Raw genomic sequence first — 71524 nt, forward strand, 5'->3', positions numbered from 1 at the left:
CCATTTCCCCTTGTTCTGTCACTCCTTGCCCCTGTAAAAAGTTCCTCCCCAGCTTTCCTGGAGCCCCTTCGGGTGCTGGAGGGTTGCTAGAAGGTCTCCCTGAAGCCTTCTCTTCTCCAGGCTGAACAGTCCCAACTCTCTCAGCCTGTCCTCACAGCAGACGTGCTGCAGCCCTCTAATTATCCTCGTGGCCTTCTCTGGACTCACTCCAGTAGGTCCATGTCTTTCTTAGTTGGGGGTGCCATAACTGGATGCAGTACTGCAGCTGGGGTCTCACAAGAGTGGAGTAGAGAGGCAGCATCACCTCCCATGACTCTTGTTGCAGCCTAGGAAATGGTTGGCCTTCTGGGCTGTGAGTGTGTGTTTCAATGCTCCCCTTTTCCCCCAAAGAATGCAGCACATTCACAGGCTGTGGCTTCCTTCTTATCTTCTTCCGACATCTTAACTTTCTGCCTGTCTCCTGCTTTCCTGCTGCTTCCAGCATTTCCAGTATGCTCTAGCTTACTCCAGCCCTTCCTTGTTCCGTCGTTTACAGTGATGGGGGGCTGAACAGTATTGCTTTGTTATTGGCAACACTCCTTATGCTTTGTAGGTTCTTCTCAAAGCACAACAACAGGAAACAAGAACTGTTAGCTGGGAATGAGAACTTCAAGGTTATCTGCACGCTCACACAGACACTGTTGTATTAAAGACTTTGCTGCTAGTAATAAGGACTAGAAGAACTTCATTTAGCAAATTTAACTTTTTTTAATGCAAGCCTGAAAATTATGTGTTCATCTTATGTTCAATACAGTGTTAGAAGTCATGGCAGAAGTTTGCATTTCCCTTGCTTCACTAATCTCTTGGACGAGTAGTAGTCAAGGACCAGACTGATACAGGTTCAGTATCTCAAGACAGGTGTCCAGAGTTTGTCTTCCAGTGGCATGGCACAAAGATTAGTAATAGTCACATTTCTACTTGTGGAGTATTTCTCAGGAAGAGAGTGTAGTGGGAAGAGGATCCTAATGTAGTCATAGCTGGACAACGGGGTATTCCGCTTTGTGGGTGGAAGATTTTGGCCAGTACTACTTGGCACCTACAAGTCCGTCTCTCATCTTGCTGTAGTTGGTGTGTGTGTGTGTATAAGAGAGGGGGGAAGGCAAATAAGAGCTAGTTGAACATTAATGCTTAACAGTATTGTATCTTAGTAGTAAGGCTAGATTGGCTCATGGTCTAAAATGGAGAGACAAGGTTAAAAAACTTATTTTCTTTAAATTATAAAGGCCTCATACTGGGGTTTTTTACGCTCAGAACTTCACTATGAAACCCTGCTTGTATAGTCACTCTTTCTGATGGAAGAACTGTTTATTTCTTTTAGCAACCAGCACTTTCAACAGTATGAGATGATTGTGTTGATGACCAAGAGATTATTTAATTTTGTTTCTTTCCTCGCCACCTACCATTAAATAGGGTTGGGTTATGAAACACACTCTGTCAGAAGAAAGTGAAGGTGCTGAGGTTAGAAAATTGACAAGATATGTATTGCCAGTAGAATTATGTATATGTCTAACACACCGTCTAACACGCCTGTTCTTCTGTTTAAAGGAAAAATCTCAGGATTGCATGTATCTCCAATACTGTAAAGTGTGTCAGTCTTATAAGGCACCACGTTCACACCACTGTCGAAAGTGTAACAGGTACTGTCTTTCTTTAAAATTGTCTTAAGTCCATATTAAAGCAGCTTCTCATCTAATGATGAGCTATTAATATAATTTATCTTTCCAAGTCTTGTATCGTGCATTTTTAAGGGTCCCATATGAACACTATATTAATTTCAAGTATTTCAACTTTCTAGTTGTATGATTTCTATATGGTTTTACTGTGTTTTAGTTTAATTATTAAATCTGTCTTTAAGATTTTCTTTTTAGCTTGAAATCGGTTCCTCATAAAAACTTCTTGACAGCATTAAAATGTTGCAGTACTGTTTCAGGGAAGAGAGCCCATGTAAATACCTGAAAGTCTTTCAGTCCTTTGTAAGTTCTGTGTCCAAACATTTGCTTGCTCAGGGCATAGAAAAGCCTCTTGTGTCATCTTTCTAAATGAGAGTTAAATGTTGATTCCAGTGGAAATTTTGGACTGATCTTTACTCTTCACCAAAGTCTTTTTTCAAGGGGAGTCTGTGTGTTAAATGAGCTAAAATTTTGTGCCTTGTTATAGGTTAGTCTTCCAACATACTTGTTTTGAGCTAAAGGACATTTTATTATAGCTGCACTGGAATTTAGTACAACTTGAAAAAAGCAAGCCACTTCAGCTGTCAGCAGCCCAGGCTTAGTTGCATTTGTCTTAGGTTTACTGGGCAGTTCGTCCTCTGAAGGACTTTTAGAGAATGTGGTAAAAGGATATTGCAACATACACATTCATTTGTTATTTCTATAAACACAAGATGCAGTCAGTGTGCTTTTAGGAAGTAGAGTCTGAAACTGAAGAGCAGTGCTGTAATTTGGCTGCATTACCCTGAGATTTAAAATTAGACTCTTTTCCTGGAGTGAAAATCTTTACACTGAGGACTTAGAAAATGGCAGGAGACCCTGATGTTTGCTTTTGCAAAAGCAAGTTCTTTAAATAATTTATCCTTTGTCAAATAAAACAGAAGAAACTGCAGCACATTCTCCAAATAATTTTGCTGATATGCTTTAAGAATTTTCCACCCCCTCAACTCTGGCCAAAGTAACTCATTCCACATGTATTTGTAGCCTGTTGCAATGAAGTCAGTAACTTAAACTGTTGCTGGAAGTCTTCTATGCTATGACAAGTTTCAGTGCATGAATGGAGTCACTTCTTGTGGCCCACCTGAATGGGGTGAGGTTTCTAGCTAAGAACTAGGAACTTCTTCAGAAACACTTGTGCTTATAATTATGTTTACATGTTCAAGAACTTCTACAGTGGCAGCTGAGCATATGCTAATGAAGAATAATTAATTCTTTAAAAGGGAGAAACTGAACTTCCTATTGCTAATGGACTAGCTTAAAAGATAATGGGGTCAGTAGTTCCAAAACAATTAACTGTTATTTGCAAAGGAGCTGGATATTTGTGCAGTTCAATCCTTAGGTTTGGTGCAGATGAATTGCAATATTATAAACAGTGACTTTTATACCTGTTAAATTGATGTGATTTGGGATGTGGACAAATATTTCATCAGGTGTTTTTTTTCACCTGTAAGCTGCACCAAAATAACAAGCTTTATATTGAATTCAAGAATGTCTCTAGGGTGTTGACACTTGTTAAATAGCTTTTGAAAAGGACTTACAGTTGTGTGAGGTGAATACATAGCAATTGATGAAGCTTTCAGAGGGTCTACTACTGAAAAGAAAGAGGCATTAACACGATTCTGTCTATATATGTTCTTTCTGCAAGTAGTTCCTTTATTTTCCTTGTGTGCTTATTTAAAAAAAAAAAAAACACAACAATAATATTAGTACTTAATTATTGTGTTGATAGTTCTTACACATCCCATTCTAGGCCTCTGTCTCCTGTCTCTGGAATATGGTGTCTATTAGCAACCAGCAAGTTTGAGTAAAGAGGAGGAGGGATAACTGGGGGGGGAGGACCAGGAGGGACTTCTTGTTTCGCTTTCTTTCACTTTACAACATGAAATATCATTCTGAATAGCAACAAAACAAGAATTACATTACTGTCCTAAACTGTTGGAAATTGGTGAGTTTAAATGAATGAATGGAGGCCAAATAGTAGAAAGTTAGCTGTCCTTTTCTTTGACCTTTTTGAAAAACATCATATATGTCCTTTATATTAATCACTATTTATTATTTACAGATGTGTCATGAAGATGGATCACCATTGTCCTTGGATCAACAACTGTTGTGGATACCAGAATCATGCATCTTTCACTCTGTTTCTCCTCTTAGCTCCACTGGGATGCATTCACGCTTCTTTCATATTTGTTATGACTATGTACACTCAGCTTTACAACAGAGTAAGAAAACATAATTAAATGCTTAAAATACTGTTTAAGTCAGATGAATAGCTTATCTCTGGAAGTATGAGACAATTTGTTTCCTGAGAAGCAGCATGTGGAATTCCTTGTTATTCTTTGCATATGTGCTCTCAGTTGTGCTCTCTGCCTGTGCGAAGTGTGCTCTCACACAACACACAGAAGTGTAGAGGGGGATTCAGAAAAAGTTCTTTTTATTTTCTTTCCCTTTTTTTTCCCTGTTGCTTCTCATAATCACTAGGAGTTTCCTAGAGCTTTGCATTGACTGAAGACAGTTTCTGAGTAGCACTTCATAGAGAGAGAGACAGGCTGTGTTTTGGCTGGCAGAGGAACTAGCTGCTATTTATTTCCAACACACGGGTTAGATGCTATTTATTTTCTTTTGCTTGACGCTTTTTTAGAATTGTATCTAATTCTTCAAGGAAAAAAAGTACATTATTTTTGTAACTAAAAATAAATTATGTTTAATTTGATTTAAAATGGAAAAACTGCAGCAACAATGAGCTAAGCTTGTTGTGAAATACATCCCTTATCCCTTATCTCAGATCCAAGGTTAAGATTATGAGCTTTGATTTCAGCCTCTGTGGTTGCAATGAAGAGCTTGAAAACATCAACTGAATGTAATAGATGAAGGTTGTGGGTTGTATTTGCAGAGCAGTAATGTTGAGCACTGCTATCTGCTAAAGCTTTCAGAGGAAAACCTGTAGTGTTTCCATTAAAATGGGTACTGTGCTATGCAAACATTTTCTATCTGAAATTGGTGAATGTGTTTTTGTTGACGTCCCAGAGTCTAGATTTTTAGATCTAACTTGTAGAGCTTGCAAGATGACGATTTTGGTTTAGCTTTCCATCTAGAGAAGGCCTACATCTAGCAAATAATGTATTTCTGAAGGGGAAAGGTTTTTTGAATACTTTTTTTTTTTTTAATTACTCCATTTGCATTATAAACCTGTTGGAAGTTGGACACTTGCCTTCAGAGCCAGATTTCTTATTGGCAACTTGTTTTGTTCCAGCAGTCGGAATGGTTTAGAGCTTAATGATGTTTTCCCTTTGCAGATATCATTTGGGTGGAGTTCTGTAAAGATTGACATGAGTGCAGCCAAAAGAGACCCTCGACCCATTATTCCCTTTGGACTGTCTGCATTTGCTGCATCTTTATTTGCCTTAGGACTGGCATTAGGAACAACGATTGCTGTTGGTATGCTGTTTATTATCCAAGTAAGTTTATGGCTTCTGTTACAAAAAAGTTAAAAGCTGTAAGTTTTGCCTGGTTGTGGAGCAGAAATAGAATTCAGGATTGAGATGGGAGCAGTTGTTTAGAGCTTAGGTTGCTGTGTAACTTTTCCAGGATTTTATGCTGCTTTCTCCCAGTTCCTCTGTTGTTACCACAACTTTTTTTCAATTATTTTTCATGGGAGAAATATAATGAACTAAGAAAACATGAGATTCATATTTTATAAGACATGAGGGCTTTATAAACTCTCTGGAGAAGGAAAAATACTTGGTATTTCAGGCGTACATGCCCCTACCCCCGAAAATAGGTATAAACATGCCTGATACGTTCCTTAAAATATTTGAGATTTTTGCAAGGAAACAAAAATACACATTTTAAGCATAAACTGAAATACTGCATGATATTGTCTAAGTGTATAATTTTAGAGGATAACATTAGCATGTATCTATGCTGAATCTTAATTTTGAATGTTTTGTATGTTTCATTTAATCCTATAAAAGTTGCTTTGTCCTTTAAAGCAAATTTAGTTTGTTTTCTTTGCCTAGCTGATATATTTCTGCAGAAAATCAATGCTAATTTCACCTAACACTTTTATTACTAGATGAAAGTAATTTTGACAAATAAAACTTCAATCGAGTCCTGGATTGAAGAAAAGGTAAGCTTTTATTACAGTGTCTTGTACTGTATTGTTACAAAGTTTATTCTTTGTATTTATCAATTTCTTTTTTCACCTCTCTGGATTTAAACCAAAGGCATCATTTCAATTCACCACTGATTTAACACCTACAATCAGCTTTTCTCTTACTGTCTCTGAAATTCACTTAAATGAGAAATCATTTAATTACATAGATCTTTTCTTTTTTGTTTGGGAGAATTGGTGTGAAAATAGAAAAATAGTTCTTTTTAAGACACTTTGCTTATCTACTTGGAATATGTGGGTGTTTTCCTCTGAAACTTGAGTTGTCTTTGGGTCTTGTTATGCTTGCCTGTGTCTTCATTTGCCCACTTTCCTTGCCCATTCTAGGTGGTATGTTTTGGCTCAAGGCTTTCCCCGTTTCCTACTTCTCTGATTAAAATTCAGAGGATTTTCCTTGAATTTGAAGAAGTACTAGAAAATAATGAGATACCTAGTCTGCTCTCCTTTAAACTTCTCTTTGATTTCCATATCTTTATAGAGGTTTTCACAAGATTTTTCAGAAGAAATACAGCAAGGCAGCAGAAGCGAAGTTTAAAGGAAGCAAAACTGACTCAATGTTTACTAACTAGCTCAGTGCTACCAGGTTATTTTGTATAAGTCCACAAACATTTTATTATTACCTTGTCTTTATTTTACTCTGTGTCAAAATTAGCATGAGGATCTTATAGAATCGTAGAATGGTTAGGGTTGACTGTGTATAAGTACCTAAGTATTGTAATGCCTTCTCTTTGCATGGAATCTGGCTCGGCTGGATCCTAGTCCTATTAGAACTTTGAATAATAGGACAATGGCACATAAATGAAAGAAAACCCTGTTACAACTCTATAGTAGAATTTGGAATAATCTGTTAAAATTTTTGTTGTAAAACACAGGCTGCTAATATGTCCTTTCTGAAAACTGAGCACAGATTGTAATACATAATTGTTTAACAAAAAAGACATTATTGCGACAAAGAGAACAAACTCTTCTGTGGCTGCTCCACTAGATGTCATTGTTACTGAAGGAATGAAGAGTTCATGCTTGCAAAACATGGGAGATTCAGAGCATGCCTGTATATGCAATTCTGAGAGGTGGAATAGACACTATCAATCTTGAATTATGCTCATGATTATTAATCAAATAATCCTGAGCTGTGAAAGTTTTGCATGTAACTGAGAAATAGTCAGGAGGCATCAGACCTTTAAAAAAACCCAACCAATCAAAAACACCCATAAAATCAAAGTATGGAGTGGATCAGTCAGTGTAGCCAATTGACTCTGTTGTTAACGAGTAAAGGAGCAGGGGTGACTCAAACCAGAGACACTTCTAAATGCAATGATTTTTGTAAGTAGTTTTAAAAGCCTGGGTTAGTATAGAAGGAATTTACTGCTCTTGCCTCAAAATGTTTGCCTCTAGGTCTCATTGACCCCATACAGGGTTTATGATCTGGCCTTCCTAATATTTACTGCTGAGTTGCAGTTTGTAGGGTATGTTTTTACGTACTGTATTTCTTAATTATTTTCCAGGCCAAAGACAGAATCCAGTACTACCAAACGGGTGAAACCTTTATTTTTCCCTATGACATGGGAAGTAAATGGAAGAACTTCAAGCAAGTGTTTACATGGTCTGGGATTCCTGAGGGAGATGGCCTGGATTGGCCAGTAAGAGAGGGCTGTCATCAATACACATTGACGGTAATTGATCTTCAGTGATATCTCAAGTTAATTCTCCCCACTGCTTTTCTTCACAGTAATGTATCAGCTTTTTAAATAACTAAACTAAACTGACTAGTAATAAATATACTTAAGAAACAGGAATTCTGTCAGATATTCTTCCATTTTTGGTAGACTAAAAAGCTACGCTTTTGTGAGTGCTTTTAAATACTAACAGTATTCCCTGTGTCTGTTAAATGGTTTCAAAACCTGACTTCATTTTGTGTTGAATACACAAGTCCTCTTAAACTAAACACTGCCTAAATTTCTATTTATAATCATTTATAGATAGAGCAACTGAAACAGAAGGCAGACAAGCGAGTAAGAAGTGTAAGTATTTGTGAAGTTTGGTCTCAAATGACTTTGAAATATCAGTATGAATAAATGTAAGTAACTGCTGAAAATATTTCTCGATTTTTAAAACTAGCAATTAAATAAGGACTTTTTGTTTCCACACAAGCAGTGGCTGCAACCTCTGCTTAATTAAACTTAGCTTTTAGCTTTCTTTGGTCCTTAGTTTCCAGATGGTAAGAAATGTGATAATAAAGATGACAGTGCTTCATTGTTAAGCAGTTAATTTAGAATTTAGAGTCCCTTTGACAGCCATTGTCATTATGCTCAAATCTAACAGTATGCTTGAATTAATTTTTTTGGTATGAAACTGTGAGAAAGGTCATAACTCCTTGCAATAATATATTGCTGTGTTCTGTTCAAATTGTAGGTGCGGTATCGAGCAGTAGAAGACTACAGTGGTGTCTGCTGCCCTGTGACTAAAGGTGTTAAAACATTCTTCACAACACCGTGCACGGAAGAACCTAGAATTGCACTGAGTAAAGGGGATCTGATTTTAGCCACAAGAGGCTTAAAGTTAGTGGCTCCACACCTTTAAGTTTGGTTAAAAGAAATGCCGAGATGAGTTCTGGCATCTAATTACCTGTTATGCTTTCTTCCCTAGACACTGGATGTATGGTGAGAAGATTCTCGACTCAGCTGTTGATGGTATGAAGCAGTTATTTTCACTTTTTCTGTCAAAAATTACAATTGATTTTATAGCTGTCTAGAAGTGTGGACAATATTACATGTTCATTTCTCAAAAATGTATAATGACTGATCTTAGTGGCATTAGCTTCTCTCTCCTCTAAAACCACATCCACAGTTTTTGCTCTTTACATGTGGTATATTTGCCAGTTTTGATAAACATTAAATGAACCTGTCAGACTGAAAGAACACTGATCTAGTAGTTTATTAAAGGTTGAGTGGGAAGGGGGACACTTCATACTCTAAGATAAAGTTAGGCTTTGAGACTCTAAAGAGGTTAATAATTATTTCTTTTTCTGATATCAGATTTCCTACCTGAGCACCCCATATACGTATAAGATGTTAGGTTACTCTTTGTATTTCTTAAAAATAAGGAGACGTTATGTCTTTTGGGATTGATTCCAACAACTTTGACATGCATTTACAAAACTAACAACTACAGCTATCAAAGTTGTTAAAGACTTCTGCTCATCTGCAGAGAGACAACATCACAGCCACCTGCATTGAAATTTTTCCTTTTTGTACTTTAGCATTGCTCCTTTGGACTGAGCTAAAATTTTTGCCTGCCAGAGGGTGCATTGAATTCTGTTGTCTCTTCCAAACAACTGTTAATTCATTGTATGTACATCTCGAGTTGGCAAAAGAGAGGTAGCCAGCAGTTACTACTTAGAAAGTGTCTATGCTTTTCATGGGAGGTCTGAGACCTTCATGGGCTAGAAGACCTTCCTTGCTTCAGCAGCTCACTCCAACTCTGAACTATTTCAAACATTAAACCTAAATGAGTCATTGAAATGACCATGGTAATAGGTTGTATTGTGTTACTTATTGTGACGATTAGCAGAAGATATCTGTGCTATATCAAATGGGTTTTTTTTAAAGTCAGGTGAAATGTGGTCTGGGTGGAGAACTTGGTGTGTACTTAAGAGGCTGGATTAGAATTCGAAATAACATTGGCATTTTGGAGAATTAGGCTTCAAAAATAGGATGAGATTTGTTAGGAGTGTATAGCAAAATGCTATAAATAGGCAGACTAACAAGCTGCACTATAAGAAGATGGAAAAATTAATGATTAAGTAGCAATTCTTCTGAGGAAAAAAAGTCAGTCATAATCTTAAGATGAGTCAACACAAAGCATGCATGTCCTACTCAACATTGGCAGAGACTCAGCTGAAATACTGCCACAAGTAAAAGCAGTTACTGCATCTCAAGAAAGAGAAAGATCAGCTTTAAAGACACTGGATGGAAGTTGAGAGGAAAGTGAGAGGAAGACAATGAGAATAATCAGAGGACTAGAAAATGTAACTTGAAAGGGAAGGCTGAAAGAATTGGGGTGGCTTACCTGGAGAGGAAAAGGAGACAGCCAGAGTATATGCAAATAGTCATCAGCTGTGTGAAAGTCTGTTGTAGAGAAGATTCTCAGCTGCTTCCTGTGTCCCTGGTGTGTAGAAAGAGTTGTGACCTTGAATTATAGACAGAAGTTCAGATAGGGTATGAGGTAAGATTTTTCTCATAGTAATGAAGGTAAAGCACGGGAAAACCTTGGAGATCTCTGAAAACACTTTAGGCAGTGGGAGTGAATCCATGTGTCCCCAAGCAATGATATTAGGAATGACTTAGATGTCTTGCCTTGGAGAAGAGAATAACCTAGGTGAGCCCTTGATGTCTCTTCCAGTCCTGTGTTTTTCCTCAATAGTGGGTCATGTTTTGCTCCAAGTTAATGCAACTTTTCATGTCTTAAGGTGGAATAAGAGAACGAGGCTGGTTCCCTAGGAAATGTGTGGAAAAATGCCAATATGACTCTGAAACGGATCAACCAGTGGATGGAGAGAAGAAAAGCAGATAGCCTTCTAATTTTTTAAATAAGAAATGGAATTTTTACTTCAGATCATGTCCTGGTGCCCAAACCACCACAGACCACAATCCTTTACTTGAAATTTTCTGTATATTTAGACTTATGCAATCAATATGTTAGGACAAGGTTTTCTTTTCCTCACAGCTGAAAAGGTTGGATATGTCTGTGCCATGGTTTGCATACTTTTTTAACAATAAATAATTCAAAAAGCCATTCAGTGGATTGCCTTCAAGATGCATCTTTTTCATCCCAAGTCAGCTTTTTTTTTGTTGTTTAAATTGCATTCTGAGATTTCATATTTTAGGTTTTTTTCATCAACCGCATCTGACTGTGATGCGTGCTGCATATCTTTTGTATTTTACTTTCTCTGAAGCTGCCCCTGAAAACTATAAAATAAACCTCTGATTCAAATTCAAGATAAAATTTGTTACCTGTGACTTTTAATACTGTGAATTGTCCACCTCAAATAAATGATACGTTCATATTCACTTGTGAATTTAATTGTTCTTAGACCTACACCAACTTCTTTATAGGCATGGGAATGTGAATTGGACTGGGAAGTAGATTTCACTGCTACAAGTTGTTTTTCAAGGGTAGAAAGACTTCAGCTCTTGCTTTAGGACTATTCTGTGCTTTTAATGGCAAAAAACATAGCCAACAGTATCTGCTTCCTCTGAAGCGACTAGAGTTCTTGATCCATCTTAGAGTGAAAGGAGACAGTAGTGCCAAGAATGAAAACTAAGTGTTTAACACCTTTCCTAAGGGATTTTTATTTGGCATCTGATCTGAATTATTAGAAGCAAGAAAGCCAGTCTTTGGTTACCTCCAGCCTGCTGTGCATTGGTGCCAGGAGCCATAATCCTAGGCTGTTTCTGAGCTGTGGCAAGGGGAAGTTAGTGTGGAGTTTCAGCAATTTGCAGACAGGTGTTTTGCCCATCTTGAAATCAAAGCACTTATTTTCTGGAAGCAGGCTTCATTAGAGGTATAGGAATATATCATACTCTTAGTTTCCCTGCTAGCTCCTGCTAGCAGGGAACTAGCAGGATGTAGCTATTTTGGACTATGAGCAGAAACTGATACAAAAACCTCCAAACTGCATGGAATACTCTTAGTCTCAACCTGGCAGCTAAGGAGGTCTTGTTCTTGAGTTTTAAATTATTCAAGAGCTGCTCTCTATATTAACATGCAGCAATTAGCAGTGTAATAGGAACAGAAAAACAGCACTAATGACCACAGTTGATTGTTAGCTATTAGGAAGGGAATTTATGTAAGCTGTGGTCTGTTTATAGGGGACTTGATATCTCTTAGTGGTTGAAGAGCATCTTCGACTCTATTTCAATTTTCACCTGAGCAGAATTCTGCACTTCAAGGTTGCTTTACACTGAACTGCATCATGCCCAGGAGTTCTACTTTAGAAGTGCACTTACAATCTGAAATGGACTCTATGTGTGGGGTTTTTTTGTTTGTTTGGTTGGGGTTTTTTAATGCTTTCATCTTATTTTCTTGTAACCTTGACTTCAGTCCCATTTCTTCCCTTTTGTAGCATTGGTAACTGATGTTTCTATTTACCATTACAACACCTTCACTGAGCAGTGCTTGCCTACAAACAACCAGCCAAAACAAAATGCATACCTCCTAAAGACATTTAGAGATTCTACAGCCAAAGAAATGCAAGCTGTGTTCTGCTGCTGAAAACACCTTTATGAGAGCGTGAAGTTTAAAGACAAGCCACATCTAAGGAACTCTGATTCTAAATACTAGTACGTTTTCTTTTCCTTCCATTCTACCATCCTATTCTACCTTTTTTTTTTTCTTCTTCATTCTCTACTCCCTGCTTTTTTGCTCAAGGAAGACTCAAGGCTTCAACAGCCTATGCAAAAGACTAGCCTTGATGTTCTTCTGCCTGGTAACTATGAGGTGATTACCAGTAGTAAAAGAAATCAATGATGAAAGAGTTTTCTTCCTCAGTAGTCTTAACCAGGAGGCTTCTGATTTTAATCCAAATCATAGAATGGTTTGAGTTGGAAGGGACCTTAAAGATCACCCAGTTCCAACCCCCCTGCCATCAGCAGGTCCACATTCCTCTAGAGCAGGTTGCTCAAAGCCTCATCCAGCCTGGCCTTAAACACTTCCAGGGAGGGGGCATCCACACCTTCTCTGGGCAACCTGTTCCAGTGTCTGACCACCCTCACAGTGAAGAACTTCTTCCTAATAAGAGCTGAGCAAATACAAGCTCATGGTAGAGTTCAAGCATGCCCTACATAGTTTTTCAAATGCAAAGTAGTGATGAGGAGAAGAAGAGAATATTTCATGCTAGGAAGCCAGGGATTTGCAGGTTATTTAGTTTTTATAGTTGAGTTTCCTAGCTACAGCATTAGAAAATTATTCTAGAACTGTCTTGAGAGCATTGATTGAAATAAGGACCTCATTAAAGCCAAATGATTAATTAAGAGTCAATATTTCCCCCTCAACACTTCCTCTCTGGATAAGAAACAAATGAGCTGAACCAGTAATTAAGTTGCAGGCACAGGGGTTATACTGTAGAGATGGAAAGAAAATGCATTTAACACACTGTATTTTGGTATACAAGTCTGAAATGATTTGGAGAGCCTAAATTAGGCAATCTAATTCCTGATGCAGTACATGTGAGAGCTGTTTCCCATTTTCTAATAAAAGGAAGTTATCAACATTCATATTAAATATCTGCCTTATGTGAATCCTTTTTAGTCATGGTATCGCTTGTTACTCAGCATGTAGACACATCTATACTGCAGCACAAATGGATCCATTCATAATGGACAGCTCTTAGATGATAGCTTTTTAAACCAGGTAGAGAAGACTGGATGTTATTTTTAGCTTCAGTCTCTGTATCATCAAAAAAAATATTGCATGGATCTGAATTTCATTGTACCTATAGCCATCCTTACCTTAAGTCTTTGTTCATTTGATATAACAGTGCTTCAAGCATGCTGTAGCTTTCTCTAGTTCTCAAACAACATCCTGAAATAATTTTTGCACTATTTCAATGCAAGCATACCTAAAGCACTCCTGTTTTTCCTTTAGATCTATATTCTGGAAGAAGTTCCTATGGCAGAAGTGCCACCAAAGAGATTAGTTTCAGACCAATTTACACTTGAATTTCTGTGCTTGGTTTATTATTCAGACAGTGACATCCAATTCAGTCTTTGTAACAGCTACTAGCAGATGACAGAGGCATGAAAAATCTAAAGCACTGTAGTTTGCCACTGTGAGAAGAGCAAACCAAGTTCTGAGGTTGAGGTGTTTCCTCTTCCAAAAGAGAAAGCATCTCTACTGTATTAGAAAGTGACCTGTACAAAGTTACTACTTTCTAAGATGTAGCATAGAAAAGCAGGCATTCTCTACTCACTCCACAAAGATCTCTTTAAGCTGAATGAAGCACTGTGATTGGTATCTGAACACTGCTAGTTGAAGGGCCCACCACAGAGTGCTGGGCTTCAACATCCAAATGGATCTACATAGGGAAGTTTCACTTGTTGGTAGAATGAACAAAGTACTTCCTGGGCACTGCAGCAGGTGGCATCACAGCATTCAGGCTCAGGTTTACACAGATCTCAGTGGCACTAGACTTAGTCTCCCCAACTGAATTGCTCATCAGAACCTGGAACCTGTTTAAGTATACATTTCTTTGGTTCCTCCCCAATCTCACCTGGGGGAAAAGATTAAGCCATCAGTTGACTTTTAAGTCACATTCCTTTAAGGAAGCATGAGAAAGATGAGCAGTGTGGTTCTGTGCATTTTTAGAGTCTTAGAAGCCTTTATAGCCTTAGGTTATGACAAACACATTAAGTGACAGAACAGTTAACTGAAAATGTCAAGGTCTTTGGGCCTAGACTAGAAACAGAATTTGGTTTAGGCTCTGAAACAGAAGGCAGTTGTTTTTACTAGTCAAAGCTAAGAGGGGCCTCATAGCAAGGGGTGGGTCTTTCCTGACCAACAAGCCTACCAGTTGCTTTCCTTTTGGGCTATCAGACCAAAAGCATTAAATACAGAGAGGAACATCCACTGGCTGTGAGAATCTGGCACAGCTGAGGAGAATGTTACAGAAGATACATGTTACAGTAGTCTAGCAGATTACTATAGAGACAAGGAGGAGCTGTCAGCAGAGACAGCATGCACTGATTGAAGACATGTTGCTAAAGATAGAGACTACTCATAGTGCCTGAATAGCTTTCTAAAGAAACAGCATTAGCCTTAGAAAATGGTATTTGATGCCTTATTTCATGTGATAGGCTGAGCTAGAAGAATTAATTTATGCTGAAGACTTTTGGCACATATTACCTTACTACAAGAAAAGGAAAATTATAGTAGAGGAGCCATATCTGGTCTTGCACTATCTGATTGCCTCATGGCTTGAGCTATGGCTGAGCAGTGACAGCATAGGAAACAAGTGAGCTTTCTGCAGCAGTTGTGTTCGAGCTGCAGCTGTCCATAACCAAGCAGGAGTAAAACTTTCAGCGGACAGGCTGGTTGTAGCAGAGAAACAAGTCACTCACACAAACTTTGGTTTGATTGTACAGTTAGAATTTATTGCATCCTATATCCTTGGGAATGACAGCTAAAGTTTTCCACTGATAAGGCTCAAATTCATAAGTTTAGAGGCTTCATAACTGCCACTGCATTTGAGAACGTGCAAAAACTGATCCAGTGCCTCTCACACTAGAGTATAAACTATGCTTTAAACACATGCACTTTGTAAACCAGTTGATGCCAGACTACTCATTTTCATTAAAAACAACCTATATTGTGGTTCAGGGCTAGGAATAGGAAATTCACTTCTGTATTTGCTGAACAGATGTTAATCTCCAATCCATATCGTGACAGCTTGAATTGAGACAGGTTATAGCATCCTGAGTAGAAACCAAAATGTTATTTTCCTGCACTTGGTTTCTGAACTATCTCCCCTCACCTCCCCCAAAACATGTAACTGCATGAAAGAGTTCAGGCCGAGTGCAGATCAATCCACAAAAGGTAGCAATGGAGTTCATAGTTGGAGCAGGAAAACAGGATTTGCTTTTGACAGCAAGAAGTGCGTGTAGCTGCCTTGTAAAGGCTGAGGCTCTTGAATGTTTTTGTGCTTCATTCACATTCCAAGGAAAATGAAAGTTCTAGCTTTGCCTAGACAGCTGATGCTTAGTCCTGCAAGATGTGAACACTGTCAGTTGTCAGTTATATTATAGCCATCTTCATCTGAAAGTAATTTTTCCCAGGATACCAGAAACAATACATTTAAGTTGTCCTTGCTCCCCTTCATTCATGCACGTGTTCTCCATAGGTCCCATAGTGTCACAGATTTGTCTGGATGCTCCATGCAGTTTAGTTTGAATTAGCCACTTATTCTTGCACACTTGAATAGAGGGCCTCAATCTGCTTCTGGAAGAGTTTAACAAGCTCTGCTCGCTTTGCCTTCAGTGTTGGTGTCAAGAGTCCATTTTCTACAGAGAACATCTCTGTGTGGATGTAGAGGTCTTTAACCTATTAAAAGAAAATAATTTAGCACTTACATAATTGCTTAGAGGACAAACAACAGTTCTTCCCAGCTTCCTTGAGCTCAGCACAAGAATTTACTTAGTCTCAGGAGATCAGTAACTAAACTATTTTCCAGTGCAAGTCAAACTCTTTGGCTGACACAGCAAGAGGACAGGCTAGAACTACAGTACAGCTCCTGCAGCTTATGGTGAACCTCCACTCCATCTCATGGCAATTGCTACTGTTGCCCTGTACAGCCACCTGTCTCTTGGTCAGGTGACAGGCAGCCAGTCAATGTTTTACTGGCTACTTCAATCAGTTATCTGGGGCAGTTGTCTTAGGTCCCATCCTGGCACAGTCAGTAACAGGTATGCAGACTTCCCAGCCATTGCATTAGCAATGCAGGTGCTTGTGACAAGCAGGATTTGGAAGTACTCACTTGTTCAAAGGATTTAAGGCCAGCTTCTTTCCCCAATCTGACCATATCTTCTAGAATAGCTTTCTTCACTGCCTGGAAGAAACCAAGCAGCAAAAGAGCAGGTAAAATTGTGATTTTTTTTTTAATTGCAACTCAAGACCATATCCATTGTTCAGTCAGTGAAAATTGAGGTTGGCAAGAATACATGTACATATTTCAGCATTGAAGATTTCTTATCTTAAGGCCACTACAAGATCATGTCTATCTTCTCATTGGAGAAAAAGCAGTGATAGCCCTTGAAACATCAAGAGACACCTATACTTAGTTCCAGATTTTACTGTAAAGCTGCTTGCATGACTCACCCAGCATTAAGCCAGTTTAATTTTTTAAAAAAGTGGGTAAAATGAAGGCCAAGCAATGCAAGATTTTACTTTGGAATTAAATTCTATCTATAATCCACTAAAACTGTAAAGCCACTCACTGGATTTTTGCAGACATTTTCATAGGAACCTTTTATTCCCAGTTTTGCTGCAAATTCTGGAAGCGTCTCAGGATCAGGAACCACTATACCTATTAGAAAAGACTGAAAACAAGTGGAAGTAGTCATGTTGAGAGCAAGATAAGACATCTGAAATTACTTTAATTGTCTGTGTGAACTTGATTGTGGACAGTGTCTCTATAAGAAGCCACATCCACATCCATTTCCATAGTTTGGAAGATGGCTACAAGGGCTTTCCAGTCACTTATCTGGGTTCTGAGAGCTGTAATTGAAGTACTAATGCAGTTGTGTGCTGAATGCTACAGCAATTACTTTTGGCTGGTTTACAGGTTGAAGACTGGCCTCTGTTAGCACAGGTGACTCCTCTGTGACAAAGTAGTGGAGAAACTGTACAGAGCTGACCTGACATACTAATCCCATACAAGTATGTAATTAGCCTTTACCCAGCTTGCAACTTGATGATGCCAAGACCTCCTTTTGTTTTCTGTCATTTGGGAAGGCTGTAGGACTAGAAGGATATTCCTATAAACATGTCACTCAGCAGTAAAACTTGTTCATATACTCTGTATATACATATATTTGTGCCCAATGTTCCAGAACTCATTGTGGGAGGAATCTTGCAGGATGCTGACAGGTAACATTACTTACCCTCAGGCTTTCCCCATGTACGAAGACCTGGGCTACAGGAGCACTTCTGATATAGACATTTTCTATCTTCTCTGGAGCAATGTATTCTCCTTGTGCAAGTTTAAATATATTCTTCTTCCTATCAATGATCTTCAATGTTCCATTCTAGAGTTTAAAGACAGAGGCCATTGGTTTCAACTATCTGTCTTGCTTCTATAAGAAGCAGAAGACAACAGGTTTGGTTTTGTTGTATAAAAGGCACATACTAGATGGGAACTGGTCTTTGCTCTCTACAGAGAGAGGAGGCACTTTGTCTAATTTCTCCAGTTAGCTCAGAACATGATTAGACAGCTTCTTCATTCTCCTCTGACAGAAACCAAGACATTCTTCATTGTGAAAGTGACAGTCTTAACTACTGGCCCAGAAGGTGTTATTTGAGGTCTTGCAACCCAACTGGTCTTTGGAGTTCTGCCAGAGTTACTCAGTGAATAACAACAAAATATCAGGTAAGGCTTTTATTCTAGAATTCACTTCTCCAGCTTTTCAGATTACTGTAAACTAGCCAGGAATTCACATCCAAAGGATGGTTTGTATTAGGCAGTTACTCACTGGCAACCATTTCCCTATGTCTCCAGTGTGGAGCCAGCCATCTTTATCAATTGCTTCTGCAGTCTTCTCAGGGTCTTTCAGATAACCCTTGAACACATTTGGTCCTTTAATGCAGACCTACAGCAAACACAGAACATTGTGAGTCACCAGTTCTTATGTTTCAGAATTTCTTGATACACTTAGGAGATTGTACCTACCTCGCCTTCATTGTTAGAAGAGAAGTAGTTCATTTCTTCCACATCTTCCAGTTTTATGATATTACAAGCCAAAGGAGCTCCAACATGGCCTAAGAGGAAAAAACAAAGACAGTTATGTTTTGGGAATTCTGCTAGCAGGTGGCCCTATTTGACCTAAAGCTAGAAAGTCTAGGTCTTGAAGTGAGATGGGAGAACTCGGATGCCTCCTACATATGAGACTTCAGTGACGATAGATACTTAGTGGCTCTTTGTTACTCCTTTAGAAAGAACCAGTAGTGTTTAAAGGAGTCTGATGCTGTATGTTCAAGAAAGTTATTGTAATGCCATTTTTAGACAGTTAATGCAGGATAATTAGCAGTTAAGTCTCAGTGCTTAGAGCCATTTATTGGTGTAATCAACCACACCAGCCATGTACCACACGTGCCTCAACAGAATTCCCTCAGACTCTAGTGTTTATTTGCATTTCATCCTCATTATGCTCTGCAGTTATTGTGTTTTCAAAGATGGTGACTTGAGCTTGAATTTAGAATAACCAATATTAAAAAACATCCTTGCTAAGATGAAAGCTAGATCTTCAAAGTCAGATAGTACTTCAGGAAAATAGTCAAGTATCATGTCTGATATTTTAGTCATAATTCTTTGAGTTAAACAAGTTATTTGGGAGCTAAAGCTAGTGTCTTAAAGACATTTGGAAAGTCCTTGTCCAGTTTGCTCAGCTCTGTACAGACACTCCTTTCCTGTACACTGGGACGGGGTCTAGGCTGACCTACAGTCACTTTACACAAGAGATCCTCACCTATGTGAGTCAAGAATTTTGGTACCTATTAAGCACACAGGTGACTTGCTACCAAAAAAAATCACTTTGAGGTTAAGTACTTAGGATTTAACTTCCATTGAACTAAAAGCAATAGAGCACCTAAGCTTGAGTGCCACTTTCAACTGTGAGAGAGTTTCCAAGTCTCAGCTACCATACCTGTTGTCCAATCTCCAGGCATTGAGAAAGTGCACCCAGCTGAGCATTCAGTCTGGCCATAAGCTTCAAAGATCTACATGAAAAAGGATGAATATTCTTTGAACATCAAGTCTTTGGTGCAAAAAAGCTAAGTTTCAACCATGCCTATGCTCAAGTCTCCTTCTTAGAAAGGCAGCCAAGACAATCTTAGCCTTTAAGACTTCTTGGTCTTATTGGTGTGACCAGATGTTCAAGTTCACCTACTCAAACCTTGCTTTGGTAACCTCACTCTCTGAACTCTCTTTTCAGATGTACTACATTGGGAGTTCATTGACTGTCAGGATAAGCCACAAAGCTCAGTGACTTTGAATCACAGAATGTTATGGATTGGAAGGGACTTCAAGAGATCATCTAGTCCAACCCTCCTGCCAGAGCAGGGTCACCTACAGCAGGTCACACAGGAATGTGTCCAGGCAGGTTCTGAATGTCTCCAGAGGAGGAGACTCCACAGCCTCTCTGGGCAGCCTGTTCCAGTGCTCTGTCACTCTCACAGTGAAAATGTTTTTCCTTATGTTTACATTGAGCCTCCTATGCTCCAGCTTGCACCCATTGCCCCTTGTCTTACCATTGGACATCAACGGTAGGACATCAACATCATCGAGTACTGTATGTTCCTATTTCTGCTGCTCTATTGCTTTTCCCAGAGCCTATAGGATGGCTTTTCATAGTGCAGTTTGAAGTCAGCCCTGCAGAATTTTGTTCCTGTTATAGTTAACTCAGATCAAGCAGTCTGTAAATACTGAAGACTCTGACAGCAATCTCCCCAGAAACAAGCTGGGCTGGACCACAGCTCTATCACTGGTCACTTATTTGGGCATAATCAAACAGGTCTTAATTTAAAGAAAAAACTCAGCTTACCTGACAGCCCAATGCTGCTCTAAGAAATGTCAGGACAGAGGGAGATATAGGGGCTGCACCTGTTACCATTATACGCACTCTTCCACCCATGGTTTCCTACAAGTGAAATAGAAGCCATCAGATCCTTCAATATTACACTGCTCAGTTTACTTACACTTGGAATAACTTACCTGAACTTTTTTGAAGATTAGCTGATCCCAAATGCTGTCATTTCTAATTATGCCCTGTTTTATTTCAGCCATCTTCATAATCACAGCAAAGTTTAACAGGCAACGTTTCACTGGGCTCTTTGCAGCACTTTGTATCTGCAAGGAAAAAGTATCAGTGATCAGTGACTCTTGGTTGTAACTCATGTATGTATCTCCAGTTCTTACTTTGTTAGTAGCCACTTTCTTATTTGATGTTCTAGAGTGTTTCTTCACTATTGCCATGGTCTAGGAGATGAACCAAGGAGCAATACTAATTTGTGTTACTGCTGAGATACTTCAGCCATAGCTTTGAGGGATAGGGACCCCTCTAGCTTTGCACTTGCTCTATTTGCATTCCAGTGATAAACAAACTTTTTTGTCAGCAGTAATCTTAGCCCAGTCATTACTAGATATACTGTTCTTCTACTCTAGGTCTCAGGGCTCTTTCCAACTCCTCTGAAAGTATTTTGAAGAATTCTTCCTACTAAGGAGTAATTAACTAGTGATGATGTTATTGTGCATTCAATATTAAATTAAACTTGTATGCTTGCTTAGGTATATGAACATGAAGATAATTTCACTGAAATTGGTCACATACCTTGTCATATATTCTATTGAGCAGTCTTGGTACAACTGGAAATAGCGTTGGCTTCAAGTTTTTCATGTCATCTGTTAGAAGCTTAATGTCTCCTTGGAAGAATCCTACTTTTGCTCCACAGCTGTAGACCACAGTCTAAAAATTGACCAAAATAAGCTTACTCAAGGATAAGTCCTAGCTTCATTAGCTATAATTATTTGTCTGTGGAAAGCAGCATGATTTCCAGTGCCCAGTGGTAGGAAAGTTCTTGTGTGAATAGGTTTTGAGGAAATACAGAAAGCTATCACACTATAATTTGATTTACAGAAGCTCAGATGCATAAAATAAGTTCTACCGTGCGACTTTGATTTGTAGTCACCACAGAAACAAAGTTTCACATTATGGTTGAATACATTGAATTTACAACAGCTTGACAAGGAATAGGACAAGACACATTCTGTTTTAAATACTGGGTTGGGAACTGAGGTTAAGAGACTGCCCCAAGACCGTTACATGTAGAAGAATTAGATCCTGACACAAAGGTGATAATATTCCCTGTAGGAAGTGTGGCTTAATGCAACATGCTGGGGGAAGTACATTAATTGGAAGACTAGAACCTCAGTTTAGGAAACAGATAGGCAGGATGACAAAGCCCAGCAGAGTAAACAGTGGAGAACTTACTGCTGTTTACCTTGAGTACTAAATCCACTGGTCTTAAACTGCTTCCTCTTTATGTGTTAGCTTTGACTGTGTTTGACTAAGGGCTTAATACTGTTAGTTTCCCTCACTGATTTCTTAATAAATCACAGACTCAGTAAGGCTGGACTGAAGAACAAAGCTTTATTTAATGAGGATAGCAGCCACATCTTGAAGTAGTAACTAGGCATAATTTAGTCAGTTCAGACATTTTAATTCAGGCAGGTGGTCCTAACTATTTAGGTATGATTTCTAGCAAGTGTTACTGTCTGAACTAGTTCATACATTCAGGATCTTCTACAGAAGCTTAGTAGCATGCACAGTCTACTTACCTGTACAACTCTCTCAAACATGTGAGCCAAGGGAAGATAGGACATGGTGATATCTGAACTTGTCAACTCAACTGTGTTCTAGAGGGGAAAGAAATAGAAGTAGGTTGGCAGTCCCTATACCTGCTTGAGTTACCCTGAAGTAGAAAGTGAATAGAATTTGCATCAGTTGGAGTACTTTGAAATAGACACTTCAGATAACTGAAGCAACTCAGGCTCATCCATCTCCTCTTCAAAATTTGAAACTCTAACTCAGACATACTAGATCAAGATTATTTTCATGTTTGGTAAGACTTGAAATAAGGTAGTTTAGTACTCTTGGCATTTAGGACTGACTCATTCTAGAATAACTTCTGAATAGTTCATAATTAGCAGTAACTTACCTCTGTGCTTCTAAGGAAGGCAGCAGCATTTGCAACAACATTTTCATGTGTCAGCATGGCTCCCTTAGGGTTACCTTTGGAGAGATCAAGCAAAGTCAGCTGTGGCTTTGACTGCTCCTGCATATTAGGCTTAGTCATAACATGTATTGTCTTAAGAGATCACCAATATGCCTCCTTTTGAGCACTTTCAGCTATGGATATTATATAAAGGAAATGTTTACTGAAACAGCAGAGTAATTAAAAGTAGCATAGAGAATGCTGAAACAAGATGTTTCTCTAGCCCCTGTGGATCAGAATATAAACACAGTTAAAAAACCAATCTCTTTAACATTAAGACCTTGTATTTTTATAGGGTAAGACACATTAATTTGGCTATTCTTCCCCCCATCTCTAAGAAGCTTTGTCTTAGTACCTTTGACTTGCAATGACAATGTCCCAAGTAAAACTGCAATAGTGGCATGACACTGTTCTAACTTACTGGTTTAATTCTATGTTGTTAGAGTTTCCTTTTTTTGTGCTGGAAAGCTACTTTTTTCAGCACAGGGAGACTGTTTTAGTGGGGAAGCATCACTATAGTCTCTTACCTGTGGTTCCACTGGTAAAACATATGATGCAAAGATCTTCAGGCTTAGGAGGCTAGAGGGGAAAAGCCACATAAGGTCAACAGAGTAAGGATTATGTTGCTTCTCAGTATTTATATGCAGTTCCTGAAGGGGGATGACCCAGGAACTGTTTGTAAACAGCAAGACAAGACACAAAAATAATCCTGCCAGCATCCTCTACTAGCAGCATGGCAAGAGGTCTTTCCAGAGATTAGTTTTGCAAGTTTATAACTGTTCCAGAGATACTTACAACTGGTTCTCTGATGTTGTTTCTTCCCAGCTCCTGCGTTAGAGAGAAAACACAGCTTAACAATTGCAACTGAAAGACGTGCAACAACAGTAGATAAATAGGTAATTGTATTTCAAATGCAAAACTTGTTTTTACTTTGCCTCTTGATACTCTCTCTCATGCAGAGAGAGCTACTGGTCTTCCTGAATTTAGTACACACAGCTTGGAAAAGGTGACTTCTAGGGTTGTGGAAAGCATGAATTTGACTGTATAGAAAGTGTTCAGAACTATTTAAAGAATTTGGAAGTCCTGAGTGGAGATACTTCATTTTATTTGATGCAGGCCCCATCTCTTGTACTTTACATTTATGCATCATATCTGGAAGATTAAGCCTAGTATTTGGATGTCAAAGCAGCCAGTAATTTGCACTTATAGTTTCAATTAGACTCAACTGCCAGTTTAGAAGCCTGATAAAACCTGTTACAACTGCACCATGAATCAAGCTAAGGAAGTCTTCAGTTTAATGCATACTGACTGCCACAACACATGGACACAATTTTAGTCAATGGTTTGAACCCTGCAAGTCCATTTTGCATACTATATCAAGTTTCAAAATGTCTGCTTATGAAGATCTTGGGTACAGGTGTGACAACTGGATAATGTTTACATTAAATTGTCATTGTTGCTAGAGAGGGTCCAGATGTCTAGTTGGCAAGGTATTCCTCTGCAAGATCAAGCAGAAGCCTTTAGTAACCTACCTCAACCTCCTGCAGCGCTAGAATTTCAACTCCCACTTTAGCTCCTCTGTCCTTGAGCTCTTTGTCAAAGAGATCCATGACAATGATAGTCTTCAGACATGGGGTCTTTTCTTGCTCACAGTTCTCGAGCAAGGTCTGTGCCTTCTCAGGCTTGTCACAGATCACTATGCTTATGTCAGCTACAGAAAAGAAATTACATTTCAGAAGTCTGTTTAGAAGGCATGAGGCTAGCAACAGCTCAGTAGCATATACATTTAAAACATAGCATTGGTTTGTTCTAAAGCTATTTGCATTTGTTCATATGGATTCAGTGGCTGACTTACAGTACTAAGAAGGCTCCTCCTAACACAGCCAACTGATTGAGCAAACTTGAGATTCTAGCTACACAAAGTGAGGGCAAACACTGAGGAACTGAAAACAGATCTCTTCAGTCACAGTCAAGGTAGGCATTTAAAGTTTTGGTATTGCCATAAAAGCTCAGAGTTGTCCTTACTGATTGTCTAGGTTTAGCCATCTTCCTTAAATCTAAAGAAATTTAGGTCTGTTGAAAGAGTTAGCTAAAATTCTTGAGTTAATGCCTCAGCTTCCTTGCGTGTGCAAGAGTTTATGTGATTACAAAAGCATTTCCCATTAAGTTGCAGAGGAATTGGATTTGCCTGAACATGCTGGTTCCCCATTAGCCTAGTAAGTCATATCTGTATAGTTCTAAGGCAAGACCTGTTTGTAAGGTTCACCAGCACAGCTGTTGAAGTTGCTTGGCAAATCCTCTTTATGGGTTGGATCCCAGATTGTTGTCACAGCAGTGGATATTTTTCCCCCCATATCTATTACCCCCTGAGACTGGGGGAACAAAATTTGAAGATTTATCCAAGCTTCCTCACCAGTTTCTTCAATGACGGCATGCTAGTTGTTGCTTCTGTAGAACAACAGGCTCTGACCAGATAGATTGAACAGATTTAGGCATATCTTTACCCCTCCCTTCCTCCTCCACTCTTTACATCCTACAGCTTTAAATCAGACACACACATCTGGTCTTAATTTGCATACAAGTCTGTCTGCATTTTCTGGTTGTTTAGCAGTGTGCGAGTTCAAGATTGCAAAACCTCAAATAGCAAGTAGTTGAGTACTCTCATTGCAGGATGGTCCACAGGATCTAGCAGGTCTTCAGTGGACTTGCACCCAAGACACTAGGGGACATGGGAAGCCCACTGGCTTCTTCTAGGCATTGAACTATGTTCCCTGCAAAGCAGCTTCCTTTACAGAAATCGCCTATAAAAGTATAACAGCAGTAAGGTTAAAGCTGCTCTGATTTTTGCATAAAATTCCCTTGAACTTCAGCCTTCTCAAAACAAAGGTTCTCAGAGACATGATTATGAAACAGTGGAAGTCAATATTTACCTTTTTTAACAATATATATGATGGCATCTGGCCCCAGAGTGTCATAGAGTGGAACAGCAACCATTGAGTAAGTGTAGCAGGCATACTCTGAAATGACCCACTGAAGGAAGAAGACAGTACAGCTAAGGAAAACTAGCAGCTTACAAGACAGAATTACCTAAAGGTTTCTTACAGCTTGACTAGCCCATGAACACACCACTAGCGGGGGTTGTGTAAGGAGTCTTCCATGAGATTCTTAGAGTAATAAGGGTTCAAGATCACTGTGTCACCTGCCTGGCATAGTATGTGCTCAGTCCGTAATAGGGGAACTAGGAAGGGAAAAGCCAGTTGTGATTGTTCCTCATGTGGCATCAAGCTGTTTAAATAGAGATCCTCCTTTCTCCCCAAGGTGTAACAATATTCTGTGAAAGCATATTCAGTTTGTTGCTTACCTCTGGTCTATTCTGAGCAAAAATGCCAATAAACTGGTTTGATGATGGTTTGCATCCTTTCTGCAGAAGCCCTGATCCCAGGTATTGAGCTCTGTCCAAAACCTGTAAGATAGTTTTCCCCTCACTTTAGTTTTACAAGACAGTACCTCAAATTAAAATGACCTGTCATGTACAATACTCACCTGTTTATATGTCAGCCACTGATAAGGTTGGTTGGGTTTTCGGTAGCCTAAACAGTTGCCATTTCCTAATGAAAGGGTTTGGAAAAAATCCGCTGTAAAGCTCAGTACTGAAGCTGCATAGCACTTTAATGCAAAACTTGTAAGTGAGAAATATTTTCAGTTAGACAACAAGCTAACTGCACGGAGCATGGAAGTGCAGTGTCCATAGTTAAGCACTCTGCCCAAACCCAGGCTGTAAGACTGTTGGCTTTATCCTCACAAGCAATACTTCCAAAATCTGGTGATATTTTCCCATTTCACAACCCATGCGAGATTGAAATAGCTTGCAAGCTATCACATATTTCCATACATGGGACCTCTGAAGTCATAAGAGGGCAAATTCATACCCATTGTAAGGAGGCAATAATTTGACACTAAAACCCATGTCGTAAGACAAAGCAGAGGTGGTTCCCTCCCAACTCCCTCTGATGCTTAGTATCTGCTGACTCTTCACTGAACTCCTATCTTAAGCTTCTGATGTTTGTTGCTGCCCAGCCTGCCAACTAAGACTACTTCTAAATCAGTGAGGGGGGAGGAGGGGGGAATATTATGGTCACTTATCACTCCACCCCACAGAAAGCTAGGAAAGCTTTTGCTAGCCTGAATTATTACTATAGACAAGAGGCAAGGCAAAAGAGATTGGAATAATTTTATTTACTTGTGATAGACAAGTACTAACTAACAGATGCAAAGCTTACCAGAAGCATGCAGTCCTCTCTGGAAAACTTCATACAAGGTTTTACCATCTTCAAAGTAATAAGAAAGTAGGTTGTTATCTGTCAAGAGTGCACCTCTTCTGGCTCCTCCCTGGAAACAGAGCATAGTTAGGCAACAGTGCAGAACAGATGCGATGTCATTTGTTCCTCAGCTGTTCTCCCAGCAATTCCCTTTAAATCATTTCAATAGCATTGCATTGTTAGGGAAGTCTCATTTTCCTTCCCAATTTTGATCTACTCAGTCATCAGTCACATGCAGGCAAATTTTCTAGATGGCCTATATTAATATTCAATTACAGATTATTAGAGAGGTCTTGACTAAGATTGAGTGCTACCACTTGCATAGTTACTTGAAGTCTAGCACCAGCCTCAAAGTTTATGCAAAGCATTTAAAATACAGAAAAAACTTGGTGACAGCCAAGGCCATCTGGTAAAAAGCCCACCTAACCCTGTTGGCAAGAGCTGCTGTTTCTTACTCTTGGTGTCTTAAGACTTCCCTTCTCCCCACCATATTTTTGAGTTGTACACATGGGAGAGAAGGCTGTGTCTATCAGACAGGAGAATTCCCACTGATACCCAGAATCAGAATGGATCAGTATTCAGATTAAGTTTCTCAAAAACAGTCCATGCCCACAAGCAGAGTAAGTATTACCTCAATTCCTATTGACTGCTTGTTCAAGTCAACAGGAGGAAAAACAGGTTTTGGCCTGCTTATCACCCACAGGAAGATGCCAGCTCCAAATACAATAAGACTAATCAATGCTGGTGTTGGGAGCGGGGAGAACAAGACTTGAAGTATCCAGATCATTGTGCCAGATCAGTGGAGCCAGAGTTGAACCTGGAACAAACAGGAGGTTTAGTAGACTTGAGTTAGAAGCACTCACTGCCTGTGAGCCATAGTTACTTAAGTAGTTTGTTAAGCAATACTACAAATCTTTTCAGTAGTTTGTCCCTAAGGAGTCCTGGTACAATACTGAAGCATGCTTATGCAATGCTTTAAGCCTCTTAAGAGATCTCAAGTCACCTGTCCCCATAAATCTTCATCCATTCTACATCCACCTCCACAAAAAGCTGAAGCCTGATAAAGTCAGACAAGGAACAGATGTCAGTTCTTTCTATTCAAGAGTAAAAATCTGCCTATTGGTAGATTTTTGCCTATTTCTACCTATATTGGTAAAAAATACAAATTAAATACAAATTAAATCTAATTTTTAAAAGCCTACGATTCAGTGACGTGAACAGTAGAGGAAAGAAAATCCCATATTATACCTGTCCAGTAGGATGGGGTATTGCTAAAATAGTAGATATATTGCTAAAATATACATAGGTGTAACAAGCACGTAAAAGTCTGCAGGACAAGCAATGCCTTAATGATCAGCTGCTCTTACTGGAAAGCAGGGTTTATACTGGAGAAATATTTCAGATAGTGACAGTGTGTCCAGCATGAGATAGCATGCTATAACAGCCTTCCAGTACCTGAAGGGGCTACAGGAAGGCTGGGGAGGGGCTTTCTACAAGGGCAGGGAGAGACCGAACAAGGGGTAATGGCTTTAAACTGGAAGAGGACAGATTTAGATTAGATACTGGGAAGAAATTCTGTACTGTGAGGGTGGTCAGACACTGGAACAGGTTGCCCAGAGAAGTTGTGGATGCTTCTCCCTGGAAGTGTTCAAGGCCAGGTTGGATGAGGCTTTGACCAACCTGGTCTAGCGGGAGGTGTCATGGTTCCATGTCTAGTTCCAACCCCCCTGCTTATGGCAGGGGGGTTGGAACTAGATGATCTTTAAGGTCCCTTCCAACCCAAACCATTCTGTGATTCTATACAGCACAAGTCAAAACTGTGAAAGTTACTTTCCACTAGGAAGTGGTGACCCAGAAGTCAATGCATGCAATGGAAGTCTAGCTGGGAAATATAGAAGCAGTTCTACTCCTTGCATCCTCCAGAGTCTCTTCCTTCAAGGGCATGGAAGCAAAAACTGAGAATGCAGTATTTGTTGTAAGAGATAAAGAGACATCTACCTCAGCCTCCTCTCTTAGAAACAAGTACTTTAATCTCTAAAATGTTCTGGTATAAGATTGGACGGCCAAGACAAATCTAGTAAAGGTGACTGTTTTTTGTCTGAATCAACTGAGATCTCACCAGCTTATCTAAATAGGTGTGCAGGACATGGCACATCACACTTTGTAAGATTAATAACCACACCCTTTCAAATTCTTTCATACAGAATCAAGGGAACTTGGTCAGTAGATAATATGTCAGTTAGCAGCTAACTAAATCCCTGTAGAAGAAAAACTACAGGCATTCTGGAGCAATGGACTCCAGTCACCTTTTAACTATAATTCCAAGAAAGTTGAAGGTATTTTCCAAACAGTTAGTAAATTCAGCCAGGCCCCTAAATCAGAATTTTGGTCTCTTAAGTCCAGACTGACCAGAGTTAGATACCTGTATCTGGTTTATGGTTTCATAGTTTTCAGTTTCTGGTGACTGCATTAATCAGCAATCCTAATGTGTTCTCTGGTGTGAGAACATGCTTTGCCTGCTCAGCATTTGGGTAAGAAAAGGTACCTCAGAGACTTGTCATCCTGACCAATCTGACAAAAGCATGTCACCCACATTATCTTAAAAGTACCAACTCCCTAGACCTCTTTTCTACTCTAAGCCTTAGTTACAATGTCCCCTTCAAACTGTTGATCTTGGTTTCATCTATGGAGAGTCTAAGAGTTGTGCTACAGCAAGAAAGGCAGGAACTGCTCCTGGCACTCTGTGCTGACTGACAGTTCCAGTCACTGGGCACATCAGATCTAGGAGGCACAAACCTGCTCTTTCTGCAGCACAGAATATCACCCATCTCCATACCCTTCCTTTGGGCCTGTATCAACTGAGCCTGGAGAAAAAAAAAAAAAAAAAAAAAATCACCTAAAACCAGGTCTGCTAATCAAGTTTACATTCAGAACAAAGCCACTTAACAGTTTAGGTTCTAGCACTGCTCTGTTTGGAAGACTGAATGTTATTGATAAAGTGAATTTGGCAATCAGCTGCTCTTCATGATTTATACATTTGGCCTTGTAACCCATTACTGGAGCAGTTAGTAAACAGCTTTCTGTAAGTGATTAAACAGTATCTGGTTTATGGCAAGTCAGCCACTTTTAACTTGAACAAGTCACTTTTTTGTAGCATAGCACTGAGTCAGCTTGGTAGAGGCATCTCCACTCTCCAACATGAATTTGGATATACAAACTTTATTACTTTAACTCAGAGCCCACTACTAGATCCGAATGACGTTTGGACCATTTGTATGCTGGAAGCTCAGCTTGTTAGAAGATGGCAAAACTAGACCCTTGCACATCTATTCTTATATCTTTTTAGAGGGATACCAGAGTACTTATGTCCAATTCACCTGAATTTTAATAGCAATCAGCTTGGGCTATTTTCCAGTCTTTTTCCATCCCCAGATGGGACAAAAGGAGTTTGTACACAGTACATTTCAAATAATTCTTCCCTGGACATGAAACTTTTCAACCAGCAGTAAGAAATAGAGTTACATGCAGACAACCAAAGAGACCACATCCCTGCATAGCTGTACCAGTTTTAATGGCTGAAATGTGCTCTCCTGTGCTCATTTTAATAGTAATTTTAAGACAGTTTTCTAGAAAGCAGAAAAAATTGGTTGCCTTTGGAGTATCATGATAGAGATCCTCTACTATAACTTAGTAACACCGATTAGCATTAGCACTGTCTAATCAGACAGATCAGTACAGTTGTCACAAATAGCTCCTGTCTGTTACATGGACTTATTTGACAGAAAAGTAATAAAGGACACTTGTCTGACCCACTAACCCCAGATGCTCCGTGCAGCAGTAGATAAGTCACTGAAAATCCTTCCATCATGGTATTTTTGTCTCCTCGCTGACTCACACACAAGGCATTTTGGGCCAAGACATCTAGGAAGACTGAACGTCAGGCCCTGAGGGATAACGATGCTTGGAGCAGAGAAATCACTGAAGTCCAGCAAGAACACCTGATCAAGTGTGATAAAAGCCTGAAGGTGATTAAATGCAGCAAAACTTTTGCCTTCAGGTTCTGACCCAATTCCACATAGAGAAAAAGAGAAACAAGAAAGTAATCTAATCCCACTGTAACCTAACCAGCAACCCTGTATCTAGTCAAGGATGATTTTCCATTGTAAGCCAAATGGACTTTTAATTTAAAGAAAGACCTGATAACAAGTTTATCTGTAAAGCCTGGGTTGTATTGTATGCTCATCTGCTTCTAAATTATTTTTTTTTTTTTTTAGTAACTGTCTTCACTTGCCCACTTACAGCACTGAATGAGACTACACATGCAAGAGTCAAAAGCCTAACAACCATTAAAGCCACAGAAGTTAGAGTTGTGTCAAAAAAGCACAAATACTTAGACCTTGTTTGCAATACACACACACAAAAAAAATGCTTTTCATATCTGAAAGGTTATTTTCAATTCCCCTACTTTATGAATAGTGACAGTGCTTTGCTTTCACTCTCCAACCATGCTTCCTCAGATGGGCTTTAGCCACTCCTATCAAAGTACATAGGGTGTGTTATTCAGGCTGTGGCAAGAGACTGTCAGCAAATTTGTCTCAATTCCCAGCACCAGGACAGTTGTTTCCTATGCCTAGAGCTTCTACTGTAACTGCTTGTCAAATCCCAATTCACTTCTAGTTAATCCCCTCTGGTATCCTCCAAAAGCCACTTAATCCTGTTCCCTTCAGTGCAGAAGTGCCAGCAGAGAGGATAGGAATGTTTAATTGACAGAGTTCTCTGTCCATGGGAAGAGAACAGCTCTACCCTAGATCTGTTCTATGGAGCAACTACAAGCAGAGCTTAACCCATAAATCCAAATACCCTGTGCACACATAATACCTGATCTGTATCAACTGAGTGAAAACTCAACTCAGTGAAGCATGAGACAAAGCCAGGGCATTTTTGACAGACACCAACTTCCACTACAGGGCAAGTCTGAGTACAAGCTGCTTTCTTAAGCATGTGGAGGGTGGAGTGCTTTGAAACCCCTGAGTTTTGAAGGGCTCAGCTCCCAGCAACCAGAAAGAGACAAGATGCACAGGATGTCTCAAACCACCTGTTAGTCCTCTTGTGCAATAAGATGCTAGACAGTTGAAGTGTACTTCGGTTGTCTGGCCTGATCAATGGTCAGGGATAAGATGCACTAGGCTTAGGAGTTCAAAGGCTTATTTTTTATCAGAAGAGATTACAGTGATACCATTTACAGCCTTGAGTTCAGGAGTACATGTCCTCATTTCTACTGTACCCCCCCAGACTCCCTCAGCAGTTCCTTCACTAGCTATAAGGAATTAAACTGTTATTCTCTATTCTCTCCAAGTCAGGAGATTCTCTCCATTAGAAAGCAACTGAGCTTTGTGCCTCCAAGCACACGAGTATGAAGAAAGAAATCTATGTCATCTCCATCACAGTAGTTCTTTACAGACAGCAAAGCAACCTCTGATACTTGCACAATTTCAGAAGCAAGGGCCATGCACTGCCTGTGAGAAAAGTTTCTAGAACTACATCCTTTGTCACTAGTTAGTCACCAGTAGCTCACTCTTCCCATTTGCTTACACAGTGCAGCTCTTGCCTGGTGTCCTGCAGATGTGAGACACTGTGACAGTTCTTACTCCTTGGAAGCATTATATCCCATCTTCCTCCAGCTGCAGCAAGGAGAAGTCTTGTGTTCTGCAGGGTTTAGGAACATCTAACTTTTAGCATTCAGAGAGAAGCTAAAAAGCAAAAGCTCAGCAGTGACTGCTGAACAGAGCCATATAAAAACCACAAGGCAAAATCCACATTGATTTGCATTAAGCTTAAGATACACTTTAGTTAGGCTTTGCTTTCAGAGTACCTCTGGGAGTCAGAGGCAAACAGTTCAAGTACCCTTTGATCTCGCCTGAGAAGCACTCTGCTAGGGTATGGGAAAGAACGAGGCCTCAGTAACTTAGTTTCAGGAAGTATAGTGCTCTGTGGTTTCAAACTACATGTTACAGGCTATTTCTGAGCCTTGCTAATGAAACCTATTGAATTTGAGCTTTCAGTATACTTAAATAGAAAGACCATTTTTTTAATAAAGAATTTTACCATGTCTGGTATTACTGTCCCTCTATCAGGAGGGCAATGATACCATGACACTGCTCAATATGAAAAGTCCTTTTGACAGATAAATTGAAAAGCCAAGCTTTCACGTTTTGTTTTTTTTTTTAATGATATTTTCTCATCGAAAACTATTTACTCAGAAAGACAGAGCATGTTCAACTAACCCTTTGAAGTTTTGAAAACTTTAAAAATAGTTAGAATAATGGGTTCTGTTACTGTTTATGCTATTAGACAGTACAGGATCACATTCTTACAAAACATACATGCATCAACATTACATTAATAAGAAAATATGTCTAGGCACACAACAAACAGTTTAAAGAACTAGAACTAAAGCTCAACTTGAAAACTCACATAGAACTCCTAAGAAAGCTAGAATATCATTGTTAAACACCTTAGCCACATGGAGAAAAGGTATCACTAAAAACTTCTAGATACTAATGTCTTTTATCACTACATATTATTACAGCACTTACATTATGAAGAGCAAAGAACAAACATATATCTGAACTTAACTCAGCCAAGGGTTAACATCTAACCAATAGCTCGCTACCAGAGATTTCCTAGCAGGCTCCTGATAAACTCATTATCTGGAGCCCTACAGATAATTGCTGCGCTTGCACCCAGGTTTTGGTAAAACCCATGTGAGTAACAACAAGCAAGCCCACTAGTAATAAAAAATAACAAAAGTAGAACTTCATTATTTAAACAGAAAATACTTCAGAGCAAATACAGAGATGAGACCCAGCAATCAAAATCACCTACCATTTTGCAGATGGGGTGGGAAACCAACCCCTTGTCCTTAAGGAAAAGGGAGCCATAACAGCAAACCACCACCAATTATGTTAACACTCCTATTAAATACTACAGGTAGTTCCCTCTTCCCAGTTTAAATAAATCAGCAAACAGAAAAGCATGCTGGGAGGGGAGCTTGTAAAAGGGAGGAACTTGCATGGTGAAACTGAAGTGGTTACAGAAAAAGAAAAAGAAAAAAAAAAAAAAGGAGGAAGTTATTGAGCTTGTTTGTTGAAGAAAAGAGCTTGAAGTTTACATATTTCTGAAGAGCTAAGTGAAAAGTATACCAAGACCTTTTGATGTGATATTTAAAATTTAATGTTTATAATCTGTTTGCTATGTTTTTCTCTGTGTATAAAGCTGTATTCTCAACAGTTGTAACTTTCTGTCTATAGCTGTGTGTCCATTAAGCTGAGCAGAGCTTTCTTTGTAGCCTGTAATACTGACAAAATGTTTTGAGTACAGTATTTATTACATAGTGCTGTAACATATTTGCTGGTGCACTAGATCCCCATTTCATCTGCTTGTTTTGGTTTATTTGCTTTTGGTGTTTTGTGTTGGAGCTTTTTTCCCCCAAAAGCTACCTAGTTCTTTCTGCTGTGGTATAAACTTAACACACGTGCAATTAGTTGTATAAAGTAACAGTGAATCACATTTTAAACTTCAGTTTTGTTTCCTGCTATGACAGAGGTTTTCTTTAAGGTTTTACATTTGCATTTCTTTGTTTAAAAGTTTATAGCTGCTGTGGTTTCCCTTTTTCTCTCTGATGCTTATCTAATATAACTAGAATTTTGCAGTAAGTTTGGAGGAATGGGAAGACAGTAACTTCACCTACCTCTCTTCTTTAGTGCCTTGACCTCAGATCTTGGAATTCTTTTACCACTTAACAATTTGTTCATCTGAAAGTTTTTCTGTGCCGCATGATTTCAGAATAATCTGCTTAGCTAGACTAACTATAGCTAGGATGGAGTAACATACCATGTGCTTGCATCCAGAATGCAACTTGTCCTAGACCTTGGCTTGCTAGAAGACATAGCCTCTACTAATTGTAATTATGTCTTTATTGCTGCTGTAAACTTTATGCTATTCAGGTAAAGCTAACTTACATTGTAATTGTGGCAATATTTAGCAATCCAGATATACTTTTAGGGAAGCTGAGGCTCAATCACTGATTTTGCTGGAAGCTTTAGATGAAGATGGAAAAGAAGTAGCTTGTTCTGCATGAAACTCCTCTGCTTTTGGCTTTGTCAACCCAGAGTTGCTTCTGTGGCATTCAAGTGAAGCTGTGAGCTTCAGCTTTAATAATGCCAGTGGGGGTGCACTTATGTTTAGAAAAAGGCAATGTCCCTTACAGAGAAGGGAAAGAAGGCCCAGCTCCCAGCCCAGCCACCTGCATTAGCACCTTCTTCAAGTGCCTGAGGATTTTCCCCCTTCAGATATCTGCCTCAGGCTGTTATTTTTTCCAGGAGGAAGAGAAAAAGCAATGAATTTGCCCTGTCCCTGATCAGCTGTTGGGTAGCAATGCTGTGTATCTCGGATGCATTGACTTTGGCTGCGGGTCTGAGAGAATGTGCCCGCAGCTCCATCCTGCCTGGCCTGCCAGAAGCCCAGGGTGTGATGCAGCAGTCCCTGAGGTGGTGAGGTTACCCCACTGTCTGGGTGCAGTGGGTCTCACAGCTCCAACATAAATAGGAGTAAGGGATGCATATAGAAAAAACTTGTGAAGGTTAGCTTCTCCTTAATGTCTGGTTCTGTTTAATGCCCATAAATAAGAATACAGCTGACACTCTTTTCCTGGTATGCATAAGAAGTGCTGTGCAAATTTTTAGGCTTTTGGGGTTTTTGTATTGCCTCGATCTGAATAAACCCCAGATTTCTAAAGGAGGCACAAATCCTTTCTTTTTTTTTTTTTTTGCAAGTACTTCTCTGCCAAAAAATAAAGCAAAGCAGAGTAATGAATAACTCAACCTTTGCTTATTTTTGTACATGTATATAAAATATATATTTGCATCTTTCATACCCATTAGCAAATTAAGCTGAGCAGTAGGAAGAGTGTATGTATAAAGAGTTCAAGCTGATCCTTTCTGTTGTTACTGTCACAAAAGGTTAGCATAAAGGATATACAAGATGAGCTTTTATAATGAACTTTAAGGCCATGGCACAACATGAGCATTTGCTATCCAAAGGTGCCAAAACATCCCATCTACCTATAGCAAATAGCAGAGGATGTAAATCAATGAAGGGGAAGCTCATTGTAGTTTGCTCTGTTGTCACTTCGAGACTTGGATCTACATTTTGTGAGTCTGTGGGAAGTGTGGGCTCACTTTATTTGAAAGGCTTTTGAATTCCAGTTTGATTTCTTAATTCTATGAAAATAAGAATTCTTTATTGCTCTGCTACACTTTTCAAGGGCATCCTTCTGCCTTTTGTGAAGCAGAGTAACTGCACAGGGACATAAATAATCTTCTCAGAGCATAAGTGGGTTCCTCAGAGAAGGTAGTATGAACAGGATGATGGGCTTGGGACTTGGAAGAGCAACACACTTTTTGCCAATTCTTTTACTTGCAGCTTGATTTCTGGTTAATCTCTGTCTCTGCTGTCCTCTTTGTTAGAGCTGCAGCTCTGTACACAAGCAAGACCTTGGAGAAGGCTCCATCTCTATAGCTACACCAAGCAGTTGTACCAAGGCAATGGCAGCAGTCTGGTGTGCCATATTCTTTTAAGATCTGTGCTTCTAAAACATTAAAAAAGGCATTATAGGCAGCTTCTCTGTTCTTAGTTAGGGATTAAGGTCCTATTGTAGTAAATGTTGCCAGTAAGCTTGTGTGTATAAATGATCTAGATATAACAAGTATTTACTGACAAGATTTCAAAACCTGCCTGCGATGCTTTGGAACCAAATGATACTTCTATTTATGGAACTTTGTTTTAAACATGAGTCTGAATGGGAGCCTGGCACTGGTACACCATGCACTGTATCTTTAAATAGATATAACTAACAAACTGATAAGAAAATGGCTTCAGCCTGGACGGTGGTCAGGTTTCCAGTTCCAACCACTCTATGGCAACCAGGAGCGTTCAGGTGGTTGCTCTTACTCAGGCTGCAATTTCTTTGTATACCACCCACGAATTCAGACTTTCTTCTTTAATAACATGCAGCCAATTACACAGCTGTTGCCTTCAACAGCACACAGTGTGATGAGAAGAGTGCATTGGATCCAGGCATTGCAGGAAATTAGGGCTATTATCCCCCTTGCAGTACTTCTCTGCAGGAGCAGGAAGCATCGTACTTAGGAAAGATGGGATCTGATCAGGAGAGATTTGCTTACCTTCCTTCAGTCCTGGAGGAGGGTGGAGGGGCTGGTACAACTTGCTTCCTCCTGTGCTTTACAACTCCAAGTGGGTGTTCAAGGGTTGGTGCTTCCCCAGCTCCTGTGGCAGGACTAAGCCCCGAATCATCAGCGTGTGGCTTTAATAAACAGGCAACACTGCACCCAGGTAACCTTTGAACCTGCATTGCAACAGGTTCAAAGGTAAAAAAAATTATTCCTGATCAAATATAAAGAGCAATTTTGGCTGGTTAGAAATGTTAAACATACAACTCTTGCGCAACAGCTTTAGAAGAGAGCAGCACACTGTAAAAGCGAACCTCAGCCCTGTGAAAGCTGCACACTTGGGTTTTTAATAGGACTCTTATTTATTCTGAGTATTCATGGGGCAATGAGTAAGTCTCAGTCCACTGAGAAAAGGCGCCTCTTAGATTGCACTTTGAGCAAGCAAATATATTCTGATATTTTTCCCTAGTGCTTTATGCAGGGACCTCTCCTTAATCACCGGAGTGCTGAGGCATGGGTTCCCTTTGCAGCTCGAGTGGTCCATGAAGTAGCATGCTCCTTTATGGTAGAGGCTCTCAGTGAACTTGGGATGTACGAGGGGCTGGGTATCTTACCATGATGCACCTTCTGTTTTGAGGGTGTGCAAAGTGTATTGTGCTTGCTGGAGTGGCAAGTAGGCTGAGCCTGCTTCGTCAGAGATTTCTTGTGTTGATTTAAGTGATGGATTTTTTTTTTTTTCCTTCTTCCATCTATGAAATAACAGAGCTGCTGTGTTTTAATGGTACTTGAGAAAGACTCAGCTGTGAGGTGAGGTATGCAGGCTGGGCTGGTAGGTGAAGCTACTTGGCTTTGCTTCCAAAGGCAGTGGATGTCATCTTCAGAAGTTTGCTCCTCATGATCCAAGATATAAGACTGAATACCACAGTCTTTTCAGCACTCACTCAATACTATCAGGACTAGTCAAGATCATGAAGCTTTTGATGATCCAGGCCTGGTGTGACTGGTGCTGTAATTTGGCTCCTGTATGATATTTGAAGGGTAAACCAATATTAACACTTTTCCCTTATGATTTTAAGTATTCTTGATTGGGGTGGGGGAACTTGCCTGTATAAGTGGACATGAATAAAAGTGGAAGCATCTGTGCCAACACTAATTATCATCTTAGACCTTCTGATTGCAATCTCCTCTAAGTTTTTAGAAAATATCTGTTTGAGGAGGATGAAAGAAAATGAGTGGGATGGTTCCAAATTTGGTGTAAAGAGATAATACCAGTGTGCAAGTCTCTTGTCTCCAATCTGTGGTGCATCTTGCATGTTGGAAACAAAGCAGTCAATTTAATGCTGTTATGAGGTATTTAATAGATATTAATAATTAGTAGTTGGGCAGGTCCTCATTCAGTGTAAGTGTATATTGCCTCACTGCCTCAGAAGAGCTAGAATGACTGACACCATCTGTGGTTTTGGCTCCTAGGTACATCTTATACACCAAGATACAGGGGAAGCTAGCAGAGTCACTTGAGGAGGGAAGAGAGCCAATTACCTAAGCTAGCTGTGTGTGCAAAGCTGTAACTGCTTTTCCTTCTCCGCCCTTTCTCCCTGGTACATAAAGTACATGGCTTTTTACCTCTTTTGAACAGCAAATTAATCCAAGTTGTGATGTTTTCACCTTTCACCTATATAGTTGCTTCCTGATGAATGAAGACTGTTGATTAGTTCACTGTTAAAAACTATTCTGAGCGGTGAGTGTATCATCTCTGAATCGGGTGGGCTGGGCTCTTGATCAAAAGTCTTTCTGAATTGCTAATAGTGGGTAAACTTTTTTCAGCTTGTTTTGAAAGCAGGTTTGAGAAAACATGTTCACAAGCCCTGGAAGACACATGGGCTTACGTTCTGTAGTGCAGGCTTGTCTGTGTGCATTATCTGTGTTCCTTGTTGTTTCTGAATGAGTGATGCCGTAGTTTGTGATCTCAGTGACCAAAGCACATGGCCAATGACATAAAATGGACTAGGTCAGCTGTGGAAACATCACCTATGTCCCAGTTCTGAAAAAGAGGAGCTCAAGGCAGACCTACTCACATAGGTTTTTCCCATAAGATTTGAAAAAAAATGCTTTCAGCTAATGAAAACGTTGGTAGTTTTTCAATTTTTCTAAATTATGGAGAAAACAGATGACAAATGACATGAAGAATTCTCTGTAGGCTAGCAGGGGCTCTATGAATTGTATCAAGCTAGTAATTTTTGAAATCTCTGAGCAGGTTATGGCTCAAAATATTTATTCAAAATATTAATTTTTGACACAAGTGTCTGCATGCATGTGTTTTTTAAGCATGTGATAATCCCAATTTTCTTCTGGTAGTTTTTATAGGTGACAGAAAACTCAGTAGTTTGCCTCGTCTATTTAGATCCATTTTCTCTGCTTATCTAAAGTATCACTAGTCACATTAACACTTCTTTCCAATATCATACAAGAAATTTAAACATTTGCCCTTTGTGCAATTCACTTGACACTTGAATGATGAAGAACATGCGCTGAAAGGGAGCAAAAGAAATTGAAAGGGGTGTTTCTTCCAGCTTTCTTCCAGCTCCGCTACTGACAGCAGGATTCACAGGTGTATTTTAGATACCTGCCAGTGAACACACAACTGGGGGGTGTCCCTGAATGCTGATGAAAAGTGATTCTTGCTGAGGTTGTGCAACCAGTCCGAGCTGTTAAGAGTGGAGCTAAAGGTCATTACCACACACAGCTGGAGTTTAATCACTTCTAGGTAACATATAAGAAGCCTTTTTTTATTTGTCTTGTGAAATCTACTCAAATGCAATAGGCTGTTGAGTGATAAACATGAAACAAACTCTAACCCCTCAGCCTAAATAATTGCCCTGACAGTAGTAAAGTTTGGTGCCAGGATATTGTAAGCTGTTCTTACTGTGTTAAAGCATTTGTATAAAAGGGATGGATTTGTAGTTAAACTGTTTAGATCAATTAATGAGAATGCACATTTGAGTATTTGCAGTTGTTCTGTAGTGCCCAAGAGCAGCTACACACTTCTTTTGTTGGCTGGTACAGCTGCTGCATCAAATTGAAGGATCTGACTGAATTTGCTGCTTCCATGTTACCATTGACAATCTTGCATTCTCCTGTCTTCATGCAGAGCTCAAGTGGTGTGTCCCAGGGTCCATGGTTTTAAAACCAGATGAAACAGACTTTTAAGATAACTGTAGATGTTAAATATGCACAACTATGAACTGGCACTGGTCACTTTGCGGGAACTAAAAGTACTGATTTACACCTTGACTTGCTGACTCGCAGCATAACTGACAGATAATTCTACTGATTTTGACTGGAAACTGTGTAATACAGTGAATTTACATTGGTCTATTTGGGATCAGAATTTGTCCCCAAAACACCAGTTTTGAGCTCTGACACCAAAAAATATTTGACATTGATCATTTCTATTCCATCTGATGAGAATCATAGATGAAAAATTGATGAAGCTGTCTCTGCATAATCTCCAACACAGTAAAGCCATTCCTAGCTCAAAAGCACCGAATGCCATATATTGTGTCTTAACTCTGGAGACCATCCCGTACACATTCTGCATGGCTGTGACAGCGAGGCACTGATGAAAGTCTGTGGACAGATTAAATTATCACGTCTTTTTCTTCTTTAAAGGCTAATGGTATAATGGAGGCTGCTCAAACATGAAGTGGGCAGACAGTGAGGATACAAATGAACTTAGATCCATCTTGCAGCAACTGGTAAAGATTTCATGGCATTTAATTCCTGATGAAAATGAGAACTGCCTACCAAAGTTGAGGGTCTGCTGATATTTTGAAGCTCAAAACAATTTTATTGTTGTGTCCATGCAGAGCTTGGCTTCTGCATCAACTCTGGACTTTTTAATCCATCCTGAGACATGATCCAAGAACTGAAGCTTCTGATTAATTTGTTCAGCAGTTTTCATAGTTTAGCTCTGTTATTCTGCCTATACATTTACCTGAACATTTAGCTGTATTTAATCTCTCCCACTGCCAGGATAAAATGTGGGCAAGAGAAGCAGACATGATACATTATGAACTGCGGCTTTGACTATTGACCATTCAAAGTGGAAGTAAAAAAGCAGAGCAAATCTTTCTTAGTGACTTTAGACTTTGGATCTATGGACTAATAAAAGAGAAAAGAGCTAATGTTCAAAGTGAGCAATATCTGACGTGTAATATTTAGATGAGAAAAGTTTAAAGACCACTTGGAATGTTATCACAGTGCTTAGGTGGTTAAACTTCTGTTGGAACAACCAAATTCCATTTATAATATAGATAGCTATGAAGATCTCATTTGTCAATGTCAATCCTGAGTAATTTAGCTGAACAAGAGAACCAGCAATGATTTTTTTAAAAAAATTATTTTTTTATTTTTTTAAAGATCCTGTGCTTCTAATGGTGGAGGAATAAATACATTGGTTTGCTAAGATGCCTGTTACAGTCTTTAATGTGTTGTGTCTTGGACCTCATCTGTTCACTTTCCTTAACACAAAGGAGCTAATTTTTAGAAGGCTTTTGAGATCATCAGAATGCAAGTTCACAAAAGACACGTTGCTTTAAACTGTGGATTTAAATTTTAAGTCTCTCTTGTTGAAGTTTCTTATTACTGATGAAGGCACTTGTGTCTTGGTGCCTAAAAGTACATTCAGAAATTTAGATACTATGATTGAGGTTGTTTTAATAGCGAATGTGGCTTTTCAAGGTTGTGGAGATAAAGAATTGTCAAATTCAATTTTGTGCAAATTGCAGATACTGACCTTGAAAAAAAGCAATTTGTTTGAATAAAAATATGTATATTGCAGTTCAGGGAAACACATGGAGAAAAAAGGTAGTGATATTCAAATTCAGGCAATCAGTACTTCCTGTGGCTACGTTATAACTGCTAGGTCATGTTTAGTAAGGGTTTGGAATGAGGTGAGTAAATGACTTTGTGTACCTGATTAATCAGTGTATGATATACGGGTGTGTAACATACTCTAATACACATCTATGGCATTTACACTGCAGTCAGTGCAATAGACTTATCAAAAGGATTAATTTGATGCTTTTTGGTATAGCTATAACAGATATAATTCTTAAAAGGTACTTTACCCTGTGGGAAGTCCTGAAAAATCACTCAACAGACTTTCCATGGTGAGCACTTAAGCACAGATGTTTTACTTGAATTTCCATTGTGTTCAGTGGGGCTTCACCTGTGTTTTAAGCTAGCATGTTTCTCAGTTTTAAGTTGCTATGGACAGAGAGGACTCTGCAATAAATACGTTCCAAAAGCAGATATTTTTGGGGGGTTAGTATGGCAGACTGAATTTGCAGCTCATCTGGCAATGATTCTAATGGCAAGTGAATTCAAGGCAATATGCATCACATAAAATTCTGCACCTTTTATGACCTTGTGGTTTGAATTTCAATCACCTAGTTGCGTTTGATTAATAACACTACTAGATCTTACACAGCAACACACCGAGATGGCTATTGATATACTGCTCAGTCAAGACCTGTGTCACAACCCCAAACAATTTGGAGAGGACCTACTATTCATGTTGCAAACTTATTCTAGAATAAGATTTCAGGACATACCTGAGGCAGAAGACTGTGTTTTGTCAGCTGCCTATTTGAGGCAAGCTCAGACATAGATTATTTGGGTTATGTCTTCTGTTTCAGAGCATGTGGGATATTTCATGTGAACAAGATAAAATGAGACTTAGTCACTGTACTGGTAAACCATGCTGGATTTGTTCCTGATGCCCAATGAAGGATATCCAAGTGCTGAAAAGCTTGTTAAAAAGAAAAAAAAAACAAACCAGAATAAACAGAATGCAGGAGAACAGAAACAAATTAATGCTGGCTGTAAACAGACGAGCAGCCTATTCTGCCTTGGTAGTTTCATGACCTTTATCATCAGTGGTATTGGACTACCTGTGACCTCTTGGGTAAAAGTTTGGTCAAAGAAAATTATTTGGGCAGAAAAAAATGTCAGTAGCAACCACTGGTAGCCCCTTTGTGCAGGGCACTGCTGGTACCCTGAGCAACATGGAGCACACCAAGTGCCCTCTACTGCTTCTCCTGGATTTTTTGCTGGTATCTGAAGGTCTTTACCTATGCTGCTAGAGGATTTGGAGCTTCTTCAGCTGTTCTTGTTGCATTAAGTTTCAAAGCAAATTAAACTACCCATCATCTTGCAGAAAATGTCAAAGCATGTTGTGCCTAATGGCAAACTGAGCAGGGGAGCATGTCCATTGCTTCCCAAGGCTGCATGTGTTCACTCAATTCTCAATGGAGAACCAATGTATTTGAAATATTTGAAAAACAAACAATCAAACAACCCAAGAAAACCCAAATTAGTATTGCCTTCATTCTCCCCTGTCACCTGCCAGACTTTTCTGTCCAGGAAGACAATTTCTACCTTGCCTATATTATACATGATACAACTTCTGGCTTAGTTGGAGAGTGATGAACAAGGGTAACACTGAGGCAATCTGGCACTTCACTGCTAGTGGTACTTGTCTCATCTCTGAATTAGTATTACAAGAAAGCTGGGGAAGAACTTTTCATAAGGGCAGTTAATGACAAAACAAGGGGAAATGGGTTTAAGCTGAAAGAGGGCAGGCTGGATGAGGCTTTGAGCAACCTGGTCTAGTGGAAGGTGTCCCTGCTGATGGCAGGGGGGTTGGAACTGGATGATCTTTAAGGTCCCTTCCAATCCTAACCATTCTATGATTCTATATACCCATTTGTTTTCTTTCCAACTAAAGTGTGATAGACAATACATGACAAGCTGGAAAATGTGACCTGCCCTGAGTTGCAATACATATTGTGTCCAAACTCAGGATGCCATTGAAACAATTAAACCAAAATGCTCTAGTTAATTAGGATTATTTAATTAAAATCTGGTGACAGGCAATGAAGTTGTAGCGAGCAGAATAAAAAGAGGAATAAGAGGAAAGTGTAGTGTCTGATGTTTAGATGTACTGCCACTTGGTGACTGTGTGGTCTCACTGTGCCCTTCAGTACCACGGAAGGACTGCAGTCTGTTACAGTGCTGCAATAGCTCTTGCTCTGGTGAACCTTGCCAGTGCCTTGGTTAGTGGGCCAGACACCTTCGACCTTGTGGCATTTCAAGTACCTTGGAGCACTTCCTTCCCACATGGCAGCCAGAGGCTGGGCTCAGCTATCCAGGTTGCCATCAACAGTCATTTCAGACCAGTCGTCCTTGGGTAACTTTATCCTGGCTTTTGTTTATGCTGATTGTGTTTGTGATGCCAAGAAGTCTCTCAATGCCTTCACCTGTCAGGTTCAGCGGGAGAATGTTTCAGCACTTTCAGACCAGATTGTTCAAAAGCAGCTGAGGTGGACTGTGTGTTTCTGTGGTTTGCTTCCCCCCCCAAAAAATCCTGTGATTCTGGTGTTTTCTTATTTGAGAATAGTGCTTGGACCAATGTCTTCCTATTTTCAGAGGGAAGTGCTGGCATGGGAGAGGGCTTTGCCTAAATCTGACTCAGACTTCCATCCACCCAGTTTGACTGTTGCTTTCCAGTAAATGCAAAAATCCTGTGTTCCTTTTCCAGGCTATTCTGGAGGAATGCATTGGAGGAAGCCTATTGCTCTGAGAAACCATGAGGATTTTATCAAGGAGCTCTACCTATCTGACGTGTTTTTTCTGCCTCTGAGCTCACAGGTTATTGCAGTGCTCACATCTCGGGGTGTGACACTGAAATACTTTCTCCTTCAGTAAAAAAAACTGAAACTCTAGTGACACCCCAGAGTTCCTGCTGGTAGTTGCTAAAATGAGATGAGACTTTGTGACAACAGGCTGTGAAATTTGGGGTGGGGAGGAGGTTGAGGATTGCTGTTTCTGTGTAAGTTTTTGTGTTAGTTCCCATAGCATTAACACGGTGCTCCTGTGACTTCTCATCCGCTTGTGGTGAGACCTGCCTTTGATGTGGGTTGCTTTGTGCCTGTGCCAGATCTTGAAGCATATTGCTTGTGCTATGAAGTTGGTGTTTTCTGTTAGGAAGTGGGAGGGAAGGGGACTTGTTTGTCTGTTAATTATAACAAATGACAGAAAGGAAAGCACTTAGCAGCAAAGCCAGGCAAGTAGCGCTCTTGATCCCTAAGTGGTTGCTGCCAAAGGCTTTTTGCAGTCAGCTCTGTCATTTTGTCTTACGCTGAGCTGATTTCTGTTCAGGGTGATTCCTACAGTGCACCAGTGTTACAGCTGGTTGAGAAGGATTTGGGGGGGGCGGTTGGTGTTGTGTTTTTAGCAGTTTCAGAAAGCTGACTGAGCTCTATTTTGCTTTGAGGATCTTTCAAACCTTAAAAAACAAGAGGAAAATTTTAGCTGAACAGAATTGCATTATTTTTTTCCTGAAATGATGAAGCACAATGTCTTGGCGCTTTCCAGCTGGGCTTCAGTATTTTGCAATATGATTTGCTGGAGTTGATACAAATCTGAGAAATACTTTAACTAGTCAGAACCAGACTGTGTCTTCAGCTCCAGTCTTGTACATCCTGGGATGGCACTGCAGGCAGTAGCTCGTGCTGCCTGGGGTACCTTTTGAGCCTGAGGCAGTTATTTCATCCAGACCGCAGTGTGCACTGCCAAGATTATTCTCTGTACCATGGGATGATACTGTCTTTGAGGCCACTCAGAACTCCAGAGTGTTGTCTTTTCTTTGGCACACAGCCTGCTCCTTTCTTAACCTTTCAGACACAACGCCTGCCATAGTATTGTTTGCCCCAAGACTGTGCTTTGGGCTTATCTGGCAGTCTGTCTGTAGCTTTAAATGAATTTGCTATGACTTCAGTCACAGCATTTTGACTCACTCTGTAGCAATCCAAATAAAGTACTTCCTGGTAGAAGTATGCAATAGGAAGGCAAATACTAGAAAATATTCCCACGACACCACATCTCTTTCTATAACTGGTAACATCCAATTCAAAACATTCCTTGAGGTAATTATGGCATCCAAGCAGGGCCCATGTCTGCATTGTATAATGTAATCCATCTCTCTGATTGCAGGAGTGTGCAATAAATGCTGTAAGTTCTATAAATGTCGAATCAGCACCATCAATGAGAAATGGATCATTAATTATATAGGTATTTGGCAGATAATTCTGAATAGCAGAGGAACATGTCAACAGTGTTAATCTATTCAGTAACTTTGTCAAGACTAAAAGCTGCTTGAATGTAGTAAGCAGTATCTGCTCCATACGCTGTGAATGGTCTGCAAAAAAAGACTTGTTCCATGGTAACACCCTTTATTGTCCTCTTCTGGGCGCTGAGATCCCAAGCTTACTCATGTTTCAACCCACGGTGTGGTGCACAGGTCATTGTAAGACTTCCTCTTGATATGCAGTTCACATACCATACTTCATTTTAAACACCCACATATTGTTGTAATACCTTTGGTGTAAGTAATATCATTAAATATTTCATATTAGAGTAATACATCCTGATCCCAGTTTGTTGACCAAATGTAAGGAGAGGGTCCCATATTCAAAGTTAGAGCAGGAACTAATGTAGAAGGTGTTTGACTTCAGCCTCCCAACAAAGCTGGAGGCAAACCCAGGGCTCTGGAGATTCTGACAAGTGTTGGAAATTATGAGTCTTTGTTTTCCTTCTCTTCAGTTTCATTCAAAAGTGGTGCACACTTGTGTTTTTAAATTATCTTTTTCAGATTAAGTTTTTGCAAGAAGACACATTAAGAAACACTTTTGTAACACCCAGCTAGATTTCATCTCATTTGCATTCTCTTTATCTCCAAATTTTGCAATCTATGTTTGTTTAAAAAAAAAATAATAAAAAGGAAAAAAAGGAAAAAAAAAACCCAAACCAAACCTATTATGTTTGTCTGAGGAGTTGTATCCAGGCAGTATAGTTGATGGCTTCACTTAGTTCTATGTAGTCACTGGTGTAGATTATATTCCTTCATACTACTTAATTATTTAGCAAAAAAAATAGCATCCGTGCCGTTGCTGGGATCCTCCTTTTTTTTCTTGTGGGTTGCAGTGCTATTTGCTTTCTTCCAGTCTTGCAGTAAGTCCACATGCTCTTCAAAAATGCATACCAGTATACAGTGATTCATTATCTCACAGGTTTCCATGTATAAAATAATTTTCATAAGAGTTAAGAACTTTTCCCATCTCCATCCCCTTTCTTTTTCCCATCTCCAGTCCCAAAGTGCAAATGCAAAAAGCAAGTGATCATGTAAGAGCTGTTAGTCAAGACTGGTATGTGGAACTAGGTGTTCTAGAGAAGATACTCCTCATACATAAAACCATAAAACTCTCCTTACATCTTTTAATTAGCTTACTACAGAAGACTGGAACATGCATTGTGTCACAGGAGAGAGCAGAAGAGATCAATAATATAATTCAAGTCTTAACTCTGTGTCAGCAGAGCACCTTTGCCCAAGAAGTGGACAAAGCAAGCAACATTTTTATTTTTTTTAAATTTAGGGGGGTTTTTTTCAGTCACTCACCTGTTTCAGTAGAATATCAGTTGTTGTTTCTGTAATTTCCTTAGCACTGTTGTTAGCTTCTCACTCTTTGCTATTCAATCTGCTTACTCAACCATCTTTTATACTGTGACAGCTACACCCTCACATAATAACAACTTGTTTTTATGCAGTGCATTCACCTTAGTGATTTACTCAGCCTACTCACAAGCTTACAAACCTGAAAGCACTGTTTTAATAGGACATTGTCTACCAACTGGTTTTCTAGTCTGCTAATGGTACGTTTTATGTGATTACAAGATCTCCTCAAGTATGGATTCAAAGATGTATAGCAAATAGTATAGATTTGCTATAGATCTATGTGGTGAAGAAGAATATCAGTCTGAAATGGATTTTTTCCCTTTAAATGGCAATGATTTGGAAAAATATTTTCTCAATGAAGTAACTTTAACACTAGAGGGTTTCCATATGCTCTTCAGACATTGAAACTTTTCTAATGAAGGCTCAGTGTCCAGAGTTAAAAGAGAGTTTAAAATTGAAGCAGTAAGTAACCTTTTCATCCAGAGAGCCCTTGTGATTGTTGATTCCAATCATCTTAAGACAATGCATTTAAGTGACTGCCAGTTATGTGGATTTCTACTGGAGGCTGGGGGAAGTCCCTCTCAATTCTTCCACAGTTTGCATGACCTGAAGCTTGAGCACTTGCCTGTCACTGCAGAGACTGCTGTTCTTTAACAGAGTGTGGGCTGTCACTCTTTGCTCTGAAGAATCTTGCAGTAGTGTTTTAATAAGCCTTTCTACAGACTGCAGATACAGAATGTCCAAGAGCAGCTAATACAGCTATTTGTGTTCATGTCTCCCTTGCTGGGCTCCTGCTCAGGCTGCAGGGAGCAATACACTGTTCTCTGTGCTCTCACAGGGCTGGTGCAAGCAGTATGGCATGCATCTGTGGAAGACTGGTTAGCTTTCATCTTGCAACATTTTTGTTTGCTTGATTACTTTTTTAATTTCTTAATGACCTTCTTTTCCTAGGTCAAATGATTTTTTCTTTTTTTTTTTTTTTAAATCAGAGGTAGAAATAGATAGAAATGGATAGAAATCTTGATACAGAGATACAGCATAGGAAAAAAATTGATCTATTGCTGATTGCATAAGAGTTACTTAGGTAACACATGATCCCATATAGTTACCTCTATCTGTCCTCTGTTTTTAATTGCTGCCATCTGTTGCATCCTCTAACTATTCTGAAAGCTCTTTAGTTTCAATATGGTCCCTTTTGGTGTGAATGTCAGGCCAAAAACATTGAAATTTGGTCTTTGATCTAGGTATTACAATAATATAAAGAACAACAAAGTTTTGGTAGAGGAAGTTAGACAAGTATGTGTGGATTAAAGACCTGGGAAAAATGTAACTATAGTTTTTTTCTAGAGCTTAACAGGTGCTGTGTGAAAATCTTCCTGGAACCATCATGGTAAGGGAGACTTCCCTTTGTTCTTGATTTCAAAATTGGAAAGTAGTTTTCAACATTTCCTACTATCTAAAGGGTAGGAAAAAATGCTGAAGAATATGTTCTTAACAGGTGAAAATGTAGAGTGTATAAACCACTGAATTATATTGCAGGGTGTTTAGACTTCACCTATGTGAATCGGTGAAGAGAAGATTTGTGTCTTTAGGTGTGAGAAGCCCCTAAGCCTTGTTCTTATTATTTGCTGCTCTGGAGTGAATTTCCTTTGCTGTAACCTACCCAAGGATAACAGCAGTAAAACTCAGCCCTGCTAGAGGGAATAAGGTGGTGTGAGCAATTCCATGTCCCTAACAGCTGAAGACATTGGCTGATGTTTGTTGCTGAAGGTACAAGAATGCTACCACATAATTGAGGATAATTGAGTCATGAGGTTTAAAAGCAAACTTTATTGGTTGTTCTGTATATATGGGCGGCTGGCAGACTTTCATGAGTGATGGAGAGGCTGGCTGTCTACAGGACAGCTTTTTACTGACAATATTGCTCTCAGGAAAATATATTATTTGGCTGTATTCCAGGTGGAGTTGTGGAGGGTAAGAATTATCTTCCTAATACAATGATTATATGATCTCCGGGTTTTCTTATGAAATACTCAAAATGACAGCAGTGAAATACTTTCTTCCCCTGGTCTTCCCTGAGATTAGTGCTTATGATGTGAACTAGTTGCATGGGTGCTCAACTGTACTGTGAAGCTGACAACGATTTGGCAGCACTATTTGTGAGTGCAATAGCAGCTCCTATGGAACAGCCATGTCATCAGGCTGTAATCTGTATTCCAGTAATCTGGAATTACAGTAATCTAGAAAGTGCTTGTATTCTTTGGAGCTGATATGTCAGAACTTTACATTGAAATTTGAAGGCAGCTTTGGGGGTGAAGAGTAGAGAGAAAGGGGGTTTGGCCATTACGTGTCATCAGTCAGAGAAGTGCTCATCACACATTCCTGAGAAAAGTAGACTTTGAACCATGCAGATAAAAATGGAGATAAATCAATAAATCCTTCTTCTCTCTAATTTTGTTCTTTTATGCCATAATTGTAAGAATTTAAAATTTACATGCTTCTAAACTGCATTCTTTGCCTGAGTACTTCCGAATGTACTCACTAGACCTTACTCAGTTGATTAACCAGTTACGATATCATCAATGACATAAAGCTGTTAAAAAATCAACCTTACAAGGTTCCCTTGAGGCAAAAGTCTCTAGGGTTGAGGTTTTGAAGAATAATCCAAATCTAGTATTACCATGCCTCTGGAAGTCTCCAAAATTTGGGCTCTAATATTTACATTTTGTGTTGCTCCATATTCATGAAGAACTCAACTGAAGAGCTGGGGAAATAGCTGGATCAATGGATTTACTCTGGGTATGAATTTGTCATATAAAATACAAAATCACAGATTTTGTGATTTATGACGGAGTTGATAATTTTTCAGCCATATGGCGGCTGTATTAGATAATAGCTTAAAATTTCTCTTGGAACTTGATTATGTGCTATAAACTATGAAAACAACTGAAATCTGTGGGGGCCAAAAAAGTCAGACAGATCTATGAGATCAAAAGCTGAAGCCAACTGCAATTGTGATGAGTGAAGACTATAAAACAATTCAGAGTTGCACTACAGAATAACATTTGCCTTCTATTTTCAGATATAAAATAAAAGGCAAGCTTCTTGTCACCATCTTTAGGGTACTTTTTTGGCTGTCTAACTGAAATATGTTAAGATTGGCTATGATCAGACAGCAAAGCTGGACAACGTCCTTCTCTGACACTTCTGTCAAAATTGTGTCCCTTCTACAGCGATTAGAAGTACTTTAAAAATGTCCTCTGGCTGGACCTCTGCTGCATTACTTGGAAGCTTGCCTGAAGTTGCTGTGTAGGCTTAAGCAGATGAATTGTGGACCTCTGTGGAAAAGCAGATCAGTCAATGTCACCATTGCTGCTAAGCTCAGATACAACACAAAAGATGCAACCCTTCACTGGGAAAACATCAAGTACATATACTGCTGCTCGAAGTAAGTTTCAGTTTAAATACAGTTCTCCTTTGTCTGTCAAGTCTGTCGGTGGTATTCTTGCAAAGTGTCAGCAAAAACGCATTAAGTGAGCCACAATAAGTACAAATCAGCTTGGCTTTATCAGAATTTTAGCCTTTCTTACCTGGTTTTTAGCAGTAAAGAAATACATCCAAGTTTGTTATGGTAAATACTCAAGTATGTAATAAGCACTTGGTCAAAGGCTCTCAGTTCTTGAGGACATATGTGGTTCCCGAGGATATCATGTTTCTAAAACTGTGTGGACTCCGTCCTTACTGTTTGCTGTTTAAAGGATGAGGTATATTCCTTACTAGCTCTTACAGAAAGTGTGTGAAGCTTTATAAACAGGAAATGTTCCTCTCTGTGCTAGAATGCAGATCAGCTATTGTGCTGTTAGTGAATATTGAAAACTGCTATTGTGACTAATACCACAACCATCCTCTTCACAGTTTCTTTTATGGACTTACAACGTTACGCATCTCCATAGCATCACGCAAGTCAGAACACTCGGCAAGGATTACTGTGTGCCAAACACCATGACACAGAGACAAATGACATCTCTATCTAGAATAATCAGTAGCTTAAAAACACAATTCATCCACACACAGCAAAACTCTGAATCTAAATGCATATCTGATCCAGTTGTTGGAATATTGCTAGTTAGGATGTCTGTACTCAGGACTATTTCATAGCAGTCTGCATCTGAGCTAATCTGCTCTGCACATCTTGCAAGTGCACGATTTTTGGAAGCTGTGAACACTGAAGGTCTGCCTCTTATGTAGTTTCCAAACTCATTGTTATGTCATCTTTGAAATACATGTATATTATCTTCTGTCATGTTACCTTAGAAAGACATATAATTCTATATTGCAGAAACAGAAAGCCCAAGCACATGCCTTTGAGTCTAGCTAAGTTAATTATATGCAAATAAATTATTTTTTCACAAACTTCTTGCTGAGTCTGTACTTGTCCCTAAGACTATACTGATAGCATGTGCTGCTTTCCTCTTTGCTTGGTGCTTCCTAACTGTGCAGGAGGAGGACTTTGGTCTACTTACTGTAGATTAAGTATTTTGCTCTTACATGGAGGGGAGGGGAGGGGAAGAGAAAATTGTTCACATGTGAAACTAGCAATATAATAAACTCTGACCTAAATCACTCCCACGCATGACATTATGTGACTGCACATTCAGTGCTTCAACAGGACAGTGCACATCAAAACAGTAACTTTCTGTCTTTCCTGAAGTGCACAAAAAGTGACACAAGTCAGAAAATACATGTAAGAACAAAAGATGAGAAAGAAGCAGAAGACTGTCCTCTGCCTGTCAGGCTGTTTAGAGCCATGAATCAATGGAAGAGGAGCAGGGAGAAACTGCGTTTAATTAATTGTCACAGTGGTGGGGGGTTGTGGTTAGAAAGGTGATCAATGCTGGGGTTGGGCTTATGAAGAGTGTTGCATGAGGTGTGCCTACCTGCCAGGCTGCTGATTTCCAGAGTGGAGCAGGAGAGGAGTCTGCATCAGTCCTCCTGGGTTTTTCTAGGACACACTGTTCTTCTGCAAACTGTGACTCACTGTTGTGGTTTAACCCCAGCTGGCAACTAAGCACCACACGGCTGCTTGCTTACTGCACCCACGGTGGGATGGGGGGGAGAATCAGAAGAGTAAAAGTGAGAAAGCAAAAGCCACGCACGTAAGCAAAGCAAAACAAAGAATTCATTCACCTCTTCCCATCTGCAGGCAGGTGTCCAGCCATCTCCAGGAAAGCAGGGCTCCACCATGTGTAATGGTTACTTGGGAAGACAAACACCAATAACTCTGAATGTCCCTCACTTCCTTCTTCTTCTTCTTGCAGCTTTATATGCTGAGTATGACATCATATAGTATGGAACATTCCTTTGGTCAGTTGGGGTCTGAGACTGTCTCCTGGCCAGCTGTGTCTCCTTCCAACTTCTTGGGCAACCCCAGCCTACTCGCTGGTGGGATGGTGTGAGGAGCAGAAAAGGCCTTGACTCTGTGTGATTACAGCTCAGCAATAACAAAAACATCTCTGCATTATCATCACTTTTTTCAGGACAAATCCAGAGCATAGCCCCCTATCAGCTACTATGAAGAAAATTAACTCTATCCCAGCCAAAACCAGCACACTCACCTGTTGGTGTAGGTTTCAATCCATCTCTGCTTATGAGCATTAATTAATGCCCACTGTAGTGAGGTGGTCTCCTCACCCACCTGCCTTCTCCACACAGTGGAGTAATACATATAAAGCCTGTGCATGTGTTTCTTCCTTGGGAGAGCTCTGGAGGCAGCAGTTACTCCTGGACTCTCAGGAGCTGGACTTTGATAGATATTGTCACTAATTCTAGGCATGGGATATTTTGCCCGAGCAGTGGAGGGGAGGGGAATTTTTTTCTTGTTATTGTTGCTTTTCCCCATTGGAAAAATCTAACTTTTTCAGAAATTTGGAGGAAAAAAAAAATGGAGAATTGACTTTTTGTTTGCTGGAAAATCTCACAGTTTTTTAAAAAATGGGAAAATGCTCTATTGTGTAACTGGAAGCTACTAATTTCCAATATATTGATGGAGCTCTGGGCTTTTAACACAACATTGCCAGGACAAAAAAGGTGTTTGAATAAATATTTTACAGATTTTTAGTGAAATATTTATTTCAGAAAATGAGTTTTCCTCCACAAAAGGAGAGAGAAGATGAATTAAACTGTTTCTTGTTGTCTTCAGTTGTCACTGATGCCTTGTTTGCAGATGTTTCTGTGCTGGTTTAGGTTGCTACTCATCATCACTCAAGGAAATGCTTTTCACAGGGATTTCTCTAGCACTTGATAGATTTGGGTTTATATTCTGGAAGAAATTAATTTTCTGTACAGCAAAGAGAAGCCTGCAGCTGGCAATCTTCTTGTATAAAAAGCAATCCTTTCTTATATTACCTCCAGGCAGTTCACTTTCAGGACTATTAATGGGTAAAATATTGGTGGCAGTTTCGAGCTGCCACAAAGCGCTGTATTTTCCATTGCCACAAGATCTTTAACCAATCCTCAGCCAACTGATACTCAGCAAGCAATACAATGTTTATCTACTCAATTACAGCCCAGTGGGCTTTCCAGGGACACATCTGTCATTAAATTCTGCACAGAACTGTTTGCCATGTGGTGACAAATTCAATTAATGTAATATTAGTACTGATCAGTTGCTCAGTTTGTTCTGTGACAAACTTCACTTCCCCCTCACCCTTGCAATTATTGTCTTAATCTACAGCTCTTCATATGTCATGTCTATTATGCTAGAAGTTAAACAGCCTGCTAAATGGGAACTTGTCTTTGTTGTCCAACAGTTTAAGGTCAGCAGTAATGCAGTGTCTAATAACTTTTTTATTACATACTTATTGGCCAATAGAAGAAAATAAACAAATAAACTAATGCATTATGGTTCTCAGAACCCACCAGCGAGCTCACCTTAATTTCTAGCCTTTTCCAGGGGCCTGATTAGATTAAATATTGGAGTTATTAATTGCATGCCAGAGGAGAGGAATGGTTTCTGGGTTTCAGAATAGCTTCTTAGAGGATGCACTGAGAATGGCAGTGTGCTCAAAGCCTACGAGCACGTGTTCCTGGTCACCCTCAGCTCTTGTGGGGAATCTGCTAAGTATTTAGATTTTTTGGAAGAGGGCTAGGAAAGACTTAAAGGGAGAGCTCTTCCACAGCTCCCTTTCTTCAGAGGAAGAGCTCTGACATTGTGCTCCCTGCTTATAGCACTTGCCTATATATATGTTGCCTATATCTATATTGCACTTGCACTTGCCTATATATATATATAAATATTCTAATTAAGCCTCCTCCATTTCTGCTTGTCATTTCCCCATATTTGCATACCTGAATAAGTTTGTGTCCAACCAACGTGCATCTGAGACACCTCTATGTGGTTTTCAATCCCCAGGGACTAAGAAGTCCCAAACTCAATGTAAGAGTGATGTAGGACATTTCTAGGCATATTTTTGTTCCTTCCTACTTGAAGAATGATCCTAGCTAGTTTTACATATGGATTGTCAATTAATTATTATGGTCTGGAATCACAGCTGCATTTGGGATGAAGTTGGAATGTATTTACAGAAAATGAAATGTACTTTAAACTGAAAATTATTTGGCAAATACCAGACTCGGGCAGCATCTCAAGACTGCTTCATTTTTCTTGCACTTTAGTTTAAAATTGTTGGTTAAGGTATGTTCTTACTTGGCCTGCCTGCATGATGTAGTCCTGCTGTATGCCATGCCTGTAAAAGAAATGTTAAATCATGGGACTATGACTGTAAAAAAAATGTTAAGTGATGGGAAGGTTATATGAGATCAAAGAGCACTTATTATTGCCAATCTGAAACTGCAATAAAATCTTGTTTGTATGGTAAGCATTCAGTGAGGTAATTTTCCTGGTTATGGATAATTGGAGTTAACCAACTGGCTGCTTTCCATCATAGGTTGTATCTGGAGGAATGGTTGCAGGACTTTTGATCATATACCAGCTATAGCTCTATTCTGAGGAGATAGGTAGCTAAATGTAGTGTTTTGACTGTCACTAAACTAGGTTGAGATAAGTACTTCCAAATCAGATCCAGGCAGTTCTGACAAAATGACCTGGTTATCTTAGACACTTCTTAGAATAACCTTTGTTTTGCCTTTTAACTCCAGGTCATTATGAGATTGCTGGGTTAGGGAAAGGTACTGCTTGAGGGTAAGCAGGCAGCGGAAGCTGAGTAAAGTGCAATGATTTTATAATCTGACCAGCTGCAGAAGCATCACTGATTACTGGCTTGGTGCCAGTCCCATGTGGTTCAGACAGTTCATCAGCCAGTATGCAGGCTGTCCCATAGCTGGCGTTCTAGGAAAATTATTTTGAATGTCTGTTGTCCTTCCCTCCACTAATAAGCAAAGGAAATTCGACAGAGATCTATCTGTCCTATGACTTTTCCACTGAATTACAAACCTTGCTGGAAGACTCTAGGCAGGTCTACGGTATTCTGTGAAGAGTGTCCTGATTTATCCAAAATGGGGAACAGGAACATGGATGTCATGCCTCGACCCAAGTGCATTAGCCCAGGTTGCTATGGAGAAAGAAAATGCATTTAAAAAGGCTACTGAGCAGAGGGGAGCGATGTGGCTTGAGAACAGGAGCTGTACATCCTAGGCAGGCTGCTCTTGGTGCTCACCTCCCTTGGAATGTGCTTTCTGTTTCTTTTGAACACTCACAAGTACAACATGCCTTTGAAAAGTGATGTAGTTACTCCACTATCTGTCCCAAGTCCCACTCAAATCCTGTTTGGTTCCTAAGGACCAGCAAAAAAAGCCAGTATAAGGGTCAGGAAAGCAAGTCTTGTCTTGAAAGCTGCTTGAATGCCTTCTCTGTGCTTTGTTTGGAGCTGGAGTGTTTGAGGAGCACAGATGCCTCAGCTGTATCACCCCCAGTAGATACCACAAGGTCTTTCTCACAAGAGAGTGGCAATTGATAGAGGAAGAGGTATGGCTGCTTCTTCACCAGCCCGAAAAGCACTACATTTAAGATACTATGTCATGAAAGCAGCTCGGTTGTGTGTGCAGTAGCTTGTGGAAGGTGTAACCAGAGACTGAACGCTGATTCAACAGCAGTTCTTCCCCAGCCAGGCTTGGATCCTGCTAGTCTCAACGTGAGCAGGGCTGTTATGATCATTTATTTTTCAAAAGAAGACTTGCAGTAAAATATCAGTCCTTTAAGCATCTGTAATTAGCAGGTTACTTTTGTTGCACCTTAACAGTCCGAGGAGAGTAAAATGTGCAGTTTGGAACCCTCTTGCTCTGCAGATTGTGATTAATTTCTAGAAGGAAAATGGAAGAAACTAATGGGGAAAGGTCGAGCTTAACATGCAGCAGAGGCAGAGAGAAGCTGAGACTGATCACATTCCTCTCATCTACAACTTTAATGCATTAAATGCTTTGTCTTTGTAGGGATTGCTGGCTTGGTGTACACTGATGAATTGGAAGAGAGGAGCATTTTAGGAAAACATACTTTATAGGTGGCTGGAAAATTTCCACTGTCAGAATTCTTTACTCAGATAAAGATGATTTTCCAAAAGGAACTATTATTTTAACAGATTTTGATATTCCAACGGCTTTTGATATTCCCCCTTTCTCCAACATACCTTCCTTTATTTGTAGCTGGTCTCCCACTTTCTGAAATTTCTGTGGGGAAGAAGACATTTCATTTTTAAAAACTTGTGGTGTTGAGCTTTAGATCACAGAGCAGTTTGATCTGCCCACCCCACAATTCATAAAAGAAAGTAAAAATGAAAGAAAAAAGATAGTAGAAATAGATTCTTAATAGCTGTCTGCATCTGCTTGCACTCCAACAAAATAAATTGCTTCTGAAAGCTGCCTAAATGGCTTTCCTCCTAAAAACAGGCCACTTTGTGGACTGCATAATAAATATTGACAAACGTCATCGACAAGTGAGTATGTTTAAGAGTCACAAGAACTGAACTGTCAGGTACTTTGGGGAGTGAGGAAAGCATTGCTCTTTTCAAAGATGACAATGGCTTTTTATTAACCTTAATTAATGGAAGTTTGTGGTATGCACAGTCACCATAAAAATAAAGGGGGGAGGGAAGGGAAGGGGTGTGTGAGGTGGGAATGAAGGTTTAGAAGGATTAGGCTGTAAGTTAATGTTAGTGTCTTCCAGAGTTGGTCACCAAAATAAAGTTCAACCCTGCTTGATTAATTGGGAACCTTGAAAGTCAGGGCATGTAGATTTGTGAGCAAGTTTAAAATTAGTCAAGAGATTACACCAATCTTGTCAAAGATGTCCTGTGGTCCAGTTCCACGGTCATCACCAGGCAATCCTTCAGGCTGATTTTCAGTGGTTTTGAGCCCCTCCGCTGAAACCCTCTCTGGGAAAGCCAGGGCAAGGATAGCAGCACCAGGCAAGCCCAGGTAACACCACACCTCGCAGACTCCCTGAGCACTGATCAAACCAGTTTCACAGTTGCTCTTTGCTGCCAGAATGGTGCGAAGGTGCTGAAGTGCTGCCAAATATTATGTGATGGTGGGGCAAGCTGACGGTGTGCTGCTGTGTTAATCATGTTATGCTGCAATAATGCCTTGCTCCACTTCCCTGTACCTAGAAATAATTGATAAAAGAAAATCCTAATCTTGATATTTTTGTAAATTGTAAGATGTTAAGAAATGCCAGCAACTGGGCAGCCTTTCAGTAAATTATGCACAACCTTCAGGTGACAATTACAAAGGAATGAGGATCTTATTTCACTCTTTGGATGGAAAACTGAGCATGGATATGTGTGCAGTGTCTGAGTTACAGTGCCCAGGGGCATAGTGCAGCTTTTAATATCTGACCACAAATAGCTGCAATGGCAGAACTATAGCAAGAGAATTGTCATCCTGTCTTTGAACAGACATAATGTCTAACCTGGCTACTGCTGTGGTTACCTGAACCAGTTTGTTCTTGTTTTGTGGTCAGTTCTGGTTGTTGGGGTGTAAAGTTCACTTTTGCTAGAGCCTCTCCTCACAACTGTTCCATTTTTCCTTCTCCTGTCTTCTTTTGATCTATCTTAGGCTAAAGGACCTTAAATTTAAAGTTACTCCTAAGACAAACTTCTACAGTATTTTGTTGGCACTCCTTTATTGTTTCTAGCATTTGAGTTTCCTACTTGTTCTTTTTATTCTATTTGTACAGCAAAATCAGGTCTGAGTCTTAAGTACCACTTGGCATGATGAATCATGCTTGCTGTGTTCAGAGATTAACAACAGAATCAAGGACTCATCCCTACAGCCATCCCAGTGTGTGTGGAGAAGTGCAACGCAAAGGATCATCACCAAGTTAAGAGCTTTTTGGGATGAAAATACAGAAGAGAGAATAATTTTCTTCTCTGTGAAAAAGTGGTTGAGAGAAGCAAGCCATGAAGGGTGAGTTTTGCTCACTTGTGAGAGGCTTATTACCACATATAGGTTGTACATTTCAACTGACAGGTATCAAAAGTGTTTTGTAGACCATGTGAAATGTGCAGGAGTTATTTGTTCACCACTCAAATGCGGCAGTTGCAGAGAAGGGATATAGTAGCTGCTCAACAGCCTACAATGACAATGTTCAGTGGTTTAGAGCAGGAAATGAAGATGATTAAAATCTAGTTGAAACCAGATGTCATGCTAATTAGCCAAATAGTAAGCTCATCTCATCTCACCTCTCCCCCCCCCTTTTTTTTAATACAGATTGTGGTTGCTTCAGGTGTCATGAGTGACGGAGTGCCTCCTGTTTAGTTTTCTCTATCTGTGGTCATTACTGTCCCTACTCATTTCAAATGTTTGTCTAGTCTGTTCTTGAAGCAAAATAGTTCACATTAATCTTGCTACACCTAAAAAGCTTCAAAATAAAGTAAAAAGAAAAAATACCTAAAAGTGCCTTTGCAGTTGTGGTTACTAAAAAGTAGACACTCCCAACCTCCCCTCCCTGCAACCCTTTCTCTCAGATAATTGCATTTTATTCCTGGTAATACCTCAGTATTTTATTATATAATAATCTGTGATAGAATTTGGCCAGGATGCAAGCCTACAGCTTTGTGTCTTGCAAGATATATAGATAAAACATTATAATAGTTGTTATAGGGACCCTGAAATTCACTGTGTACATGTTGCTTTTGCACTTTCTGTAAGCAGCTGCTGGTGGTTTCTGTCAGAGGGAGCCTTTTCAATTAGATGGACCTTTACTTTGCTCCATTGAGGCCAGTGTTAAATTATGCCAGACGGGAAAATAATTTTCTTTCAAAATTATTTCTTCCCTCAGCAAGCTACTGCTTTTAGACTAGTGTGAGAAATGGCTACCTAATTAGCGATGTATGTAGATTCTGCAAAGATATGTGGTAGGAGGACCCAAGCATGATCAAACTATGACAGCTCAGGAAAAAGCCTGGAATATGGAATGGACAGGTTGTTCCCTTCCTTGCCATGAAATCCAGCCACCAGGAGGAAACTATTGGAATCTGAAACTATGCACAGTATGCTGTGCTCCTTGGCACCAGATGATAAACAAATGTGACCTCATTGTATATAAGCCAGTATGCACATTCAGATCTTGGACAACGTGGTGAGCAAACCAAAAAAATAAGTTGATCGTTTGGAGGGACTGGTGCAGTTGGTGGCAGAGAAAAGGAAGATAGATGAGCTCTTGTCATCCATGTTGCCTGAGTATTTTGGCTGACACTCTGTACAAATGTGTTGCTAACCAAAGGGTTGTTGTAACATGCTTGAAATTAAGAAATAAAAGCCAGTGGAGGATGCAAAGGTATATCAGAAGCAGGGGGAGAAACAAGAAGGCAATACTGGTCAGCTTGTGGGCAGTAACCTCCATGCATCGCTTTTCTTGATTCCTACTGAAGTTTTGGAAAATGCTTTCAGTAACTTCTGCCTAGTTAAAAAAAAAAAAAAAAATCAGGGCAAATGAAGGAAATGGAGAACAAGAAACTGGTCACAAAAGAAATTATCTCTTTTCCTCCTTCTTTCCAGCTTCACTGAAGAGAGCTCATTCCTTGGTGGAGCTGCAATTTGTGTTCTTTCAGCATCCCCTTTCAAGTGGTCCGTCTCTTGAGTGACCTGTACAGCCTCTTCTACAATGTCCTCAAAACACATTGTGTTTGGCACTTTCTGGCTATTGAACAAATAGTCATGGAATAGCAAAGCTTTCATCATGACTCTTCTGCTGGCCTTGGAGAAGGACCTCTGCTAGAATAACTCAGGAAGCAGGTTAGTAGCAAATGCATTTTCATAATCTGTTAATGGGTATGTGGAGGAAACTTGTTTCTTCATCTGCCAAAGAAAGTTGTGAAGTGGTTGAAGATCTCTCCTAGAAAAAAAAAAAAAGAAAAAAGAAAAAAGAATATAGTTTCAATTTAGTCTGGTGAAGGACCATTGATACAGTAACTTGAAAACATTTTTGCCCTCCCCCCTTCTTTACATTTTGGAAAACAGTCACTGCAAGACTGAAGGTTCAGATTTATTTGCACACTGCACCCCACGTCTAGAATATGCAATAAGAAGAGCTGCATTGTTGCTAAAGGTAGAAACCACTGGTGATGCTTATAGGGTGGCTAGCAGCCTACCCATCCACAGTGGGACCAACCACACTGAAGAAATAGCTATTAGGTCTGTGAAATTCCTGAGTGCTGTGATTACTTTTGAGATAAGCCATATACCCAGAGAGCAGCTGAAACTGCATTATTGGCCTTCACACAGGTAGATGGCCTGAATCTGGCTGGTTGTGAGCTGGGCCTGGAGGTCTGGGTACATCAGAGAGTAAGGATTGCACCCATTGAGGCATGATGGCACAACTGGCACAAGTGTGAAGTAAAACCTGTTGGTGTAAACTTCCTTCCAAGTGATTAACCTTTAAGTTTTACCTCATGTTTGCTTTGGGTGCTAGTGATTTCTTACTGTGGGTCACCAGGTACATAATAAATTGTGTATCAGAACCCTTAAATTTGTTGTTCTCATTTTCTGTATATATGAAGTTTCTCTTTCCAATACAGAACATAAATGCAAAATTTGCAAGTTTTCTCAATTCATCATTCATTCTCAGAAGTATCAGATCCAGTTACATATTTTTCCTTGATGACTTTTTCTGTCACTCCTGGTAACATTCCCCTCAACTGGAATGAGTAGCATTCTGATGTGCCCCCCTGCTGTGACCTGCTCACTTCCTTCTTCCTGCTTCAGTTTTTCACAATTTGTAAACGGAAGATTAAATCTTCCAGATTACTCAATTACTAGTTTTAGTGTACTTTTAGGTATTCACTACAAGGTGCTTGCACAGAAGTGTTGGGTGTCAAGACAATGAGAAGTGCTCAGAATACTCTTATCAAGGCTTATTAATCACCATGTAAATTTATAGTGCTGTGCAAACATTTTGCAGTGATAAGACCTCCACTTTAGACCTCAGCTTTAGCACTCACCAAGGAGCAGGATCTACATGCCCCACTTCCTGTCATGCAGTACTGCTTCATTTGGACTCTGCTGAACATGCTCATGGAAAAGCAGAATGCAATTTAAACCTGCGAGATCTTCTCAAAACGTATTTCAGGGCCCTCTTACTGACAAGTCTGTGCTATTGTGGCTTAATTGTCTTTTTAAAATGAGGTCAGTATGGCAGGAGTGTTGACATATGTTGCTGTGTTTGCTCCCAGAAGAAAAATGCTGATGTTATTTTCCAATATAGAGCAGGTGAGTGTAAGCAGGAAAGCAGGCTGGCTTGCAGCAGGGTGGGATACCTTCCAGTGATGTTTTGTGTCACAGTGTGTAAATGCCCAGAGGGAGCCAGTCTGTGGGTGGAGGGTGTTGTGGATGAAACCACAGGCAGAGAAAATTTAGCAGGAGAGGAGACACAGGCTGCTCGGTGTGGGAAGCAGTCTGGGAGGGCTGGAGCCTGGTCACACCACAGAGCATTTGCATTGCAGGTGGGGCTTCGCATAGGGCAGTTTAACATTTCACTTAGAATTTAGAACTGGCACATGTCTAACATAAATGCTTTTGAAGAGCAGGCTAAGACATTAGATGAGTACTAGGTTTTCCTTGTAACAACAAAGTAAATAAAAATGTATTGGAAATCAGGCTGGACTCTCTGCTTCAGGGTGCAATGCAGATTCTGACAGCTCGGGACACTCGTCTCCCCCTTGACTGCTTGACTGCAAGAATTACTATTTATTTCTCTGAAGCCACTGGACTTGACCTTTTCAGGGCTACAGTGATATGTCTCATGACAGGGTTGTGGGGTCCAATCACTCAATAGCTATTTTTATCTCTGCACCTGTGGGTGACAGCTGCCCTTTGGATGGAGATAATTTGGAAAGATTTGCTCTTCAGAATGGTGTGAGGAGGTTCACTGCTAATACAGGATATGTATTCTGTGATGTGTTTTCTATGTATCAAGAATTCCTATGATACTATTCTGAGATAAGTAGGGTTTTCCTTGTCCCTGACTGAGATATCAAAGCAAAACATCATGGATTTACAGAATAAAATCATGAAGTTGGTGTTCAAGTTAGGACTAAGGGAGTTTCTGTATGTGCTGTCTGGATCTGAGACATTGCCTGTGTTTATATTGTGTAATATATTGCCAATTCTGGCAGCGTATGCAATGTTTACCTTGGTGTGCTACTGAGTTGAGATCTCCCCAGAGAAAGGCTTGCAGCCCTGATGTGGTTTCACTCCTTTCAGGGTGAGCTAGCAGGGGGTACATGAGGTGGGCATATCAGGTCAGATGTAGTCTGGCATCCCTGTATCGGAATCAATTGCGTATCCTCTGATAACCAGCTACTGAGGGTTTGTTCTCAGGTTTGGATTTGAAATTGTGGGATCCCAGCACAGGATATAAGGCATTATGCTTGACTATAATTAATTCTGGCTTGACAGTCTCAGGGCCTGCTCCTTCTTTTTCGGTATTGGACCTGGGGTGGCAGGAGTGGTGGGAATGACAGTGCCACAGCACTGCTTGTTGGGGTCACTAATATAGAGTGTCAAGATGGAAAGGTGGCATGCTTGTTGGTTTGTACTGAGGATTTTGTGTTAGATGTGACTCACTCTTTCTTTCTTTGGCAATTTCTGTTGGACCTTCTTAATCGTTACTTGCATCTGCAGTGACTGTCAAAGGCCACTCAGGTTAGTGGTGTTTACCATTTGCATGTGAGAAGTGACCTATGTTTAATGAACAAAATGCATGTCAGTGTATAAGCACTATTGTGCTGCAACCTGTGTTGTTATCATCTTGAAATCTGTGTGTGTTCATCTCTCTCCTACTTCTTGCCATGACCTCAGTGGCCATGTGCTTCAGCATTGCAGTGCTGAACTGTGAGAAAGAAAGCATGTAAAAACTCATGCCTCATCAGACTTCATCCAAATAGGAGGAAGAATTGGGACAAAACCAAACTGTAATCTTTGGGAAAACAAATGTTAGGTTCTAAACAGATTATCTAAACAAATGTTGTGTCCCCTCTAACTAAGCTTCTTTTCCCTGTGTCTCTAATGACCAGCCTTGAGTTCAACTTTCAGATGCAGAGATCAAGGCAAGCATCTTCATGCCCTGCCAGCTGAAAAAAGATCCATGAGTATAGTGTATCTGAAATGATGAGGTCTTTCAAGATTTAGCTTGTGCTAAACACCTTTTGCAATCACTGTTTTTTCTGATACTGACAACATAAATAGCATTTAGGAGAACAGTGATGAGCCATATGCAGGTTAGGAAAAAGGAAGATCAGTTATTGTCTGTGTTTTTTATGCAAGTGGTTTAGGACAGATAACTTGTGCTTCCTTAAGGAACAGTAAGTAAGTGTCTCACTTCTGGAGCTGAAACCTGTTAATATGCTGCTGCCTTCTCTGGCAGATAGATCTTCTCACAGTCACCTCTGGGAGCTGTTTTTCAGTTGTGTTTGTTTGTTTTTAGCAATAAACCATTTTTTTGGACTGTAGGGAGATAGTGATCCAGATTTGGTTTGGTAATAGGGCTCTGCCCATCCTGCAACCACAGCAGGCTGGCTGAGTGAGCCCCACTCAGTACAGTAACACATGCTGGAGATATGTATGCCCAGAGGCTCCATCCCACGGTGTGCAGGGAGGTGGCCTGGGAATTTGCAAACACAAGTCACAGCTGCTGCAATCCTGCAAGGTTTGTTCCAAAGCAAAACTTATTGCATCATCAGGAAGAAAATTAATCCATTTACCAAGGAAACTTAGTTCAAGGCTTTCTGCACAAAATAGCCACGATAGGAGAGCAGCGATTGTTGCAAAGGCAAGGCAAAAGAAATGGGCTTTGGAGAAGAAGCCGATGAGTTAATCTCATTTGGCAAGGACAAGAATCTGAAGAGGTAAAGCTGCTTGGCAGGAAGTGTTGAAACTTGGGTTGTTAGTGGCAGGAGGGAAGGAGAAAGAGAGGCAAAGCAGCAAACGGGAGAAAAACCTGAAGAGTCGTTATCTCTGATCAAATTCTCCTGTGGTGCAGAAAACATTCAATAGGTTTGCTCTGCTTTAGAAACTTGTACCACTAAGAATTACTTCAGAGTGACAAATCTAATTCTTGGAAGTGACAGCCCTTCTAACGCTGGTCTGTCTAAATCGAACAATTCTGTCCAGAGAGTGCCCTCTGTTGTGTGTAATGGCTAAATGCACGACCACTGCATTTTCTGCAGCCTGTCAGGGTGGATGCTGTTTGCTATCATTTCAAATATTCATAAACACCTTTATTTTGCTCAGTTACCTATAAATACGTATGGGCTGAAGTTGCACCTACAGGAACAAATAGAGTCCATGGTAAGGGGGATGTGTGTGTATTTGAAAACTGTGTCTGTAATGTATCATCTTCTAGCTACACATTATCTTCATAACAATGAGGTTTCAAAAAGAAATTAAATCTTTAAATTAATAGAATTATTCAGGAGGTTTCCTCTCTACAAACAATAGCAAAAATTTTATAATGTGCTTATGCAGCAGTATGTACAGACACAAGTACCCTCCCTGTGTTCATTAACAGGAAGTGTAACACCTGTACTCATTCTTCTCTCTTTCACATTTAGGATCCTGGAAGTTTCATTGAAAAGGCCTAGTCAAGAGTTTTGTTCAATATTGTTTTAGTAATTACTTTAAGTAAGGAACCTACCATCACTCTTGCTGGGAAATTGTTTCATATCATGTCATGGTATTTCCTGCTCTTTAGAAATCATGGTTTCCCTTTCTAGTGATTTATTCTTAGTACTATTTAAGACCTGTTGTTAGTCAGGTACAGAGCTAACACCTGGGCCCTCTTGTATCTGACACCAGCTATGACTCCAAGGGAAGTGTGAAGCTCATTAGCTTGTTTCCCAGCCTCAGATGTGCTTAATTTGCATCCACACCATGCAGCTATCCAGCACTGAGCCTGTCCCGTCAGCAAGACATCCTACTCCTAACAGTGTTGTACCCACTGCAGCTTCTGTTGTACTCTACTTAACCCAAGCAATCAATACTGACAATACTGGCAAGCAGGAAAGAAATGTCAGGTAATTAATTCTGAGAACCTTCTAACTATTGCTACATTAAAAGTATCCTTTTCTCCCATCTTTGACATGTTAGGTTAGTTTTAATTCTTTTTCAAAGGCTTTACAGATCAAGCTAGGACCTTGCAAGACCAGACCTGGAGGGGAGTTTGGTACCACACTGAGACTGACAGGGAAGGGGGACCCTGATGGGATATTTGGTGATGAAAAATTATGAGTTTGCATATTTCTATGTTCCTTATAGAAACAAGTACAGTTATCATTGCGATGATTTAAAAGGAGGCATCAGTAGAATATATAACTCAAGTGGTTTCACTAGTTTAAAACACCCACAGTGACTGGGACTGCTTTGGGATTCACTAGCATTAGAGGCAAAGAGCTCATGGAATGTTTTATTTATGTGGTGAAATGGTGCACAAGGATTTTTTTGTGAATTTCATTTTTCCTTTTTAAAATTAACATCTTCAGTAAAGAAGTCCAGTCCAAACAGGAGTGAGAAAAATTAAGAAACACAGCTGGGCTGTGTTTTATAATAAAACAGCACAAAATCCAATCGCAAAGAATAGGTGGAAGATGATATCTGCAAGAGAAACACAAACTAAATGTGAGTACTTCTCTGTCAGCTGCCTTTCATGTTCTCTTCCCACCCCCGTCAATGCAACTGCATGCCCCTAATGTGGCTCTGTCACCATATCAAGTTTTAATAGGCTTTGAAAGGCCTTTTTTAAACCCTTTCTGAATAGAAATGCTTTCAGACATCTGTGTTAACCCAGTGAAACATGCTTGTTTCTTTTTGGGAAGAGGGTGTGAAAATAAGGGAAAGTAATTGGAAGTTATTGGTATGATTTTATTGTCCAGAGTGAGGGATGTGTCAAAAGGAGGAAAACAAAGTGTTAACATTGATTTAATTTTGAAATAATTCCCTTTATGTCAAATTTACTAGATTTTTCAGCTCTTTCTTTGAGCTATGGGTTTTATGTTGACAGAGTCACTCAAAATCTGTATTTGGGATTTATATTTTCATTGTCATACTTTGTTATTTACCTGAGAGTGTATAAAATCTGGATAAACCTTTGCCTGTATAAAATAAGAGAAAAAGATAACATTGGGATGGCATGTTTAAAATAGGGAAAAGTACACCAGTGTGCTTTGTAAAAGCAGAACAGATAACATTTGCCACATCTTGAAGCTGTGGATATTTCTTCCTCTTGGATTTATTGTCTGAAGTTATAAAAGGATCCTCAGTTCTTTTGCCTTCTAAAATTGATGAGGTTTTACTGGTGCAACATACTGAATTGTAATAATGCTGCTCTATATGTATTTATAATTTTAAATTGACTTTCAGGTTGGTGTGGATGTAGTTGATAAGCTACTATAAAGGGCTCTGTCGAAAACATGATTTAGGCATACCTTGTTCCAAGGACCTGTTTCAAAAGATAAGCTGGATCTGCAGAATTAAACCAGCTCGGGAAGAAGTTCCTTAGTGCCTCCAGGAGGCAGCAGTTCCATGAAACAGGCATTGTTTTATAATGGAAAAACCTGATTACAGTTCAGTTTGGGTATCAGGAGGGATAGACATGAAGGGTTAACCTACCAGGGTTATGTTTATGCTGAAGTACTAACCCACAGTGTAAAGAAAAGCTTTCCTACTGCTCCTAAGCTTGACCTCTCTCCCACTCATGAGCAATCTATTAGAGCTTGTCTGTTGCTGGTCAAATACAGGTGAGCAGAGTTGACATTGCTAACTGGGTGTGTAAATGGTTTGGCTATTTATCATTAATGCCAAATGGGGGCCTTTACTCACTTTGTAAACGAGAAGAGGTTCAGTGAGCTCTTCTGCTAGGGCTCTGAGTCCAGAGGGGACCAACTTCTGTTTGAGAGTCTTGCTGCCATGGGGAAAAGGGCTCTGGCAGAAGGCTTTGGGTCCCTCTGCTTGCTCCTGCTCTGTGAGCCATGCATGGCTCCCAACTTCATTGCTTCCCAAAGGGAGAAACACCCCAGACACCGAGTCACTTACTGCGTACAGTGATCTCCGCCACTAAAACACCTCCAGTTTGTTCCATGCGCTGTTTTCTTTTGTCACATGTCTCAAGAGATCAGAGAGAAGGTCATGTATATCGAAAAAAATTAAAATAATTTAAAAATTCAAACTCAACTTTCATGTTTCCAACCATGGAAATTAAGTCTGTGTCAATATTGCTGCATATTTTCTAGGGAATTTTTTCCCCCTGTAATTATTGGGGGTTTTTTGGTGCAGGAGAGATTTAAGGAGAATCTTTACAGTACATTTTCTGAGGATTTTGGTTTGCCACAGCCCTTACAATGACTGTCAGTGTAAATGCTCTTTTCAGCTGTGAGATGGCAGGAGCCCACATGGGTGTCCGCTTGCTAATCACAGGTCCTCCTGGGCTGCCCTTTCCACCCTGCCTTAAACAAAACGCCTGTCAAGCAGGAAGGGGAGAGCTGAGCTCCGTCTATTTAACCCATGACCTCTGTGAAGGCTTCTCTTGTTTATTGCTAATTATAGTTGTTGCCCATTGGGTCGAAACAGGAAGCACCGAATCCCTCATATATAGATCATCTCATGTCCAGCACTAATGATGCTTGTCAGAGCTGACAAGGTCTGTATTGGAGGCAAGTGCTCTGCAGATTAAAGGTCCTTGTCTGTCCCCTGACCTTTGCAGATCCCCAGCTGTGGGTATTATTTTTTTACAAACTCAGCATGTGGTAATTGTGGTGATGAGTTGCTTGTAAGCATAGACGCCCCAGCTTGGTTCAACCTTAATTGCAGCAGACCACCAGCTGCATTTATTTGGTTGGGAGTGGACTCAAGGGATGGTAGCCTGATAGAGCAATTATCCTACACTGGAAGTTGAGGAGGGAATTCTACCCTGTGCCTGAAAGGATGATGTAGATGTTTGGCAGTACTGTCAGAAAAGCAGATTTTGTGTTTTTGTTTTAACTCTGGTCTGTGGCTGGATAAAAGGTTGAAGAAATCTTTAAAAATAAACAACAAAATCCTAAGCCCAGAGTTTTTTCTTTTGCCATTGAAACTTAGAATTTCTAACAATGCAGTTTTATCAAACATGCAGATTTTGCACAAATCAGTGCTCCCTGCTTAGTGCTGATGCTGGGTAATAAACTGCTATCTTAATTTATCTCTTGGACAGAGAAAGGATTTAGAAATAAAAGTTGGTTTCACCAGGAACGATGCTTTCTCTTCTCCAGCAAGAAATATTTGTTGCTGAAACAAAAATATGTCAGCCAAAGAGTACTTTGGGCTTTCATGTCAGGTTAAATAAAATTTGATGTCATTTTATAGCAATGACACATTCATTGCATGAGACAAAGAATAGTGAAGCTCTGAGTGAAGGAGGGAGAGAGAAATCTTTGATGAAAGACACTTTAGTGACCCTCGCCCTTGCATCAGTTGGTGCAAGCAGTGCACACCTCCCCATCCTATATAACATGCCTGTACAGCACCCCCACCTTGTTCCTACCTAAGGTCACAGGAACCTACTCTTCAACCTCAGTTCCTTCTCCAGTGACAATTTATGTATTTCATGCAGAACAGGATGGCTGCAAGAGCAGTGACTTACTGCAGCGCAGCAGGATAATGAGAGGATTTTCCCTGGGAAGAGGGTTGGGGAGATTTCATTTGACTAGCAGTGGTGAGCTTTGAGCCAGGCTCTCCCACTGCCCCCACAGTGCCCTCAGCACCGATTTATTTGGTAAAATGGCAAAAGCTCTACTTTTTCCCTTTTTTCCAGGCTTGTGTTTAACTGTAGCTGTTTGTCAGACACTGGGATATTGACAAGAACTGAGTTTTTTAAAGTGCTACGTTATTTCTCAATACATTTAAACAAGTTGCCCAAGGTTGCATGCAGCACCTGTGGCATGACAGGGTCGGGGTGCAGGGCTGGCCACTCAGGCTCATGCATGGTGGTGGTTCCATCTACTGAAAGCTCTGGCACTGGCTCTGCACCCAACATACCCTCAGGGAGGTCTCGATATCCTCTGTCTAAATTTAGCACCCTGTGTTTCTCTGGGAGGGAGGCCTTACCACCGGGCAGGAGAACTTCTCACTGTCGCAGACATGTGTCTCGCAGTGCAGCCAGACCTTGGACAGCTTGGGGATGTTACGGAAGCGGAAAGCGTTGAACTGGAACGTTGCCCGACTCGTTTTCCCATTCTCATGCACAAGAATGGAGTTGTCTGTGGCACACCTGTGTTGTGTGTGGAGAAGCAGTGTCAGAGCCTACATGGCTTCAGTGAAATATCTCCTGAGGTTACAGTCTGATGGATGCATTTGCCTTGCTGGGGGCCAGCTTCTCTTTTGCCCCCTCTCATCCCCCAGCCCCCGGTTTTCTGTCATCCTCAGGACTGAGCTGACTAGAGGTGCTCCCTGGGTCCCACCAGCACTTACCCCTTGGTGATCAGAGGCCAGTGGATCTGGTAGAAATACTCTGAGGAGGGAGTTGCCCAGCAGTTGTTGAGAACAACTTTGAACCTGGGGAGACACAAACTCAATTAACAAGGAATGTCCTGATTGCCAATTTATTAATTATTGCTCCTTCCCTTGCCTACCTGTCACTTAAGCCCTTAGCTTCCACTCCAGCAAATATGTCGGAACCAATTTCTGATGTTTCAACAACAAAAGGGGCTTCTTTTATACTTGAAAACTTGGCATTCTTTGAAAGACAAAGAAAAAGGCATCATACATTACTGGTAACATGCAAAGCAAAGGCATGTGGCAACTTCAGACAGCTCTGGAGAAATGGACCTCGGAAGTCTGGGTTATTACCTGCAAGCTCCAAACTCTATACCTAGTAGTAGGGCTATTGCAAGATGGTGTTTAAATATCTTTATGATGCACTGAAGTTAAGGCCCAAGGCTGTGTTTAGATTAGTGATCCATGGCTGTTAAGCACCCCGAGAGATACTCATTTAACCAAAGATTTCTCCCAAAGGAGAGAACTTGCAGAAGTACTGTCACAAAACTCTCATCAGTCCATGTGCTAAAACGAGTTGAAGGTGGTATAGTGCTTCTTTTCCCAAACTCTATTGCTCTACACTGTTTTAGGGTATTATCTTGCTTTTCTTCACAAGGTTTCAGTGCTGAAGGTCTGATTTACATTCAGGCTGCAGCCCTTCAAGCTGCACCACAGCGTGATGTGCTGCATTATTAATGGTGTGTCACAGGCTAAAGTCTAGGTGAGACTGAACTGTTTCCGCTGGATTACACTGCAGATAGGTGCTGCTTCTGGATGAAGAAATGGGACAATGAAGCACCTGGAAGTATGGCCTACCAGAGGCATTATTTCCATTTTGCTAGGAAAAAAAAAAATCAACATTTCATTGAAATTAACCTTTTCTCCCCAGTGAAAACATGAACAAGGTA

General features: G+C 40.0%; 3 protein-coding genes across 4 annotated transcripts in view; 1 reads left to right on the forward strand and 2 right to left on the reverse strand.

Moving 5' to 3' along the window:
* Nucleotides 1-1584: 1584 nt before the first annotated feature.
* Nucleotides 1585-10491, forward strand: ZDHHC6 (zDHHC palmitoyltransferase 6; the record flags this gene model as incomplete). Its single annotated transcript, XM_010172072.1, has 9 exons — nucleotides 1585-1676; nucleotides 3811-3970; nucleotides 5045-5206; nucleotides 5824-5877; nucleotides 7425-7592; nucleotides 7899-7940; nucleotides 8332-8477; nucleotides 8566-8609; nucleotides 10388-10491. Coding segments are annotated over 9 exons (972 nt in total), but the record flags the coding sequence as incomplete, so codon positions are not given.
* Nucleotides 10492-15865: 5374 nt separating this feature from the next.
* Nucleotides 15866-27564, reverse strand: ACSL5 (acyl-CoA synthetase long chain family member 5). 2 transcript variants are annotated; one of them, XM_010172069.1, is made up of 20 exons: nucleotides 27409-27564; nucleotides 26739-26847; nucleotides 26002-26066; nucleotides 25820-25921; nucleotides 25389-25488; nucleotides 23991-24169; nucleotides 23254-23286; nucleotides 22986-23037; nucleotides 22402-22475; nucleotides 22022-22099; nucleotides 21015-21149; nucleotides 20399-20533; nucleotides 20229-20324; nucleotides 19332-19404; nucleotides 18359-18447; nucleotides 18162-18278; nucleotides 17574-17717; nucleotides 16908-17009; nucleotides 16448-16519; nucleotides 15866-16014 (listed from the first exon to the last, which is right to left on the reverse strand). In XM_010172069.1, the coding sequence occupies exons 1-20, from the start codon at nucleotides 27562-27564 to the stop codon at nucleotides 15874-15876; spliced, it is 2052 nt and encodes a 683-aa protein (XP_010170371.1). In that variant the 3' UTR covers nucleotides 15866-15873. The 2 variants fall into 2 exon arrangements, with proteins under 2 accessions (XP_010170371.1, XP_010170372.1); XM_010172070.1 differs by having other exon boundaries at nucleotides 15874-16014; nucleotides 16448-16515; nucleotides 16904-17009.
* Nucleotides 27565-66502: 38938 nt separating this feature from the next.
* The window catches only part of LOC104519131 (beta-tectorin), a 9880-nt gene continuing 4858 nt past the window's right edge, over nucleotides 66503-71524 (reverse strand). Inside the window, exons 6-11 of the mRNA XM_010172071.1 lie at nucleotides 70712-70815; nucleotides 70551-70634; nucleotides 70188-70350; nucleotides 68142-68211; nucleotides 67169-67201; nucleotides 66503-66704 (exon numbers count right to left, since the gene is read on the reverse strand). Of these exons, the coding sequence (XP_010170373.1) occupies nucleotides 66652-66704; nucleotides 67169-67201; nucleotides 68142-68211; nucleotides 70188-70350; nucleotides 70551-70634; nucleotides 70712-70815 (507 nt within the window). The 3' untranslated portion in view covers nucleotides 66503-66651. The remainder of the gene's footprint in view (nucleotides 66705-67168; nucleotides 67202-68141; nucleotides 68212-70187; nucleotides 70351-70550; nucleotides 70635-70711; nucleotides 70816-71524) is intronic.

The sequence above is a fragment of the Antrostomus carolinensis genome, unplaced genomic scaffold, assembly GCF_000700745.2.
Source record: "Antrostomus carolinensis isolate BGI_N321 unplaced genomic scaffold, ASM70074v2 scaffold7207, whole genome shotgun sequence".
In the NCBI taxonomy this organism is placed as follows: Eukaryota; Metazoa; Chordata; class Aves; order Caprimulgiformes; family Caprimulgidae; genus Antrostomus; species Antrostomus carolinensis.

Excerpts from the sequence above, each read along its gene's own strand:
- ACSL5 (XM_010172069.1), bottom strand. The coding sequence starts at position 27,564 with ATGATCTGGATACTTCAAGTCTTGTTCTCCCCGCTCCCAACACCAGCA. Across the intron at positions 22,476-22,985 it reads TTTTACCAGTGGAACCACAG|GTAACCCTAAGGGAGCCATG; the intron begins GTAAGAGACTAT and ends ATCTCTCCAAAG. Across the intron at positions 22,100-22,401 it reads CCTTCCTTAGAAGCACAGAG|AACACAGTTGAGTTGACAAG; the intron begins GTAAGTTACTGC and ends TTTCCCCTCTAG.